Source organism: Myodes glareolus, chromosome 23 (assembly GCF_982192425.1).
Source record: "Myodes glareolus chromosome 23, mMyoGla1.1, whole genome shotgun sequence".
NCBI classification, from domain to species: domain Eukaryota; kingdom Metazoa; phylum Chordata; class Mammalia; order Rodentia; family Cricetidae; genus Myodes; species Myodes glareolus.
In genome coordinates this window covers 38,478,788-38,550,876 of record NC_142048.1, presented here as the reverse complement: position 1 = coordinate 38,550,876, position 72,089 = coordinate 38,478,788, and the positions used below count along the sequence as shown (strand labels likewise).

The 72,089-nt window shown below is 45.1% G+C and overlaps 1 long non-coding RNA gene across 1 annotated transcript; it reads right to left on the bottom strand.

Moving 5' to 3' along the window:
* Positions 1-23,053: 23,053 nt before the first annotated feature.
* LOC125414558 (uncharacterized) lies at positions 23,054-70,499 on the bottom strand. The gene is made up of 3 exons (XR_007236305.3): positions 70,212-70,499; positions 67,070-67,216; positions 23,054-23,536 (listed from the first exon to the last, which is right to left on the bottom strand). It is a non-coding gene; the product is annotated as an uncharacterized LOC125414558 (long non-coding RNA).
* Between the last annotated feature and the right edge of the window lie 1,590 nt (positions 70,500-72,089).

Sequence of the window (72,089 nt, the reverse complement as noted above, 5' to 3'; positions counted from 1 at the left end):
AAATCCACTGCACAGCAACCTTGAAACTGGTAAGAGAGGCATGCCTATGGCATTAGCAACCATTACTTATATATGCAGGTCAGTTTTCTTGGTTTGTGTTTTCTTTTGGTATTTACACACCTACACACAATAAAGGATTGCCGATTCCTGGAACTATGCATTGTTTAAGTCAATTCCAGTGTGGGTGGTTGACATATTGACCCTGGGATAGAGAAAAAACTCTCACCAAAAACAAACCAACAAACAAACAAACAAAAAAAAAAACCAACAACTCACAGCCCATGAAATAAATCTCACCAAAGTGAGAATTCTTTAATCTAGAACAGAGGTTCTCAACTTGTGGTTTGTAACCCCTTTGGGGTTGACCGAATCTTTCACAGGGGTCTCCTAAGCCCATCTGAAAACACAGATTTACATTACGATTGTAATAAGATTATAGGTAGAAGCAGCAATAAAAATAATCTTATGATTGGGGGGTCTCCACAGCATGAGGAACTGTATTAGAGGGTCACAGCATTAGGAAAGGTGAGAACCACCGCCTGAGAACACAACCTGCCATCAAACAATTCTAAACCCAATTCCTATGGGGAATTTGTGAACTCCACTGTGTTTTAGTATTAGCCCCGGAGCTTGTGAAAATACAGATGAACAAGCCCCAGGGACAGAACCAAACTTAGCATGTTTGCCCTCTCCCCAAGCCCATCCCAAGAGTCCAATGAGCAGCCAAGATTCAGGCCCACAAAACAGGAGACAGGCATCAAGGTTGTAAATTAAATCTAGACCGACTGGGATCATTTGTGTCTGTAGGAAAAGGAGATGAGGAGGCGATCCCGGGAAGAGCTGAAGGAAGAAGATGGGCCTCAAAGCTCAGTTCCAGGCCTTAGCAGAGGCCTCCTTCCCTGATTCTTCCTGCCAGGAGTTGGGGGTTCTCCTCATCTCTTAGAGTCGTGTTCCTCAACTCTCCTAACGCTGCGATCTTTTAATACAGTTCCTCATATTGTGGTGGCCCCCATCCATAAAATTATTTTTATTGCTACTTCATAACTCTAATTCTGCTACTGTTATGAATCTGAAGGTGAATATTTCTGGAGACAGATGTTTCTCTGGGGGGGTCTTAACCCACACGTCTTCGAGTCAGCCCACAGAGAGCCCAGACAAAGAGAGGAACGAGAGCCTCCCAGTTTCCCTTCTACCTCCTCAATTCGCTCTTGCTCACAAACCAGACGGCTAAATCTTCACACATCTCAACGGTGGACTTTGATGGGTTTGTTTTCCTTCCCTGTCTGACTCACGGAATGAGTCACAAGGAGCCCCACTCACCTCTACCGTTCTCAGGGTGAAGCAGGGCACAGGGAGCAGGTGCCCTCTTGGTGTCAGCTGGGCTGTGCTTGGATGCCCAGCTGCCTTTCCGAAAGCTCCCCTCCTGGTACTGAGAGCTGCATCCCGGACCTTTGCTTAATGCTCTCCCTCACTCTGGTTGAAATGACGGTGGAAGTCTGTACACACGAGGCCCGACAGATCCGTGAATGGGGCACCCACCAATTTCTCTTTAGCATCTCTGTCTCCTAAGATACCTGGGAAACCAGAGCACTCTGAGTTTGAGGTCAACTGGGTCTACAGAGCTAGTTCCAGGACAGCCAGGGCTACCCAGAGAAACCCTGTACTAAAAAAATATAAAAAGACAGGGGCCAATTAAGACAATTGAAAATAAAAACTGAATTCAGCCTTGAAGTTTCTTCTTCTTGGCCACAAAGCCCTTCGCCTATCTCTATAGGAACTAGGAATCAGTGTTCCCATTTTGCAGAGAGCAGAATGGATACAGAAGTGATAATTTGCTGTAAACGACAGTGGCAAAGTCCAGTCTCATTCCTAAGGCTGACCTCTGCCCTCCACAGCGCAGTCCAGGAACCCCTCCAGCTGGTCCTGGGTGAAGTGGCCAGGTAGCCTAGCAGCATACAGAAGCCCGCACGGCCTCTTTACCGGCGCAAACGGCCGTGTTAGTGTGTGCCCAGGACAGATGGCCATTTTCCAATTTACCGGTTTTACTTTCATAATTTACTTTTTTATGAGCGTTTTACTCCTAAACGAGCAAGAATTGTGTGATCATAATACTTTTATGGCCAAGAATATTGGAAGACTGCATCAAAATCTCCATGACTTCCGCCCACCTACTCCCTGCCCAGCTTTCGGCTGCATAAGCAGGAGCATCCAGAGAACGGAGCTCGTCCGAGCCGGGCCAGGGCTATCAAAGCCCTCATCCCTTTGTTTTCAGACTCAGACCTCTCGGTTCCTTTGCATTTTTTTTTTTAAAGTTTACGTTCACAATGGCTGCTGCTGGTGCTTCTGTGTTCACGATCATGTCTGGACACCAGAGGCCTCCAAGTCTGCGTGCTGAAAAGGAGTTGGAAACGGAGGAAGCTCAGCCTGCATCCAGGCTGGAGACAGCTGGGAGCTCCTGAAGGCACAAAGATGGAGGCTCCTGAGAAATATCTTAGCGCATGGAATATTCAGCCATTCCCACAGAATGTTCAACAGACAGATTTGAGTGCAATAACCTCTTTTAATTTGCAGTTCATTTTTTCCTGTTCTCTTCCATTTCTTTTGTTTGTCTGTTTCAATTACCTATCATCAACCACAGCCTAAAAATATTAAATAGAAAATCCTGGAATAATCTTCGCTTTGAATTGCATACCATTTTCAGTAGTGAGATGACATCTCGCACTGCACTATTCAACTTGGGACATAAATCATCTCTTTGCTTAGCACATCCATGGCGTGTCTATGTTCCCACCCACCTCTCAGTTAGACGTCATCCAGGTATTGGTTCAACTACCGCAATATCGCAGTGCTTGAATTCAGGAAATCCTTACTAGTTAACAATAGCTCCAGAAAGCCAGAATCATGGTGCAGGCAGTTTGATTATGCAAGTCCACACGTTCTAGGGGAGGGGAATGTAGATTGAGAGAAAAAAAAATCAATGAGAAACAGAAGATAGAGCAGACAGAATTGGGAGGGCATCCAGTGAGTACTGTGATCAGCCCCAAGTGTATTACTCAGAGTTCTTATCTACCCCAATCAGGAGGAGAAAGGGAAAAGCTTTCCCTGATACAAAGAACAAGAAAAGTGTAATTACCGCCTTTCATCTCAAAACACCTGGTAAGCACACCCTAAGTCAAAACATCCTGTTGACTGGCCTTTGAAGAGTAAGGCATCCAGTAGCCACATCCTTGGTCAAACATCCTGTTGTTTAATCTTGAAGGAGAAAGAATAGACCTGAACTCCCTGACCTTTGGTCAAAATGGACCGGATCCACTTCTGTGGGCTCCCACAAGAAACTGTGAAGGTTGCTTTTAAGGACCATCTCACTTCATCACTAGAAGACGGTCGGGTTCAAGTGAATGAAATATTTGAAGGGAGACGACAATTGCATCACCTGCATTACAGCAGTGGAGGGGAATGTTCTATTTTATAGCTGTTTTCATTAAGCTCTCACCATGCCTAATTTATAATTTGAATTTTATCATATGTATACCAAAAGGAGGCAGTTTATGTTTCTATCTCATGTGTCTTGTCATGTATATATGATGTTTAATATATATATATATATTAAATATATATCTATATTATATATATAGATATATATATCTATATATCTATATAGATATATATCACATACCTTTGGACTAGCAATGGTTCTAGGCATCCACTGGTGTTTTAGAACGAGTATCCTTCGCACAAAAGGGACACCCACTAACCCTATTTCTCAGTGCTATTGCATGTAAGGGTGTGAGTTGCGTATATTGAACACATTCTAACTGAGACAAAGCAAAAGATCAGCAGGGCCCCATGCCACCCAGAGCCCCTACCTCTGCTCCGAGTTCAGGGTCAAAGCTTCAGGGTTGATGTTTGCACACCTTGTGGCAGAGGTGGTTGCTGTGGCCACCACGTCTGGTTGCATGAACTCTAAGGGTCAAAACTGGCCAACGGAGAGTTTAGTGTAGGGAACAGTCACTCACTCGCAAAGGGATGGACGAGAAAGGTGAATCTTTTCTCTATTAGAAAGCATCAGAACATCCTCATTCAACTATTTATTGGATTCTTCCTTGTCTTTCTAAATTTCAGGGTCTGCTGGAGACATTCCTCTCTGGCCTGTGCTAGATCTGAGTCCCCTTATACTGATCCAAAGCACCTGGTCCCCTTTCTCCATAGCACTCCCTACAACAGCCAGAGAAGTCACTACAGTTAATTATCTAACGTCGACTCCTTCGACTCTCTTTAGGGATATTACCTTAATGGTATATCAGTGTTTGTCATTTTGCAATCTACATGTCCCTGTGATTAACAATTACAAACATCTAATGTAGAGAGAAAACGCCTGCTTTCCTCCACACCATTTTCAAGTCCAAAATCCCAAATGATGACAGCTCATCAGAGTCTGTGCACTCAAGAGAGTGACTGTGAATTTTCTCTACACATAAGTGAACTTGAGGTGTGTAACAACATTTGGTGGCTGTGGTGACTAAGCCTCTCTTGGACTGCTCATTGGGATAGCTAAAAATTGCTATGTAGAGCAGATTTATCCGTAGTGTCTCCAGCCATCGTCACCATAATTACTAACTCAAAAAGGCCACTTTCCTTCAGGCAACAGGGTGGCCCCCACTCGGATGGCTGTTGTCGATCCCCTAGGATCACCCAGATGGATAGTAACACACCTTCCAGCACATTCCGGGCCTGAGTCCTGTCGGTAGCTTCCTGACGTCTCTAACCTTGGCTCTTATACCTTGTTTCCCTCCTTTTATAGATCCTGGTACTTGAGAACAGGATCTTCATATCTTCCAAACATATACACAAGGCACAGCACCAAAATGTGCAGATCTTGAGCTGAGTGTCCAAACAACAGCTTTCCTTGTCATTTTACAACTGCAGGACACTTGCCCACCAGGTTTGTGCAAAGAGAGAGGGTGGAGCCAAGGGCTGTGTCTTCTGCAGTCTGACCCCAAAGGCGCTCAGAGCAGTGCTTGCTGGGACAGTCAGAAATGACATTGGGTCTTATGACTCATCAGTTTAGTTATGTAGAACACAGGACTGATGATAATCTAAAGTCAAAAGAACTGATAGTTAGCAAACCAGAACAAAGGACAGTGACAAAGATGAGAACGGGAAGGAGTCAACGAAAATAACTCTCAGGGCCCTCCAGGCCTAGAAAATCCTCTTTTGAACCCACCCAGCTTTGGTGTGCGCTGCTTTGCTGTGATGTGGGGAGGAGCAAAAGGCATAGCCTTGGTCTCTTGTCTGTCACTACAAGAGGATACCACATCCTGGTAATTTACAAAGGAGAGAGATTGCTTCCTCATCACTTGAGGCTGGGGAGTTCAATAGTAAGGGGCTGACATCTTTCAAGGGCCTTCTTGTTGGCTCATAACACAGCGGAGGCATCCTTTGGTGAAACAAGTGAGCCTGTCGTCTGTGTTTCTCATTTTCTTCTTAGAAAGTCTAATGCCATCCTGGAAACCTCACCCCATAATCTTATCAAATCCTTATTTATTTATTTTCTCATTTTTTTTCCTCCCTGAGACAGGGTTTCTCTGTAAAGCCCTGACTGTCCTGGAACTCGCTCTGTAGATCAGGATGGCCTTGAACTCACAGAGATCCGCCAAGCTCCCTGAGTACTGGGACTAAAGGCATGCGCCATCACCGCCTGGCCCCTGATTACTTTCTAAAGCTCTCATCTCCCAGTGCACATGAATATGGAAATTAAATATCCACACCAATTATACCAATGATATATTCCAGAAAAGGGTTATGGCATAGGAAAACAAAAGGAGAGTAGCCATGAAGAGAAAAAGGCCTGGGAAAAGCTGTCACATGGCCAGAGATGAATGGCAGAATGGAAGACCCGAGGAATACCCTTTAATGTTACCAGAAAGAGCACTTGGTTGAAAGGCATACTCTCTGTGACATGTCAACAAGATATGCCCTCTGCCCAAGAGGAACATTCGTTCTAGATGTGGCTAGGCAGACTAAACAGTGACCTACCTGGCTTCCACGACACTGTTATGGGGCACTTAGCATGTGTACCTACCCCCTTCACCACCCATAAAGTCAGAGAGGGCTGTAGCAGTCAACGCAGGTGTGGCTCGCTAGCCCCTGGAAGCTACAAGTCCCCAGCAGACAAAGGAGCTGTGGCTTGTGAGAAATGCATTGGATACTCAACACCACCTGATTTCCCAAGAAGCTAAATGTGAGAAATTTCTGCTCTCCCTTCTCTTCCTTGCACCCCGACACATGCCCAGTGTACAGACAGGACAGCTCTGGGATTGTTCTGTCACCCAGAGTGTCCTGTCACTTCCACTCAGGCTTCCAGAGCAGGAGCCCTGGGAAAACAACCAGTGTTCCCCACAAAAATGACACCGAGTTAGCTGTGAGGATTTCAGTTCTCTCTGTTTCCCGAACGCTGAATACATCGCCACTGTGCCGGAAAGACCTGACCCCTGAACATATCATCGAGTCTGTTAATTTTAGAATCTTCTTTGTTCTTATTAAAATATGTCATCCACTGAAATCCTTCCTGGAGTCACAGAACAAGCCAGGTTACGTAGGGATTATATAAGGTAGAGGAGGCAACATAATATACACCATCAATAGAAGCCCAAGTAGGAGGGGTGTACCGCAGACAATAGAAATTCTCAAAATTCTAAGCAATTACCAAATCCAGAAGGAAGATTCTTAAAACATAGGCATGGGAATGGAGTGGTTAAGAGCGCTGGCTACTCTTACAGAAGACTCGGGTTCAATTCCCAGCACCTCCATGATGGCTCACAACTGTCTGCAATTCCAGCTCTAGGAAATCTGACACCCTCTCCTGACCTCTGCAGGTATCAAGCACGCACATGGTGCACAGATGCACATGCAGGCAAAATATCCTTGTGCATAATAAAAGAGCTTTGAGTGGATTTAGAAAAATTGTACATTAAAGAAAACTCTATAGGCATATAGGATGGTGGGGGCTCTTTCCCCCAGTTCTAAAACAAAGCTGGATTGAAAATTAGCGCTTAGCATTTGGTGTGCTGGGGACTCTTTGGAAAGAAGGCCCTGTTGTTGATATGAAGAGACATGGGGGGGAGAATACGTGGAAGCAAAGCCAGAGGGCAATGATAAAGCAGGATGAAGATAGCTAGGTAGGGCACTCTTTTAGTCCATTTTCTGTTGCTATAACAGAATAGCTGGGACTAGGTAATTTATAAAGTACAGAGGTTCATTAAACTAATGATTCTATGTACTGGGAAGAGCAAGAATATAGCATGAGCAGTTTCTTGGCATCTAGTGAGGGCCATCTTGCTGGTCATGCCATGGAAGAGGGTGTCCGAAAGATGAGGGCAGTCAGCCAGATGACTCTGCTCTGTAACAAAGCCATTTCTTTACAGTGATAATCCATTAGTCTATGAGTAGTTCAACCCATTTGTGAGGGCATAAGGCCCACCTCCTCCTAACATTACTGTGAATTTGAAAAGTACAGTGTCCAACACAGGAAAGTTGGGGGGTCCTTTCAATATGGGTGAGATTTGTTGTAGTACGGCCTGGCTAAGAGTTAACCATTTTTCGGAAAGGATGAAGCTGATGTCAGCATAGAATCAAACAGGGTTTGGCCTTGGTCTTCTGCATGTCGCTATTTGCTTCATTGCAGTGTAGCAGGTTATATGGGGTCTCCATTTCCTTCCTGTCTGTGTCAGGGATCCCAGTGAAATCGCTTCCATCCTCACTGAAATGATTTCATTTTAAATTCATTTACCACATCTGATGTTACGGAGGTGGGGCTGCAGAATTAGGGCTATCATCACGTTCTTTAAATCAGTGCTCACACTGGAGCTATTGTGTGTTCTAGGAGCCGCAGCTATCACAGACAAGAGTCGTGTTGGTCGAGTACCATGTTGTGCCCTCTGACGTGTGAACTGTCCGTAAAGATGTGATCCAGGGGTGTGCAGTTCCTTGCTTACCTGGACATGCCACTCCTGCATTAAACAGTCCTCCTGCACAAGACCGTCACACTACCCTCTTAACACAGCTATGAGGAAGCCACGCTAAGCTGATTGACATGGCGTGGGTACCCACCCAGTCCTACCCTATGTTGTCTTACCAAAAGGAGTTGACAGAATTGATACATAGAGAAGAGCATTCTGAATATGTTCTTCAGAGCAGAACTTCAAAAGCTTAGTGATGTTTAGATAATCAGATACAAGTAAAACAATTGGAGTGATAGGATGGTATTGTATAAATATTAGCTTTGCTTATTGTGAATATACATGCTTATATATAACTCCATATTTATACATGAATATGCACAAGCAAAGTTAAAAGTCCAAGCTAAAGAGATAATATCAAATGTTCTCTAATGTGAACAATCCAATTTCAGCTGCCATCACAGTTCTGGTACCCTGAAGAGGAAAACCCAGAGAAGCAATCTGCAGTTATATTCTTGACCAGGATGCCACAAGTTACACTGCATTGCTGAGTCAAAACCCTTAGCAGGAGGGAGATGGTACCAGAGGATTGGTAGAGAGGCCTCTGGTGGGGATGCTTGAGTTAGTAGCCCCAGCAGAGGGGAGCTGGTGTGAAGATTTGGAGGAGAATATGCCATGGAGCAGAAAGGGAGGGGTCCTGAGAAGCCAGGTCAAGTGATTAATACCCAAGAATCTTTTCAATCTTAGCACCCAAGTGTGACAACCTGGCGGTGAACTGAGATTGCCACTGCTATCGTGGAAATCTTCTAGAAATCAAGGACAGGAAACCAACCCCTATGGTCATGTTAAAAGGTGCCATGGAATTTTCAAATTGACATGGTCTTTATTGGCGTTGTTCTCAGCCAACCGTCTCTGCACAAATGAGGAGATAAAAGGTCTGGTTTAGCAAAATTTGAAGCCAGGATGGTAATAAGGACCCACGGGTCTGACCCTTCATGCAGGGATTTCCCCTTTATCAGATCTTACACTTCCAGATACAATGGCATTGAAAATCTTAAAAGGGAGGAACTTCCAGTTAAAGAGCCTTGTGACCAAGTCACTGGGTCACCATGTTGTCACCAACTTGAGAAATGTGCTGTGTGCAGAGGTCCTTCTTGGTGACGCTCTTTGGAACCCGGGTTGACGTGTGTCATGAATCACTGGTAGCAGACCCCGACAGAGTTCATGAAGAAACAAATGGGCCTACGGAGAGGAAACAAATGGCATGCTGACATCTCTGCTCCCCCAAATGAGGCACTCACCTGAATTATTACAGCAGGAAATGCTCAACTACTGCACAAAGAAAAGGTGTAATTACTCTTACCAATGTTCCAATTGCTATTTTTCATAAAGGGATTAATCACTGGTCATAAAACTGGCTGCACTCGATAAAAAAAAAAATACTTTCCTCTTCCACATGAATTTTCACCCTCAGCAGTAGGATTTTTCTATATATCATCATGCGGTCCCTTCCAGACACTGAAAAAAGCAGTTTAAAAAGCTCTAGTGTAGGTTCCTTACATCTGAAGCAGGTCTAAGAAGTCACCCAATCAGGATAAAGGCACAGGTGACAGAGTCAGGTGCCTAGAGCAACCTTCGCCAGTGGGTGAAGCTTTAAGTTTCTGGTCCAGTCACCTGTCTTCCCCAGCCTCATTCCAGCTCTGACACTCAAGAAGGAGATGGGTCAAGAATGATGTGACAGAGGAGAACATGTTTGACAACAAAGCATTAATGGGGGGTCTCACTGTAGAGCCCAATAGCCAATCACTAGCGACCCTGGCAATCTGGCACATACTGGCCATTAAATCTAACAAAAGCTAACACAAAATATCCGGGAAATATGGGACACCATGAAAAGACCAAGCCTAAGAAGAATAGGGGTAGAAGAAGGAGAAGTCCAACTCAAAAGCACAGAAAACATACTCAACAAAATCATATAAGAAAAATTTCTTTCTTCTTTTTCTTTTTTTCCTCCTCCCCTTTATCTTCCTCCTTCCCTCCTCCTTTTTCCTTCTTACTTTTTTCTTTTACTCTAGACAACTGGTGTGGGTAATGGAGGTCTAAAGTTGAATAAGATATAGTCTCTGCCCTTCTAGAACTTTCCAACTCTCGCCCTGGACAGTGCAGTGGTTACCCCACAGGAGAGAGCTCTCCCTGTTACTCACAAGGTCAGGAAAAGTCTCATCAGTCAAACAGAAAGAGTGACTGGGATGAAGCTTACAGGGTGATTTCCAGGAATCTCAAAACAACAGTGTAGGCAGAGAGGAGAAATACAGCCCTTGGGGACACCAGGCACCCTAGTTTTGTAGATATGAGCCCATGTATTTGTCTACTGAAGAAATTGATTATGATCGCATAGTAATGGATGATGTCAGACAGCAAATTGTCAGCCCATAAACACCATGGACTTATCGAGATTAATTATTACAGCAAAGACAGTGTGCTAGTCACTTTTCTATCGCTATGATAAAGCGCTATGACCAAGGCACATTATAGAAGGGAGAAGAAGAAAGTGTTTATTTGGGTTCGGGTTTATGATGGTGGAGTGAAGGCACAGTTGAGAGCTTCACAAGCAGGAAGCAGAAAGAGCAAACTGGAAGTGTCACAAGGCTTTGAAACTTCCAAACCCCACTCCCAGAGATGACTTCCTCCGGCCAGGATACACTTTGTAGATCCTGCTAACGGTCCTACCAAATACTATAGCTTGTGGGCCATTTGAACCACCACAGATAGTGATTCCTAACTAAGAATATAGGGAAGTTTGTATTTCTCTGCTTGGGAGATGGGGTGAATAGATGTACTTTGACCATGATAAGGCACTTCTCCAAGAAACTTTCTGATACCTGTAAAACCTCTTCTGCTTGTAAGTCTTCCTTCAAGGAGGATAGGAGAGGACGGAGTTCATGTTTGCACACAGTGCCTATCACAAGGTGTTGTACGTGTGCTTACAAGTAAGAGAAAGCATTTTCGAATGGCATGCGCTCCATCATTTCAAGTATCTGTTTATTTGCCTTACAGCAATTCTGAAAGATTCAAATTCTTCTTTTTTTTTCTTTATTTTAAAGAAACTGTAATATCCAGGAGTAAGTAACCTGCTACAAGTTCTTAACAAGCAGCAGAACGGAATTTAAACCAGATTCATCTAAGCCCATGCCATGTCCATCTGGAACAGCTGCCTCCCTGATCGGAGCTAGCTGCCATCTTCTTTCTGTGCTATGCCCAAGTGTTGGCGACAACAGAAAGTCCCTAAGGATGAGAGAGCCCCTTCGGGCTTGGTGTGGTTTAGCAGCCTGGCAGAGCTGACACAGTGATCCAGGGCACATGCGGTATAAGGTGAAGTCCAACAACCAGCTCTCTAAGCTTGCAGAGCCAGCCCTGGGCTCTCGGCTCCTGAGTACTGTAAGAATTTGTGGGAATGTGATTGCGATTGCAACATAATCTGCGAGCGATGGGAAACACTCAAAGGCAAAGCAGTGATGGGGAAGTGGGAGTTGGCGTCGGTTCAAATAGCTTAAAATATGGAGGATTCTTGTCGGATTTTTTCGCCTTCAGCTTCTTCTTTTTAGAAATGTCAAGGAAAGACCTTTATTAGTGATAAAGGAAAAAGACAGACCGATGATATGTTTTTATTATTGCTTAATTAGAAAAATCCTAGGTGTCCCGATAGACGTCGAAGAAGTAAGAGGTTATAACGGAAAAACAAAACCTTAGACTCCTAGAACTACATTCTCCCTAATTGATTTTAGGCCCGGAGGCGTCTCATTTCTCCACGCTCCAGTTTACCCATCTGTAACGTAAAAGATGTGGAGCAGACATTTCTTGACAAACGCTCAAAGGTTAAAATACTGTGAATCGATAACGGAACAAAACCAAGCTTCCTGTTGTCGGTGGGTCTCCCTCCCCTGGGGATCTCTCTCACGAGGGTATTTCCTCTTCCACAACCTCCTCCCACGTGGTTGCACCCACACGAACTTCACAAGCACGAGCAGACCCCCATCCATTTCCTCCACAGCACCTACCATAATGCGTCACTCTATATTTATAGGTTTGTTTATCTTAGACAGACTGCATCTCCCATGAGACCACGAGTTCCGTGAGAACAGCCCCGATGCCTGCTGTGTTTAGCAATGCGTATCCAGTGCCCTAATATGGAGTCTGGACTATGAAGGGCTCTTCATTAAGGCCCACCGAATGAATGTCATCGCCCCACTTCTGATCATTGCAATAGCTAGCAGTTACTAAGGGCTGACTGGAATCAGGCATGGCTCAGGCGCCCTGCGTGCCGTACTTCAGGAAGTCATCGTAACACAACTTAGCCTCTACCTCTGTTTTTCAGGTGAAGATTCTGGTGTTCAAAGAGGCCATGGAGTTTGCGCACTCGAGAACCTGGGTCCAAACCACGTCTGACTCGTTAAGGGTCTACCACATGCTACATTTGGATCCTTCATGACACCGAGCAGCAGACAAGACACATAGTAGACTCTTTGAATATGTTTTCGCCTGTGAACGTTCTGACAGGTAATAGATAAGGGTCTGTGCTTGTGACCATAAGATTTATAAATCGAAGCCCCTCCGCTGGGGGGAAGATTCTGAAGTCTGGAGCAATTGCTGGTAGAATAGACAATCTTTTTCTGACAGGAGATTCATTCTCTCGTCTGGGGGGGGGGGGGGGAGCTAACAGAGATTCTTTCTTCCACTGTATGAGGGTGTGACTTCACATTTTTCTCAAAATGCACATTTTTAATTAGACGACTCTGTGGGCTGCCAGCTTCTGAGGACTCAAAGGATGCGCATGTGCGTGGGGGGGGGGCGGGGGTGGACCAGAGACTGGTTCCTGGTAAGAGCCTCATAAAAATGGCACAGAGAGCAACTGAAAGGAAGCCCCACAGGGAGCCCTTTCACTGGGCTTCAGATACCTAGAGAATGACTAGGCAGCCGCAGGACGGAGAGGACAGAAACAAAAGCCATTGCTAACGCATGCAAATGTCAGATTCTTTGTGCTGAGGGAATCCTCGGGAGATCTCGGAGCTGCTGGGAGACTTGAGACCGCCTCAACTACCCGTTTCTGCAGGCAAGCAAATGAGGCTGAAAGAGAGATGCATAAGTGGAAAAGAGAGAAGAGGATTTGTAACTGTCCTGCAGCAGCACCCCTCAGCCCCTGGGAGAAACCCCGGTGATAAGGGGTGAGCATGGGAGAGCAGTATTCTAGCAACATGGTTCTCGTTATGTCTAAAGGTGATCTGGAAGAGGCTCAAAAAGAAAACTAGCATAGCAGGAAGAGAATCAAATGTCAAAGAATGTGGGATCACTTATTATTGTTTGTATCCAAGATTTGAGCTAGTAAATTTAGGAGAGATAAACTATTGGGGGAGACCCACTGATTGCTCCATAATTCTTTCATACATAGATCCCCCAGCACTCAAACACATCAATACAGGTGCCCTGAAACCGAGGTGGAGAGGGTAGCTCACTGGTGGGACACTTCACCAGCACACATAAGGCCCTGGGTTCAATCCCCAGCACGGAACATAATAAACAAACAAATGAAAAGCCAAAATCGAGAATGCGTCACAAAGTTCTCCAGATGTCCTAGTATATGCAGCAATCAGAATGATGGATGCCTTAGAGGACAAATGGACCATTCAAAGATGGGATAGCACGGTGAGTGTCAGAATATACAAGTCAAGGGATGAGCAATCTGGTTCCTTTGGCACTGTCTGGGGAGAGGAAAGTGGTGGCTGAGTGATGATGAAGGATCTGCTCATCAGAGATACAGGAACTGGATTAGATGTACTTCCTGGTTTTTCTACAAAGTATCTTTCCCAGCAAAACGGGTCTGAGTCTATAGTCACCAAATGACTTTCAATGACCAGGCAGCTTGACTCTAATGGTAAAATAAAAGCATGCATGAAGGACCCCCTGAGAGCAGGTTTGAGTTCACTGAAGAGATTTGGAGACCTCTTCAAGAGCGGACAACTGAGAGTCTTTGCAAGCCTTTATTCTGACTTATATAGCATGAGCAACCCCTCTCTCACTCTGGTCTAGCAATTTGTCCCCATCTTCAGTTTCTTCAGGCACTGTCATGTCCAGAATAAACATATGTGCTCCAGAGGAATGGCTGAGGGTCATTCCTGTCATACATAAACAAACTGGTGGCCTGGCTTTTGTGTCTAGCTGAGCTGTTGCACGGTGCCTAAGGATATCTAAATCCCTGGTTGATGAGGGTCAGATCTCAAAGCCCTTTAAATCTCTTGGGACACCAAGCCATCACACATAGTCTTGGCACACTGTATAGCAGATCTTCTCATCCAGGACCTTGCAGAGGCCACCATCTCTCCAAAGTTGTCTTTGATGGCTTGTCTTTCTCATTCTACAGTGCCTGAGGTCCCAAGACTACATAGGAGGGTACATCTAGTCCTGTCCTTGTCACTTACTTTCACTTCTCTGTAGAAGGTTCTTCCATTTTCTGGTTCGAGCCAAGGTTTTGCTAGGCATCCTTGGATGGACTCAAACTCATGGCAATCTCCTGTCTCAGCTTTCTTCTCCAAAGTTCTGAATTACAGGATTGAGCTATCATAATTTACTGAGGCACTCTCTCTCTCTCTCTCTCTCTCTCTCTCTCTCTCACACACACACACACACACACACACACACACACACACACACACACAGGAAAAGGCTTTTAAAAGCATCCAACCTTGTACGGATGTGATATTCTCATTTCTACACATGCTCTACCTATAGCTATCAAGACAGCAATGATCTCTCTAGCCATTCACCTGGAAATGTGCACATGTAAACCTCATTCCTTATTTCTGCAGGGATGAAAGAAACGATGATGAAGTACCAAATTCCCAAAGTATTTTACTCGTTGAAGGCAGTCCTAGAGGGACCTTTCAAGGTGGTCATCTAAAAACAACAATAAGAAGAAAAAGTCCAGTTATCTAGATTCTAATATTTCACTCTCTAAATGTTACTGTATTTTATTAGCTGAATATCTGAGCCCTGGAAATCATTTTTCCATTGATATCAAGTAATCCATCTTGAGAATGTCAGTTTCTTTACTGCTTTTACATTATCAGAGCATTGAACAGCTGTTCTGAGCTAACACTGGGTAAGTCCACTTGCTGAGAAATGCCTCTAAAACTGTATGTGTAAATTAGCTTACCCTGCTGCCGCAGTAACAGGCATTTATCAAATGGGTCAATAAATTCCTGATGTGACTAAGATTCTAGAGGCAGAAACAAGGAACACTAATTTTGTCTTTCCCATCAGCTTCTTTGGAAGGTCTGCCAAACTCCATGCAGGAATGTGTGTGGGCTCAGCCTATAAGAATCTCCCGGCACACATCCTTCAGGCAGATGTGTCTGCAGTAAAGCTTCAACTGGGGTTGGGGCTGCCGAGGACAAACCATACTTATGTAATAAGTCTTGGCAGGAAAGCCACATAATTACCTGTTCACAAAATACTTTTTCTTAGTCCACTCTATCTGTGCTGTTCTGAAAAAAAAAAAATCCAGAAACCCAAACCAGCATTCTTTATATTTAGCCCATCTAAAATTATATTCATTTGTGGCATTTGGACACAAGCTATCTTTAGAACCAAGACTACTGTCTTGTAATCACAGATTATCAGGGTCTGGGTAATTCTTTACATGGTTTAGGGTTTTTATAGCTTGGGAACCCCAATATGTAAAATTAAGCTATAGTGAGGGACTGAATCTTGCCCATTTGATCTTCTCTGAATGGTCCCTCAGGCATAAACCATGTATTCTTAGCATTCCAGGGTTCAATGAGAAAGCAACACACCCAAGTGAACACTACCATTTTGCAGATGACGCAGTTGGGGTGGGGGCAGGGATGGAGTGGCTTGCTCAACACCCAGGAGTCACTGGTCAAAGCAGTCACTAGTGAGCCAAGAGATGAATTCAGGCCTCCTGACCTCCTGTTAATTATCCTGCCCACCACACAGCACTTAAGAGACATGTAAAAGAGAAAATCCTTTATTGTTACCCTGCTACCAGCCAGGAAAGTTCAGCTGAGAGGCAGATGACAGGATAGGCGGGTTTGCCTGTCGGGGGCATGAGGAAATCAAATGACTGCACTGTGTTCAGACAATAGCCTGTTCTTCGCCCGCAAGGGAAGCCGGCGTAGGCATTATTTCCTAGAGGTTACTCCATGAAGCTTGCTATGCTGTGCCAGACTGAGAGGAACTGGCTTTGCTACTCACTGCCTGTGTGACCTTGAGGGAATCCTTCAGTTTCTCTGGGCCTTGGAAGTTCTTGTGTCCTCTGGAAATACAGTAGAGACTCTGAGAAAGCTGCTAGGTCTTATTGGAATATGTTGTCTTCCCAGATGAGTGTAGTTCTTGATCAGACTCTTTTCTCCTACTATGCTAAATTCTTTTTATAAATTTTTATATATATCCATATATGTATATATGTGTGTCTGTGATATATATATATATTATGTACAAATATATTTGTATATTATTTGTATATATATTGTACAAATATTTATATATACATTATACACACACACAAATATATCTTATTGAACCCTTTCCTGTGCCTATATCTTGTAGGGCACTGCCTATATTTGCTTTGTTTTTTGAGACACCATCTTAGGGTTTCTATTGCTGTGAAGAGATGCCATGATCACACCAACTCTTATAAAGGAGAACATTTAATTAGATCTGGCTTACAGTTCAAAGGTTTAACCCATTATTGTCATGGCAGGGAGCATGGCAGCGCATAGGCAAACATGGTGCTGAAGAAAGAACTGAGAGCTCTACATCTTGATTCTCAAGCAGCAGGAAGTGAACTGTCTGCTACACTGAGCACAGCTTGAACAAAGGAGACCTCAAAGCCCCGCCCCCACAGTGACACACTTCCTCCTACAAAGTCACACCTACCCCAACAAAGCCACACTTCCTAATATTGCCACTCCCTCCAGGGGTCATTTTCTTTCAAACCACCACAGGCAGGGTCTCCGTATATAATCATGGTTGGTTTGAAACTATATAGTCCAGGCTGGCCTTGAACTTGTAGAGATCCACTTGCCTCTGCTTCCCAGGTTCCGAGATTAAAGACCTAAGCCACCATACCTGACGATGGCTATGCTTTCTTCTCACAGTTTCAAAAGAAGGAATGAAAATGGACAATAAAAACTTTAAGAAGTTCGACATCCTTAAAAATCAGGGAAATAAGAATTAAAACTACATTAAGATTTCATCACACCTCAGTGAGTATGGCTAAAATTAAGAAAACAACTAACAACAAATGCCAGCCTTTATTTTTGATTCTAAATTGGCATACAAAGGGTAAGGTTTCCATGTGGCATTCCAACACAACGTGCTGCTGATTGGCCTCCTGCCCAGCCGCTCCCCCACCTTGTACCATTCCACCTCCAGTGCCGTCTCCTGTTCACACCATTCGTGTTCTGTTACCTCCCATCTCCCCCACAAAACCTTTCCTAGTTTTCTTCCTATCCCCACAGTAGCGTGTGCATTGTTCTTCACGTCCGAGGGACAGCACGCAGCAACTGTTTTGCGACTTTTAGCATATGTGTTTTTCTGTCTCTTACTGCACTTGCAAATGCAGGAATCTTGCTCTCTGCAGAGTCTTTTTCTGACGGTTCTAGAAGCCACTAATGGATTCTCATGCAGTGCAGTCTTACACAATTGGATCATCTGTCCTCTTCTTCAGTCTCTGTCCTGGGGCTCTCTACATACCCATGTCCATACAGTGGCATGACAGCTGCATGGTCTCACTGTCCTGCATCTGCATGGTCTCACTGTCCTGCATCTGCATGATCTCACTGTCCTGCATCTGCATGGTCTCACTGTCCTGCATCTGCATGGTCTCACTGTCCCGCCTGTGCATCCTCATCTTCTTGCTGCTGGGCCTTCTTGTGTTTTCCTATTTAGAATGTGATGGCAGTCACCGCCTATTATATTCTTCCATTCCCAGATACGTATGTGAGAGAGGATGTGCATTTTCTGGCCTCCTATGCCTTCCTCCCACTGTTTCTAGTCCTCAGGTGACTGGGCTTGAACAGGATTATGACCTAGGAGGCATGGCCATCCCCCAAAGCTGCAAAAACTGACCATTAGACTCTGAGACTTCTCTTGGGGAAGAGAAGAAGAACAATTTCATACGGATAAGGGAGGGTTGTACTAGGTAAGACCACAGTCTCGCTACTGCTATTCTTTAAAAGCAGTAATTAAGGGGTGGGCAAAGGTCTATGTGGGTAAGGAAGGAGGACTATTGCTCACTCCCCAACCATTCTAATCTGTAGAGCTTGCCTCCCTGAGCTCTAAAATAGTCAGATAAAATCAGGTTTCCCAATTAGATCCCCTTTCAGCTGGGTCCTTAGTGTGGGAGAATTGTCTGTATTTTGTCAATCATATTTTAATAAAACGCTGATTGGCCAGGCAGGCAGTATAGGCGGGAAAGCCAGACAGGAAGTAGGGGTGGAGCAAAGAGACTGGGAGTATTCTGGGAAGCAGGAAACTCCCTCCACCACTCCTGCGCAGACCACCAGAGAAGCAACATGTAACCTGCCCAGCTGGAAAAGGTACTGAGCCACATGGCTAAAATAGATGAGAAAAATGGGTTAATCAAGATGTGAGAGTTAGCCAGTAAGAAGCCTGACCTAATGGACCAATCAGCTTTATAATCTTATGGAGTCCTGTGTGTGATTTTCTCTTTGGGATTTGCCGGTTGTGGGGTACCGGGCGGGACAGAAACCCCAACAAGCCGGCCCCCTCATATTACAGGTCCTTGCTTGGCTATGGCAGAGAACAAAGCCTGCGTTATAAAGCTCCGCAATGTGTTACCTTGACATTCCTCTGGGGAAAACTAGAAGGGCTTCAGATGACCAAATCTCAAAGCTTCTCCTCTCTCTGCTCTAGCGGATGGGCTTTTCTACCTAAACAGTCTTCGCTATTGTGGGTCCATGTACTGACCAGGAGGCTTCAGCCCTGTGGCAGCGCATGGAGCTATCCGAGAAAGTCAACCAGATGGAGCCCAGGGGCACCTCACTTTCACCCTCAGCTTCCTGGAGGTCCTGTACTGGCATGTGGGCCATCTGCCACAGGCTCCTGTGTTTGAGTGCACTATCCTTAGTCTGCGGCGTTGCTTTGGGAGGTTGTGAGGCCTGAGAAGCTACAGGTTACACTAGCAGGCCTTGTGTGACTCTCTGCTTTTATCTGCCACTTGGTGACCAACCATCAACGTCATGAACCAAGGCTGCCCGAGCTGTAGCCAAAATCAAACTCTTTTCCCCGAGTTGTTTCTGTCCAGTACTTGGTCACAGTGGCAAGGAGAGAGAGTAGGACACTCAGCTTGTCTGCTTGGTGCTCCACGGCCTGTGGTACCCTTCTCTCTTGCCCCGTGAAGCTCCGAATCACAAACTGTTGTGACTCTTTGGTCTGTTTTGAGCATCATGGGCTTGGCCATTCCTCTAACCCTAGAACAGGAACCCCAACCTTACTGACCGAATGAAGAGAAAGTGAAGATAACTCACGTTTCTACCATTAGGGATCCAAGCAAGAGGCTGAGGCAGAGGTGGGCGAGTGTTAGTGAATTAGCACAAGGCTCAGCAATGGAGGCTTCTGTCCCTCCCAGTTGACTGTGAAGGAAATTCTGACATTCGTTCCCTGGCAGCATGGGTCATGGAGCTGAGATGGCAGTATTTGCATTTCTACAGGAGCCGTCCTGCACCTGCCCGGGGGCCTGTCGTCTGCCTCTGTTGTCAGAAGGGCTTTGGCTGCTCTTTCCTTGGCTACATCCAATCCTACACTATTTTTCTGGATCTCTAGAGGGTCTCTACACCATCACATATTTTAATAAACTAAGAATGCATGAGGCAAGGTGGTTAACAATACGGTCTTATTGTTCTCACTAAACAAAACCTTGCGCAGACAGCCTGGGGAGTGTCGTGGGTTCTACAGAATCACCGTTTTTCCAGATCCTCCTGTCATTTTGCAGGACATTTCTTCCTCAGTCTTTGGGAAGCTGCCATTCTGCCTTTAATTCTGCATCTGCCTTCCAAACAGGGCAAAGCAACTAGCCTGGAGGAGAAATGGAGGTTTTTTGTTTTGGTTTGGTTTTTAATGTTAAGTAACAAACAAAGTTGCAAAATCCAATGGGTTGAAACAGCAACAATTCTATCAGTTGAGCAGTGTTTTTTGTTTGTTTTGTTTTCCTTTGAGGCATGGTTTCTCTGTGGAACAGCCATAGCTATCCTGGAACTTGCTTTGTTGACCAGGCTGGCCTCGAACTCACAGACTCTTACCTAGCACTGCCTCCCAGGTGCTGCTATTAAAGGCGTGCACCACCACACCCTCCTAGCTGAGTGGTCCTCAACTCTGCTGGGCTCACTCATGCATCTGTAGGCACCTATCAGGTTGACTGGAGGTTGGATGACCTAGTGTGGGTCATTCCTGACTCTGGTTGTTGGCATATTGTTGACAGGAACAAAGGAGTGTCTAGACTACACTTTTCTCATTAACAAATAGTTAGTCCCGGTGTCTGAGAACCTCAAGGATCTCCATCATGCAATTATCATTTCAGTTGTCATTTCTATCATGTTTGATAACATGCCACACAATGTAGAATAATTCTTCTGTACACCGTGAACATATATTACTCTCATTGGTTAATAAAGAAGCTGACTGGCCAATAGCGGAACAGGATAAAGTTAGGCAGGAGAGCCAAACTGAGAATGATGGGAAGAATGATGGTGGAGTCCAAGAAGTCTCGAGCATATGCAGAGAGAAGTGAGATGGACCTTTTTCTACTGAGAAAAGGTCCCAAGCCACGTGGCAAAGCATAGATTTTAAAAAATGGGCTAATTTCAATGTAAGAGTTAGCTAGTAATGAGCCTGAGCATTTATGAGTATTATTAAGTCTCTGTGCTGATTATCTGGGATCAGGCAGTTGGGGCAGGAAACTTCTGCCAACAGCCATGGGCCAAAGCATGTCACACAGCCAAATCCAGAGTCAGGGGACAGAGAAATAATTTCTGCCTTCGGGTGAGAAGGGTCAGAAAGTTGATTGCGAAGTAGAGCAATGGGAAGAAGAGCTTGGTGTCCCCCGCATGCATGTAACCCAGAAAATGCACCGACGAGGGAGATCAGAATTTCCAGCAGGCTCCATTTCTTGTTGATTGTAAATGTAACTGATCTTATAAGCATCCTGACAACCAGGCAGGCTTTGAACACAGTTTTGTTTGAAAACTGCACGGCCCCTCCTCTTTTTGGAGAACCATGGTAACCATGAGTATAATCAGGAGTGAAAGAACGCCATGAGGAGCCACGACGGAACCACTTCAGCGGAACTACTTGATCTTTCCGTGGAAGACTGGATGGGTGCTCTAACTGCTTTTCTTATCGGTCTCACCAAATACCTGACCAGAAGCGACTTACAAGTGAGGTATTTTAGCTTCCAGTTGAAGGAAATACAGCCCCATCATGGTGGGAAAGCCACGGCAGCAGGTAGCTCCATAATGGAACAGGGAACAGCAGATTGTACGTGGGGCCAGACTATAAAACCTCAAGTGTGTCCAGTGACCTGCTTCTCTGCAAGAGGCCCCACCTCCTTCGTTTCGTTTTTTCGAGAAAGGGTTGAGGCCCCGCCTCCTAAGGATTCCACAATCTCCCCAAACAGTTTGGAACAAAGTATTCAAACACACAAGACTATGGCAGACATTGTGTATTCAAAATGCAGTGGGGGACACTCCACTGCCTCTCAATGGCAGTGCTTCCTGAATGCGTAGGCCTCCTTTAGGCCTCTAGTAGGCGGTCCTCCTCATATACTGAGGCATTGTTATCAGTGGAGCTTGGTGTCTTTGGCCACCCAACTATGCACATCTTTCTCTCTTTTATCCTCCCCTGCTCTAAATGGCCCCTATCCGGGATGCAGCACACAAACCAGGCTTTGGTGGAAGAACGAGCATCGTTGCTCAGTCTTGTTCAAGACTCCTGTTAGTATTTTTGTCAATTTGATGTAAGTTAAGAGAACCACAATTCAGAAAACGCCTCCACAGCATTGGCTGGTAGACAAATGTGTAGAGCATTTCCTTGATTAGTGATGGAAATGGGATGGGTCCAGCCTGTGGTCTGAAGTGCCACCTCTGGGGTAGGTGTTCCTGGTGTGTATAAGCAAACAGGCTGATCAAGCCGCCAGGAGCAAACCAGTAAGCAGTGTGCCTCCGGGGCCTCTGCATCAGTTCCTGCCTCCAGGTTCCTGCCCCAACTTCCCTTCCTGGTGGACTGTAAACTGTAAGCAGAAATAAACCCCTTCCTCCCTAAGTTGCTTTGGGGCATGTTTTATCACAGCAACAGAGACCCTAACTAAGACAGTGGCTCAGACCCGAGCCTGAGGCGGGGACCCCAGTGTGTGACCCCAGTGTGTTACAATCGCACCTTTTGTCTCACAGCCAGGAGCCACAAAGCACAAGCAACCAGCACACGTTGCCCCCCTCCCCCAGCACAGTTCTAGGATTCGGAGAACCTGTGTTCTTGGGCACAGCAACCAACCTCTTTCTTTGTGTGCCCTTTTGAAAACTGGAAATGTTCTTGAAGTCTGGAGAGCAACTTCCAAGTGAACTGCCCCTGAACTTCCAAGCTTCTTTCTTCCCCTTGGTTAAATCTCAGTGGAGCCAGGGTCGGTCATAATTTTCATGAACACAAGTTGAAGGTTTTTGTCGCCTCTTGAGCAAACTAGCTGCTTCCTATTGCCAAAGAGCTGATTCCTAGTCTCATTGCGTTGGCGTTTTCATTAAAATTTCCATTATCCTCTTCCTCCCAAATGCTGGTTGTAGATAAATTGACTGTGTTTCACAGGCAGAGTCACTCCTAATTTAAAATACGCAGATAGGATTGTAGGGGGGAAGCGGCACTTCTCTAACACAGATCATCTTGGTGCGCGGGTGGGGGTGGGGGTGGGGGGATGGCTTTTGTCCTGGCCTCCATAATGACAGTCAGTATTATTCCATTCATTGGCCCCACCAGGGCTGTGAAAAGAATTCTGGATCAAAACAGTCATGGAGGTGAGGTAGAAATGACGCGCGCCTAAAGATGTTTTGGTCTGGCATCGTTTTGAGGACCCAGGCTTGACGCAAAAGCCTTTGTGGTCTGTGCAGCCTGAGACACTCTGTTCTGGCCTTTGTCAGGAAACTGGAGGGGTAGTTTTCACAGTACGGAGATGCCATGTGAGGTGACCCTGGCCGAAGACCTTTGCCTTCTGAGCCCGTTTTCCTACCCGGAATCCAATACTAACCCGGTGCCAACGATACTCTGTTCATTCTCTCACTTGAAGGGTAGCAGCCAAGTAAATGTTTTTGAAAGTAGACTTCATCTGCTGAAAAACTATTGTGACCCATGAACAATGGGTTACCAAAGGTGACAAGCAAAATAAAATCGATAGTGAAATAAAATCATCATGCCAACCAGCCACGTTCAGTACAGCCGGAGTCCATTCTCCTGTGTTGGTTTCTCTCCTCTCCTCTGCTCCTCTTGTCTCCTGGATAGATCTGGAAAAGAAAGCAGTGTCCCCTTCACTTCCTGCCACCATACCCACCCTGTTTAAACATTCGCTCTGAGACACATGGTATCATGGCTGTGCATTCGCACGATCCTGAAATGTGCCCTTTGTCCCCGTCACATAGACACAGTTGGAAGCTCAGGGAAGCGTGGTGGGGTCAGGACTCCAGGAAGCAGAGGGTCATCAGATTTATCTGGCCCCCAAGTCTGTGTTCCTAACCACCACGGGAAATGACAAGCATCTTTGAAAGTAGAAATTCTTGGAAGCCCAACCTTTCCTGCTCTTAAACCCAACTCAGGCTTCTAACTTCATCTTCCTTTAAAAACAAAGCCCCGCCTCCCCCATCTTCTTCAAAGTAATATTCAGTTTACTCTTTTTCACTTGTGGGTATTTAGTGTCTATTACATATCGGGCATAAATGCTATGTGTGCTGATGTATAAATCTATTAAATCCTTGTGACAACCTATGAGGTAGTGTTATTTTAAAGATGACAGAACTGGGGCTGCAGAGATGACCCAGTGGTTAAGACCACATGCTGTCCTTCCAGAGGACCAGGGCGGCTTCCCAGAACCCATGTAGTGGCTCACAAATGCCTATAACTCCATCACTCCCTTCAGTTCCCGGAAACTGATGCCCTCCTCTGGCCTCTGCAGTACCAAAAGCACGAATAGGGTGCATATACATACATGCAGACAAAACCACTACTACACATAAAATAAAATAAATACATCTAAAAAAGGATGACACAACTGAATTGTAGAAAAGTTAAGGAATTAACCAGGCAGGGGTGTGGTGTGGGAGAATTATCTGTATTCTGTCAATCATGTATTTTAATAAAACGCTGATTGGCCAGGCAGGAAGTATAGGTGGGAAAACCAGACAGGAGGTAGAGGTGATGCAATGAGAACAGGAGAATTCTGGGAAGCAGGGAGGTTCCTCTGCGACTCCTGCACAGACCACCAAAGAGGCAGGATGTAAACTGCCCAGCTGAGAAAGGTACTGAGCCGTGTGGCTAATGTAGATAAGAATAATGGGGTAATATATGTTATAAAAGTTAACAAGAAGCCTGACCTAATGGCCAATCAGCTTTATAACTTATAGAGATCTCTGTGTGGTTGATTCTCTCTGAGACTTGCCGGTTGTGGGGTACCGGGTGGGAACAGATACCCAACAAGCTGGCCCTCATCCGGCCCTCATGCTACAGGGGTGGCTTACACTTTTAATCCCAGCACTTGGGAGGCAGAGGCAGGTAGATCTCTGTGAGTTTGAGAATAGCCTGATCTTCAGAGCAAGTTCTAGGACAGCCAGGAAACAGAAACCCTGTCTCAAAACGACAAAACTAAAAAATAATAATGAATAAATAAGAAGAAAAAGAAAGAAACTTGTGTAGGTAACAAGACTGCCAAGTGTCAGGTTTGAACCTGATATAGGTGGGTCTTCTTTCTATGTGTTGCTTTCATTGGTTAATTAATAAAGAAACTGCTTGGCCTGATAGGTCAGAGCATAGGTGGGTGGAGTAGACAGAACAGAATACTGGGAGAAAGATGCAGAGTCAGGCAGACGCCATGATTCCCCTTCCCGAGACGGACTCTGGCTAGATTCATGCCGGTAAGCCAAGGCCTCGTGGTGGCATACAGATTATTAGATATGGGTTAGTCAAGATGTGAGAGTTAGCCAATAAGAGGCTACAGATAATGGGCCAGGCAGTGTTTAAATGAATACAGTTTCCATGCAATTATTTCATGCATAAGCTAGCCAGGCAGCCGGGAGCAGGGCACCAGGAACGCAGCCCTCTGCTCCTTATTGCAACATAAACCCATCCAGAGCCTGGACTACTATATTCTATAGATAATAAAAGTGTTTGAGAGAATGCAAATAAATTATTAACAGTTATTTACGAGGAATTGGATTTGGGTAAGAAATATGAGGGGGGAGACATTTCACTTCATCCACGTGTAAGTGTTCTCACACTTCTTACAGTGTGCAGATACTTCTCCAATTGAAATAGACAGGCAGAAATGTCTTTTGCCCTCAACTTTGTTAGAAATTGGTTATTTATAGTGGTGAGGTGGTACTCTTGATGGGGTGGGACATCCTAATGGCAGAGGGATGTTTTCAGGGGGAAGTCAGAAGTCTGGAAAGGATGCCCAGGTAGCCAGCCATGTTACAATGAAGTTAGGGGCTGTCCATCAAGCCTGTCCAGTTCCTCTCCATGGAGCACCCTTGGCCCTCACCTCAGCACACAGCAAGCCGACAGAGCAGGGGCTTTTGCGCTGTATTCTGTGGATTTGTATCCATTCGGAGCCAGAGGGCAAACATGAGAATGTAAATTTTGGCAGCTGCCTTTGTGGGCACTGACCTCAAGGGACTCGTTCAGGCCTGGACCTCACCCCGGGAGTGATTTCCCCACATCCGCTCTAATTTATTGACAAGACTGGTTTCTGTCCCCATGCTGAAGGGACTGGCAGACACCGGTTTAAACAATGCACCACCCCAGTCAAAGACACAAACTGAATCCTCGTTGCCTCACACCACCAGCTGTGCCCAGGGTCGTATTTCTCTCTCTGTCCTCGCTCCGTTTTGAAGATGCTGGCAGCACAAATTGTCTCCAGACATTGCCCATTGTCCCTTTGGCAGCCCCAAACAAAGTCAACTCACTGTTTCCCTGGCCTTAACTAGCCAAGCAGCTGAGAACTCAGGGTTTTATGCCGCAGGCATCTTGTCACAGGCAAGATTTGTTCTAGACAGACAATTCCAAATGTGTGTGTGTGTGTGTGTGTGTGTGTGTGTGTGTGTGTTTATCACACATTTAAATATATAGAAACACATGTATGTTATGTATGTAAATACACATATATGTATGTCAAATTTTCTTATTTTCCCAAATTTTAGGGAATAAAATAAACACATCTTTTTACAGTTGGGATGGACTAATGAAGTATATTATTACTATTATTATTTTCAGGATATATTTTATTTTATTTTATTACAAAGTCCACTATGGTATGGTTATCTATCTGTCCTGGTTAAGTTGATCATCAGGCCGTTTCTCCAGATTCACTAGCTAGGAGTCCTTCTGTAAATGACCTTGTCTGATACAGTCAGATGCCATTCACTATCTCCCTAGACTTTCAGGGAATTTGAGGGCATCACAGAGAGAACAGTCAGGCCAGACACTCTCTGCTGGAGACATCTGGGTACAAGGCACCCTGCTAAGAGCGTCTATCAGTGACCTGCCAGCACTCACAACACCTCACAAGCTCCCTTAGTTACCATAGCCGTTCCCCAGATGGGGAAGAAGGACCCTAGCCTTCTTGCCATAAGAGTCTGGAAGCGCACCCCTACAGAAACACATGCTTCTTGCTTAGAATTCAAGGCCCATCTCCTCTCTTCCACCCGATAGCATGGACATCCAGATCAATGCTCAACTCACGGCAATCCCCCTCCTTCTGCCTGGGAACATGTCACCTTTGCTACTTCAACACCACTTCCTCTGAGAAGACAAACCACTGTCTTTCCCACATCCCTTCCCCTCCACATCCTCTATTAAAATTAGCCATGTCACCCTTCCCCTGTTGTTCTTGACACAAAGGTTTATTACCGTCTTTGTGGTACTTCATAGCTGCTGTGTCTCCCTTTAACACTAAGGTATGAGCTCCCCCAGGCTCAGCTGTATTGATTTTTTTATCTCCCCACAGCCTGGATTACTTGACAATCAGCAGGTGCACAGCAAATATTTCACCCCTGCAAGGACGGAGGGGTTCACTGAAGCAAGCCTTCTAGAACTTAAACCAATAAACACACACACACACCATTACTATCGCGATGCGTACTTGCCATATTTGTTGGGAATAGTCGATTCCGCTCTAGAAAACAAGCAAGACAGATGAAGCTCATGAGATGCGTAGAATCCAAGTCATGAGTAAACAGCCCGTGACTCACAGAAAACTCACAAACCAGTTAGTACGAATTTCTGCACGTAGAACAAGTGAAAGAACCGAGAGTCAACAGATAGTCATGAACCTCTGCTGTCCAGAATTCATGCGATTGTCAGTGGGTCGCTCATTAATGTCGCCCCTTCTAATAGTATATGCCTGCTTGCCCAAGAGATCTAACTTAAATCTATTGCCGCTCATCAGACCAAACTTCATCCCTCCCCTATGGAACTCACCTTCAGTGACAATGGTATTTTAGGAAAGAGAATCCCCAGAGGGTCTGGCTCCTTCACCCCATTCACATGGGGTCAGTGACCTACCTAATGTGTCCCTTCTTGCTTTTCTCCCTGTTTTTCAGATAAATTCAAAGGGCTCCAGTGTAAGAGAAGAAGACAACACTTGGTTAGTCCACCCAGGCCTTGGGTTCGATCTACAACACTAGAAACGGATAAATGAATGAACGAAACATTCACAACGTATTACTTTGGTCTGAGCCTCTCTCTACATGAACTGTAGGTCAAATTGCCTGTTGATGTGTTTATAGACTGCTACTTCCTCAAGGAAGTCTTCCAAGGACAAACACATCTCCTATAAACATCATTTCTAGTCACTGGACCCTTCTTTCTTAGCAAACCAAATTTGCTGTGTATCCTCTCTACCAGACTAAGGTACTGCTCCTCTAAGCACTGTAATAAGAAAGAGAAAAACTTCAGCGAGAGACCTTTCTGTCCGGAACTCGCAGTTGGAAGAGCGTGTCAGAGAAGTTATAGGCAGTTGTGAGCCACCATGTGGGTGCTGGGAACCAAACCTGGGTCCTCTGCAAAAGCACCCAGTGTCTTTATCTACTGAGCCATCTCTCCAGCCCCATACACTAAGTAGTCTAAATATATAACCCAGCTGGAGTTAGGGTTGAGTTTGTATGCAAAACATTCATGAGAACCCTTCAGGGAAAATTGCCTGACTAAGATTCTTCATCAGCCAATAAAAATGGGATAGTTTAAAGCCTTTTCTCTAATGATAGGTGATTTAATTTATTTTCAGTGTTCAGGCAACAAGAGCCCAGTTGCAGAAGTCCATCCTTGTACCTTGTCCAGCTAGTTTGAATTCTAGGCCCGTGGGCCAATAAAGACTTACCTCACTGAGTGGGGAACCGACTGAGTTGGCTCCTAGCATTATTATTTCTGACTTCCATTCGTGTGTATTGGCCATCCACGGTATTATAAGTCCTGTTTATTGCTTCTGGCTCACATAGATCAAATTCATATATAAAAATGCTCTCTCTTGAGTCACATTGAAATTTTATTCATATTGAGTTCCAAGAGCGTTCCTTTCTTTGGGCAAGATCTGTGCCAAATAAATCGCCTTCCTAATTCTATCAGGGGTTCCTTTAAAGACAAATCTGTTGAACATCACGCATTGACTGTGCTTGTGGAAGTCTGAAAGCTCTTCACACTGCTGGTTCACTAAGAGAGAAAGACAGAAGGGAAAAAAAGAGAAAATGAACAGAGGTGGGGGGTGCAGAAGGAGGGCGAGAGAGAGGCAAGCCTCCATCTGCTCTTGTGTATTGAATTCACTTTCCATCTTCTAATAATGGGTTGATATTCAATCTCACTCGAATAGCACCATGACATCTACATCTGGAAGGATGTGTGATGCTAGAAAAATCACCTTATGGGGCTTTGGGGACTACTCCTGGTGTCTGTGACTCTGTAAAGCTGAGCACTGACAATGCATAACAGAGTCAGGGCTCAGTTTGGTTTTACGTCGTATCAGGAAAATGCATAACATTTCTAGTCTTGGCTCTCCAGTGGGTCTGAAATGTGATGATTACACACGGTCTCCATTTGTAGGCTTTCATCTTTAGCCTCATGATAGACAGTTCACGAGCAGATTAAAATTCCTTTGCAGTGTTGAGCCCCAGAGGAGCTTACTCTTCCATAGACCACAAGCAAACAGTGGAAGAGCAAAGGACAAAACAGCTCAGTGGGGACCAGTACTTGAACTTCCACTTTGTGTGGTACCTGCTCACCAGGAGTAGGTACCAAAGTCAGAACCCTCTGAACCTCTGAAATGAACCAATACTAAATTCCGAGACTCATATGGTATCTTCTGGGCTCACTTTCTACATTTTCAAAGTGCATTTCTCTCCTAGGAGTCTGTCACTCTACCCTCAGGAACCAAGCTTACAGGATCTACAGAGAAAGGAGCCATAAGGGGTAGCAAAGGTGGGGAGACCTCACTGGGGCTGGACCTGAGATAGTAAAACACACATGATATCGAAGTATAGGGGAATGCTACCATGATAAGGGTTAATGGACATAGGAGGATAGCAGGGGGAGGAGGAAAGATGTAGGAGCCCCTTGGTTATTTATTCTCTGTATCGAATGTTCTGTCTATGACATAAATTGTACAACCTCCTTTTGAATCTCCACTTTGGGTTCTAGAATAGGTCATTTTAAGTGGTCAACCTCATGTGCCCAGCCTGAAATGCACTCCACTGGGATCGTGCCTGCCTCCCACACTGTCTCCTTCTTCCTCTGGGATTTCACTAGCTTTGGGAATTTACGGTTAAGATTTTTTTTTTTTACTTTGTTTACATAGAGGCTGCCATGGCTTCTGGGAAGTGAGTTAGGCTCAGATCATCCCTGCTCCGAGGGAGCGTGGGGATGGAAATAGATGAGCAAGGCTGGCCTCCCTCTCTGTTCCCAGAAGGAAAGAGAGTCCTTCCTGGTCTTTTCTGAAAGGAGTCCTGTTTGTATTCTCCAAGCCCAGGAAGCGGGGTGAATAGGGCCCCCACTTTCTACCAGTGACTCAGGAAACTGTGACTTCTTATTTACATTAAGAAAGAAAGAAAGAAGAATAGAAACAAAACAGAAACAAAACAAAAACAGCCCTCGATCGGGCAGTTCCGGGTTCTCCTAGATCCTTTGAGGTTTCCCTTTCTCTGTCTTCTGAAGCAGTTCTCCCACACCGTAACCACTCACTGGCTCTACTGGTCTCTCTTGTCCAATCAGGCTCAGAGAGTCCAGCTCGGAAACACGTTCACGTTAAATTACATATTTCAAAGGAAACGCCTTGCTCTCGCCTCTCCCCGGGTATTCCATTTTGACAAGGATCGAAGGATTAAACGAAAACAAATCATCTCTTACTGGGGGTTTCAGCCCCTGATTCAGGGGAGACATAAAAAAGGATGTGACATCAGGTCCTCCCTCTGTCTCTGGAATATGCTTCAAGGGTGACCTGAGAAAAGACAGCTGAGGCCTTGGCCTATTAATCATAATTTCTTGTCTGTTGTGATGTTTCTGGCATGTGGTCACTTATCTCCCCTGCTTTTCTAAAGAAATCACTCAAACTAATCTTTCAGACAGTGACTAAAGTCCTTCTAGAACATTCCTGATTTGTGTTTCATCAACAGTCCACAAATCAAAGAATTGTCATCTTGCTAGCCAGGACAATTCATTGATAGACATCCCTAAAAAGTAAGTAAGTAGCTGGGCAGAGGAGGTGCATGCCTTTAATCCCAGTAATCAGAAGGCAGAGGCAGACGGATCTTCATGAGTTCGAGGCCAGCCTGGTTGAGTTAGTTCCAGGATAACCAGGGTTATACACAGAAACCCCGTCTCAAAAAAGACAAAAAAAAGTAGAAGAAGAGGAGGAGGAGGAGGAGGAGGAGGAGGAAAGGAAGGAAGGAAGGAAGGAAGGAAAGAAGGAAAGAAGGAGGAAGAAGTTAAGTATTTTCTTTTTCTGTTTTCTCAGGGCTCTTTAGTTCTGTCCTTGAAGACTCACGTGTTCTCTGCTGCACAGTGCATCATCCAGCTCCAGTGTTTTCTTAATTGGAAGTCAAGACTGGTGGTCTGAACTGGGCTGAGAATCTGCGGGAAGGGTTTATGTGTTTTCTCTTGCATCCAGATGGCTTGACATGGAGACAGTGTCCCTTCCAAATAGTTGCTAGAATCTTTGCTCTAGGATCTTCAAGTTGCCTTACAAAAAACTCCGATTATCCTACACCTCTATTCTGTAAGGAAGATTTAGCCACATGTAAAAACTCAAGTTGACAGTCCCGGACAAACCCAGCCCTCAGATCCCCCTAGTACAGATGTTCAACATGTGTGTGAAGAAGACTCCAGACGATTCCAGCCCCAGAAATCTGAGTGAGTCACAGCCACTACCGTCCTACCAAATGAAACTCTAGGTACTGAAGACAACATTCCTCACTATGCACTGTTCAAATTCCTGACTTACAAGATCTGTGAGTGTAACCAAATGAATGCTATAAAATGAATGTCATTTTATACCATTGCGTTTTGAGTAGCTTTTTCAAAGAGCAACCAAGAATACCTCGGAGATCCACTCCTAAATCACCCCAGCCATGGCCACTTCTGCCAAAGAATAATGTCAGCTCTAAATCCTTTTATTCTTTAAACAAGGCTATCGAATTTATTAATCTTGCATTTAAAGCCAACTTCCTCCAAAGTACCAGGGAAAAGCAGAAATTTCATAAACTGCAGGAAGTAATACCGGAAACAGATAATGTATCAGAAACAGTGCCAAAAGGACACAGGCTCGCCTGTGCCAGATCCTACGGCTTTGCAATACATCCCAATACAAACTGTTGGTTTGAGTCCATGTATTCAGATAAGAAAGACTTTTAAATCCCTACTCCAACATCCGGTATTAACCTGTGCCATGTGCAGCCGTGTATCTTCAGAGGGAGGGAAGCTAATGTGGATATGAGATCTTAATACACCCACCGTCCAAATGCAGGAACAGGGAACGCTTGCCTTGTAGAAGGGTGGTGAGAATTCAAAGCCAATACTGGTTCATTTGCGCTCCTGAGAGGGGAGGTGGGCTGGGTAAAGTCCCTGACAGACCCACTGTTAGTGACTACTTCTAAGTGAGTCGATCCACTTTTCAAATTGAAAAACTGAACAAGAATGAACTCCGTAAAGTGAGTGCCTCAGTCTCTCTTCTCGCTTTCCTACATGCTTAAAACAGGGTTTAGCACACAAAGCTTGTTACATAAGTGAGTATAATTCTGGGAACGGCTCCCCATCAACCATAGGTTCTGAATCTCATCATAGGTCCGGGAAATCCATGCCATGCTATTCTCCAGCCCCGCCTCTCAGCCAAGAGTCTCAGCTCCCAGAGGTACAGAATACCAAAGACGACATAGAAAGCACTGATGGCCCCCTTGGCTATACCTATTTTCCATTTTCTAATTACCAAGGTGTTTAACCTATAACATGAATAGCTATGTTAAAGCCATTTGTTATATGCAAAGCAGGGGCATGGCACATTGATAATTAAGGCCTCCCTCTGTGACAACCTACATGCTGGAGGTATAATTAAGTATAAGTACCTCTTAGCTGGCTAGCCATTATTACTGGGCTTAAACATACACTCAGGCACTTATTAGTGAAATTCTATAGTGTCCTGAGGAACTGTTGTTTTAATAAATGGAGGAGGAGTTTTCTAGCCTGTGCCACGCTGCGTGGTGAATTGGTGGTGTAGTCTCTTGGTGTCTGCACAGCCTCAATTTTCAGTATGGAAAGCTTCGATGCTGAACACTCTAAGGCTGTAAGAATAGCCTCCTGGTGCTTTTTTCTGATTCCCTTTGGCCATAGAAAACTGTCTCTTTTTTTTATTGGATTTGTTGCTTAGAGTCTGCCTCTCTCTGTTCTATGCAAGACAAGGAACACCCATAGGTCCTCTCTCCTAATCAGATCCTAAGAGTGACAACTGAAAATCAAGCACACAGTATGCATTTGTCAATGATTTTGCTGTGTCCGGAGCCCTGAGTTAGGGCTGTGTTGAAACAGCATGTGACTTGAACAAGTGTTGTATAGAAGCATATTTAAGTATTTGAACCTAACCAAGAAGAGGCAGGAGAATTAAGATGGCCGCAGTGCAAGAGAGCTAATCCCCTCGTGTCTTAATCCGGTTTCTTTTGGTGTGTGGAAAAATTGAGTTTCTGAAAAGGAATGGAGACCTGTACATTGTCTTCTAAGATGGGCATTGTTTGTTTTCTCATCTCAGAGCCTCACAGAATAGCTCTAAAACTTTCTTGTAGGAGGGATTCTATGGGTTATCAGGTAATTACAAGAATTTGAAGCCTAATAGTGTATGGACTGTACCTGTGTATTCTTTTTTTAAAAAAATATTTATTTATTTACTTATTATGTATACAATATTCTGTCTGTGTGTATGCCTACAGGCCAGAAGAGGGGACCAGACCTCATTACAGATGGTTGTGAGCCACCATGTGGTTGCTGGGATTTGAACTCAGGATCTTTGGAAGAGCAGGCAATGCTCTTAACCACTGAGCCATCTCTCCAGCACTGTACCTGTGTATTCTTAAATCACTTGTATTAGGAGTGGCCTGGTGGCTGGAGAAGTCACAGTGAATATGGTTGCTTTAAAGCTGTTGAGGACATCTCTTAGGACAGCTGCTGTGGATCCTTGGCTGATGAGGCGGGGATAATGGCCCACATCACTGATCTTTCGAGTTGTCTCTGTTCCTGGTGTCTGATGCTCACGGGGCTCATTCCGCATCTGAGGAATTAGTGTTGGTTCTCATGAGTCAAGAGGGCACAGTTCTTTTGCCCATCATGCATGACTGTAGAGGTACAAGTACAGGTGACCTCTGTTCTCAGTGACCTCTCTGTGTTCTGAGAGCCTGAGACAAGAAAAAGCATTTAGAGATCAAGTTGGCATCCTACCAATCAAAGTAAGGGCACAAGACAAGTGACTTTGAGATCTCAGCTTACCAAGCATTAAAGCAAAGAAATATGCTTGATTCTGGAACCACAACAATGAATAAGATAGAAAGAGGAACTCATAGCTTCCAGGAAAAGAAATGCATGTCTGAGATCTTCCCAGTGCCAAACCCCAAGCCCATCATATTGGTCAAACAACTGAATATTTCTATATATTGCAAACTTAGATACTGAGCCAACCTCCAGTAACCTGAGAAATATGGGAAAGGTCACCTTGTGGGATATTCATACACTGAGGAAAGGTATATTGCTGCAATTGATGTAATAAAAAGCTGATCGTCCAATAGCTAGGCAGGAAGTGTAGGCGGGACTTCTGGGCAGAGAGAGAAAGGGGGAAGATGAATCTAGGTATCTGAGATGCATGAGGAGACATGGGTGAAGCAGGGTGGGCAGTGTGTGACAGAACATAGATTAATAGAAATGGGTTAATTTATGAGAGCTGGTCAAAAACAAGCCTAGGCTAGGGCCAAGCTTTCATAATTAGTAAATCTCCCTGTCACTATTTGGGATCTGACTGATGGGACAGAAAAAAGACTCATCACACTACCTCAGGAGCCTTGGAGTGGGCTGAGGGATGCATGAGAGGCTCTTTGCTGGCCCCAGATCTGGCTCTCCCCCCAGGCCACCTCTTTTCCTCTCCAAGGCTGATTGTTGTCCAAAGCCTTCAGCCTTTTGGACGTTTCCACAGTCGCCTCTGTGAGAAATTCTCTTCAGTCACTATGTTACCTTTTCTTGGCTGGAATAAGTACCCAAGACAGTCAACTTACAAAGACAAACTATTTATTCAGGGCTCCTAGCTTTGGAGATTGTAGTCTATGAATCACATAACTTGTTGGCTCATGCTGTGGTTGAACAAGTGGTGGGCAACCATCTCACCTTTACTGTCAGGAGAGAGAGAGAGAGAGAGAGAGAGAGAGAGAGAGAGAGAGAGAGAGAGAGCAAGATTCTCTTTAAGGGTATGTGACCAACAACATAAGGCTTAGTATTAGACTTACTTCTTTAAGGTTCTAAGATGGTGGTTCTCAACCTCCCTAATGCCGTCATCCTTCAATACAGCCCCTTATGTTGTGGTGACCCCCAACTCTAACCTTCTTTTCCTTGTTCTTTCTTGCCTGCAATTTTGCCATGGCTGTGAATAACAACGTTAATATCTTTTCCAACGTTAAAAGTATTTTCCAGTGGTCTTAGGCGATCCCTATGAGAGGGTCTTTCAATCCAGTCCCAAAGGGGTCCTGACCCACAGGTTGAGAACCACGGTACACTTCCTAACGGCATCAAGCAGGAACCAAGTTCTAACACATTTCCAACACAGGCCCCTTTGGGATTCCAGATCCAAGCCATAGCACTCATTATCTTCTCAGTGCCTCCGTCTTTCTCTATATTGGTATCATTTCTTCATGGCGATAAACTGTGTGCTACTCCAAAGATGGAGTTGTTTTGTGGTAAAGCCAGTGCTAGTCAAGAGAGCGGCACCTGCCCCTCCCTCCTATGCCATGTGGTGGCAGGCAGGAGAGCTGTCCTCAGGGGCATGAGAGTAGAAGAGTGAGCCCCCACCAACTGCAGCAATCGAGAAAGTGGGTCATACACCTTGCCTGGGCAAAACAGTAGAACTGGCCCTGGAGGTGTGAATGCTGGGGAATTGGTCCTGCGGGGATGAGGGCAGAACGGGCTGCTCCTTACTGCATTGGGTGCGCTAGCTGGGTCAGCGCTGGAGAGCTCGCCCTGGTGGAGGGAAAGCTCACAGGCTGACCCCAGCTACCATCCAGGCCCAGAATGAGGGCTATGAGTTAGTCCACCCCAGTGTCCACCACAGCTGTGAACTACTGGAGCACGTGAAGGGGCCGATCTGCAAATCCAGAGCTACAAGATCTTCAGGACACAGGACAACAGGATATTCAGGAAGAGTCCCAGTGAGGACCCAGTATGGAAAGAGTAGCAGAAACCAGAGGCTTCGAATCAGACCAACGATCCATTGCAAAAAAAAAAAACACTTACAAGTTAAGTTGTATAGACTAAGGGGTATACCGTGTGACTCACCGGGCCATACCACAGCTTTGACGCCAAGATTGCGGGGTGGGGGCTATACAATACATTTCTACTTTTCTTTCGGAGGGAGGTCAAAAAGACAGAGGGCACAGGAGAGGAGAAGGGGAGATTAGAGGAACTGGGGTGCGTGGTGTAAAATCCACAAAGAATCAATAGAAAGTAAAATTTAAAAAAATCCCAGCACTAGGAAATGAGTCACACACAAGGAGAGAAGGGGAGGAGAGGAGGGGTGTAAGAAGACACCCCAGAGCCTGGCAGGCTCTGTTCAAAGAACCGCCAGTCCTTCCTTTGATCCCTCATGACTCGGCACACTAAGTCATATCTTTCTGACTTACCATAAAACTGAGCTTCCTAATAATAACCTCTCTTATCAACTCACAAGACATTTGCTGCACGTCTAACATATAAGCTAGGCACACTGCTAGCCGCTTGGGTGGGGGGCAGCTTCAGCAGGGGTGTGGGTAAGTCAGTCATCTACTTCATTGAGTGAGATTGTAAGAGCTGGGAGAGATTTCTAGGCTTGGAAACACAGGCAGGAGCTGCTGGCCCACAGAGGATGTGGTATTGAACCTAAGCCATGAGAGGACACGGCTTCCAGGGAACTTACTGAGAAGATGGCAGAGAAGAGAGACTACGGGGAAGGGAGGAGAGCGTTGACCTGATGTGTGTAGAATGCCAGCTTGGAAGAAAAGGAAAGGCAGTATAGCTTAGCGACAGCTCCCTCCAGAGAAGCCTGAGCAAAGCTCACGATGGTACAGAAGCTGGGGGTGGGGGGGGGGGTGAAAGGAGTAAGCTAAGAAATGATGGCGACCAAGGTGGGGACTTCAGGGGAGCTAGGATAGCCCTCAAAGAACTGTATACCCCAATGGCATGCATGTTTGCTCCAAGGAAGTCACCAGCATGACTTAGAACTTCCTAGATTCCGGTCCTGAACAGAAGGGCCAGGCACTAGGAGATGGGATTTCCTCGAGGGAAGAGGCAGCCCCGGGAGCACCAGAGCCTTCCAGCTCAGGCTGGAGTGCACAGCACCAACAATACCCTGAGAGCAATCATGGGGTAAGACGGCCTGCCTGCTACCCCCAATACACTTGCAGCGAGAAGAGTCCAGTCATGTAGTCTAGCCCAGAGCCCCCCATCTGGGTCCATGGCTCCTTCCCAGGGAGGATGCTCACATAGTGGAGAGAACAGGAGAACTATTTACCCATCCAAACAATCGCTCTGAAGCCAGCCCGTTTCTGCTATTTTTGGAAGGTGCTAGTTGGGAACAAGTTGCAAGCTGAACTGCCGTACAAACTTGGAATTCAGCTCTCTGTGCTGTCAGTTAAACGCAGGGCAAAATGGGATGCAGGGTGTCTGCATGGAAAAGCCATCTCCTTTCTGGTCTTGTTCTCTTTCTTCAAGACCCACATCAACGCCACCCCCTCCAGGGAAGCTTTACATTTTTCCAAACCAAAAATTACTGGCTCATCCATTCAATTCTCATGTTTTAATCTTGTAAATGCACTTATCACCTTTGGTCTACTGCTCGGCACCCACAAGGCTTTCCTCCCCTCATGTGCCCAGTGCAGCCCCCCTCTTACAGCCTCACTCACTAGAGCCTTACCCAGTCAAAGTAGCAACCAACAAGTTGTGATGTGGAAAAGACCCTGTTCCAAACTCACCCCTCTTTCCCTCTGCATGTGGACTCAGGATGCACATGACGGTCTTTGATTTTTTTCTTCGTGCAATGGTTTATATCACATCTTGAGCACTTTTGGTGTGCGTGAGACCTTCTGTGACCTCCCCATCGACAATGCGAGGTCACGGGCAAAGGTGATTTCCTTTAAGGAAACGTACAAGCAGATGCGGCAAGGAACTGGGGGTGGAGTGTAATGCAGGAAACAGCCTTAACCTCTGACCCTGATACACAGACTGACTGCATTAGAGATGCTTCTATGGGCAATCGGGCCAGATACTGTCATAAACACAAAGGCTAACATTCTCTGTGGCCAGGACAAGTGGTAGGAACCGGACAGGACCCCTGAAAGTCGTGGCTATGAGTTGTATCATTCAACCTCACAGCCACATGGACTTTTTTCATGATAATTTTATAAATGAAGGCAATAAGACTCAGAGTAGCTAAAGAAAACCTTCAAGGCATCCCAGTTCATAAATTTCAGAACAAATACTTGTCCTCAAACCTATCAGAGCAGATACTGGATTAGGGCTCCCTTTAAGGTCCTCATTTTAACTTAGTTCCCCCTGCAAATACCTTGTCTCCAAATGCAGTCACAGTCAAAGACGCTGGGGTTATAATAAATCTCAGGCAGCACAACTCTCCCATAGCGGAGGAAATCTGTATCTTTTGCCCAGAAGCATTCTGTATTTTAAGTGTTCTCAGCTGAAGACACATTAGAGCACCTTCATCTACCTGTGAGTAGAAAAGCCATTTGATGTCAACATGGACCACAGTGACTTTTGGTTTGCTGGCTTTTATTTTGAAGTTTCCTGAATGCCTGCACACACTCCTAGGGTCTCAGACTGCTCTCACTTTATGTGCACCATGAAGAAAAATCATGTTTTCCAGTATTTTTCCTCATCAAAGCCCAGGCCTAAGAAGGACAAAAGCATATGTGTTAAGAAATGTCTTGATAGAGGTGGGTATATTATTTTCCTGGGGACAATATCGTGTCCCTTAATTTTGAAAATGGGAACAGGGCCATATGTTAATACACTGTATATTAAACAGGACTATGCTAATATATAAGAACACGGTGGTAAAAAGCTAAGTAACGGTAGGTTATTTCTCTCTCTGGACTTATTTGACTGCCCTGATGACTCTAGTTAAAAGTCTATATCTTTACCTTATTTCTCACAGGTCAACTTGCAACTTACCCTGCTCAATAAAATGCAGCAGGAATGCAAAATGCTGACTTCAAAGCTGGCCATTAAGAGGACTTGTCAATGCTTACTTTTACAACAGGATTTGCTTGTGTTTGAACCTTAGACTTGCCAGAGCACCAGCTTAGGGCATAAGCTAGAGGAATGCGAGAGGAACACAGAGCAAGGAAAAGGCCGTGGAGATCCAGGACACTCAGCAAATAATCTTCAGAGGCAATCACACTTAGTGATGAATGAATGAGAACAGTCAAGGACAAAGCAACACCCAGCTGAGCCCAGTCCTAGCTGCTGATCTCTAGGACATAAGACCCTGAACTCAGAGCAACAATGAAGCATCATTACATGTGACTATCAGAGATCTTTGGAGTTAGGGGGAGTCTGAGTACGTATTGCATATGAACATTTGTTAACTGAGCTGGTCTCAGTTCCCCGCCCATTCCTGCATCCCACGTGACTTTATGGCTCTCTTGATGAAGAGTTTGGGTTGACATAATGTTTTATTTTGGCCAACAGAATGTCAGAGAGGTGATTTAAATCCAAGTCTAGGTGTCAAGTGACTCTGAGTGCTCTCTCTTTCTCTCTCTCTCTCTCTTTCTCTCTCTCTCTCTCTCTCTCACACACACACACACACACACACACACACACACACACACACATATTCTTTTTCTTTCTCCCCACCTGTCTCTCCCCTTCCCTGTTCAATTTAGGGTCAGCCTTTTAGAGGATTAAACATCTTGGAGGAAGGGAACACAATCCTAGCCAAGGACATTTCAGATGAAGTGAACCATGTTGACCTCCCGGTTGACCATAGATGAGTCATCGGCTCAGCCAAGTTGAATCCAGTCTACATGAGCAGACTATTACTTCACGAGATATAAAAAAATGATTGTTATTTTAAGCTACTATGTTTAGGGATAATTTGTTGTACAGCAATAACCAACCGACACATTCTTAAATAGCAGTCCAGAGGTCGTTGGTCATAGATTGCAGCATGACTCTACTGTTTTAAATGTGTCATTTTGATCATGGGTTCATGAAAGATCTTCTATTCAATATATTTTCCAGGCAGAGGACACAAGGAAACACCAAGAGATATATATGCCTAGTAACTTTCAAAGAACAAGACCCAAACATTGAACTATTTCCATCTTATTGGTAATAACTTAACTCAGCTTCCACTGACTCATTATTAGGGACATTCAGGACATACCCTTTGGATGGACCGCAGTGTGCCCTGCTACAGTTGATGGAGACAAGTAGGACTGGGATCCTGTTATCCAAAGGGACAAAGAGGGAATGGGACCCACTGTGATAATTCCGATGCCAATGAAAAGGATGTGCGTTTGATGAATAAGACAATTGCAAGGGAGACCATCAATGACATGAGCACTGGAGAGATCCTGGTTTATGACAAACCCTTAAAATGAATACTGTACATAAACTCTAGAACTGTAGGAGCAGATACTGCTTCTGTGGTTTATTATGTGGATAACCTTGCGTGAGTTCTTTAACCTTTCTGTTCATTTTCCCTCAATAATTTCTTAACATTGGGTTTATTCCAGGATTGTTACAAGGTGTAACTAAGGCTAGCCCCCAGTTCAGTGACTCAGGAATGTAGGCATTTAATGGACGTGAACTGAAAGTGGGCAGCAAGGAGAACTGTTTCTGTCCTCTCGGGGTTGAAAAGATCCCTAAACAAATGGTGATTTGAAAGCCTGGAGAAATCCACTGGAATTATAGCTTTATAATTCATGCAAGGCTTTAACTTTCTTTGAGGATTTCTGCCATGGAACTCAAAATTATCTTTCAAAGTTCCATAGCTGAGCACCCCAGAGGAACGGACGCCCACCACATCTCGACAGCTATGAGTCTTCAGAACACTGGCTCATATTTTTTTTTCCCTGTGGGAATCTGATGCTAAGCTGCTGAAACCTGGAGGCAAACCAATGGGGTGAATCCAGTCCTTGGTGGGACTGGTAAGATTACCCAGGACCTCCAGGTCTTCACGTAGTTCTCTTCTGGGTAGAGGTTCTAAGATAGTTTGATGGAAATTTTCTAATCATCAAAGGTCTCTGTCATTCCTTGTTGCATCTTGTAGCATAAGATCAGTTGTCTTAGATAAATTCATTGTCTCTTCTGCCCCTTTCCTCACTAGAAATTTTCAACAATGACTGCAGAATGAGCAGAGACTATAATCGACTAAGAAAGAGGGACTGGTTGCCACAGCTTGGGTTGTGTTCTTCTGCCTGAATACACAATACACCCTACCCCCAACCCCTAACCCTCCACCCCAGCTGTCAGACAGAGCACTCTTCAACTTTTAGCACTGCCACCTGCAGCAGTGTGCTTGTTATGTGTCAGAAACATTAAGCCAGATGTGGTGGCCCAGGCCTTTAATGCTGACTTTTGAAGGCTGGAGCAAGAGGATCTCAAAGTTGGAAGCCAGACTGGGTTAAATAGCAAGGCCTTGTCTCAAAACCCAGAATCAAACAAGCAAAAAAGAACAACAGCTTGGAGGAAGACAGTGAGACCTGACTGGAACAGTGAACACAAGGGGAAGTGACAGGCAGGCACAGATCACTGATGCAGCCCTTTGGAGCCAGCAAGCGGACTGGACAGTATTCTTGAGTGTTGGATAGTCTCCTGCTAACAGCCTCACCTGAGTGCTGAGAAACATCGTTCTGACTCTTGCGTCAGAAGAGGAGACGCTAGGATGCAACAGCAGACAAGGGCATCCAAACAGAAGGAATGGTGTACCTTCCCCCACAACTGTTGGCAACAGTCACAGTTAGATTCTGGACATTTTGGAAGTTAGAGCTGGTAAGATTTCCCAATATCTTGGATTGGGGGGCTTGAGGCAAGGAATAAGTTAATGGTAACTCGTATGTTTGCCCTAAATGAACGATGATGTCAGTTACTGAAATGATCGTGATGGTGTTGGAGAGGTGGTGGGGGAGAAGGGATGAGGAGCTGCATTTGGAACCTGAAATTGATATCGCTTCATAGAAGACTGGAGGACAAATCAGGCCAAGTCAGTCTCTAATTCAGGTTTGCCTACTGGTGACTCCTACATAGGGTGACCTATTTTGATGAATTTGCTTCTAGGGTATCACAATGGTCTGGCTTCCCTGCCACCTTTGTGGTCCTGACATTGCAGGTTCAAATGATGCCATCTCTAGATACTGAAAATCCAGCATCACCGAGGTAACTGAAAAGCTGACTCACGATGGTACCCTAGAATTGAATGTGCTGGGAGACCCCAGAGAGACAAGAGATGCTTCAGGCAAGGTATTAGAAGGTAGGTGTGCCTAGATTAGGATGTGTCAGCCATCACTGACATGCTCTGTTCACAGGCCTGTGTACACCCATGAAGATGCTTGGATATGTGTCCTGGTACCATGGGTTGAGGAGAGAATGGGCATATTTTGTAGGCAAGAGTAGACAGAATGAGAATGTTCATGTTAGTTGAATCTGATTCACTTGGTGAGGCTAAGGGACATGCCTGAACAGTAGCTAACAGATTGCTGTATTTTCACCTTAGCTTTGGCTCAGGAAGCTAATAGATAGCCCGCTTCTATTATTATAGTAGGCATGAACTGTCTCATCCTGAACTTACTACCTCATTGTCTTCACTTACCCTTCAACCAAATTGCTTCAACTAATTTTTATTCTTTTGACATATATAAATGCTAAGAACCTACTTATATCCTTATCACATGGGGAGGAAGCATGCACATATACTATGTGTACAATTACACAACACACACATATACACATGGTATATACATATATCATGCACACACACACACACACACACACACACACACACACAATTTTCAAAGGACTACTTCCCTCAGCCTCTATGACTCCTAAGTGGTTTTTTTTTTTGGATCCTGATCCATCAACATCACTCCCCTTAGTGTCTACAGTAGGATTTTTCCTATTCATACTAGATTTCTTTTTTTCCTTTATATAACACATTAAATCAGTCATCGACTCTATCGTTTCTGCCCCGGAAATGGCTCTCCCTCCTCACTCTGTCTCCTTTACCCATTGTATTTCACGACACCCTCATGATTAATGCTATTACCTACTTTCTTCAAAGCATAAACCAAGAGTTTCAGAGTTCTTAAAATTAAATGTTAAAAGTGACTAAGAACTCAATAGAAATATGGGCGGATGCTTTGGTGAGAAACCATTGAGATGGATATTAAGTTGCTTTCAAGTTTAAGAAAAGATACTCAATTTTGCTCAGTTGGATAATTAAAAATAAGATTTCACTGAAATAAGATTTTCAACCATAAACCGGCAATAATCAAACTTTTCTAACATTCTTTGTTAGTAACAGGGTTGAGAGGGGTCATCAGACCCTGGGGGTGGGGTAGAAGTTGGTACAACCTATGTGGAGATTCTGGCAAATTCATTAAGGTCTAAATGCCGGCAACTCCAATTCTGAGGATTTACCCTGCGGATAATGGGAGTGGAAGGGTGTGACCATTATGCAATATTTATACAGAACTGGAAACTGCAAACACAATCACTGGGAGTCTTTGAAAGTCAAGGAAACACTGGGCGATTGATTGTTCAGAAAGCAGAATAGGAAAACGTCCATGCACAGACATTAAATGAAATCCAAACCTGTTGCCACATTACCAACCATCCAGAGTGATGACTATGCCATCCCACGTGTGTTCTCTCCTCTATGCACTGAGTTTCTTCAAGAAGGAGAGAAGCAAGCCCACTAGAGCAGCGGTTCTCAACCTTCCTAATGTTGCAACCCTTTAATTCAGTTCTTCCTATGATGGTGGCTCCCAACCATAAAACTATTTTGTTACTACGTCATAGTCCAGGTTAGCGTTAAGCTCAAAGTCCTCTTGCCTCTTCCTTTTATGGCAGTGGTTCTCAACCTTTCTAATGCTGCGACCCTTTTACAGTGCCTCATGTTGTGGTGACCTCCAACTATACAATTGTAGGGCCTGGGTCTACTCCTGCTCCTGGGGTTCATCTTGAGGACAGTCTCTGGTCAGCCAGCTAAAACATTCCATTTGTTTTTGTGTTCCCTCTGCCCTGCCTGGTGATTAGCTATAGGGCATTGTTTACTCCATCTTGGGTGTGGCAATTTCCCACATGCTGGAGGGGGAATTCTTTGTGCAGCAGCTAGGTGTATAAGGATTTCCCCAAGGTTGAATAAACGGCATTTGGCTGATCTCCTTTCGTATGACCCAGGTCTCTTGTGTGTTCTTTCAATCTCCAGGCCCTTGCCCAGCTCGCGTAGGGTACAGTGGCACACGAACTGTACCGAGGGGGTAACACAGAATTGGGTGTTACATAAAATTATTTTCATTGCTTCCTCATAACTATAATTTTGCTACTGTCATGAATCACCTAATATGCAGAATATCTCACCAGAACATAGATGACTAAAAGGCAGCTGAATCATGGAAAGCCCACCCTAGCATGGGTGATATCTCATGAAAGCTGGAACCCTGGAGCTCCCTACATGACCTGCAGGCAGCTGGACAGGTTCAAGAGTCTCCTCTCCTGTGCGGTCTTTGCTACTTATATAACCTTGAGGAATAAGAGGCCTTGAGAATTTAAATTTAAGAATTTAAGAATAAGAGGCCTTGTAAGTTTCAGGGACTTCCTGAGACATGTGTGTTAACTTCCCAGTCTTACTTAATGAGCTTCCCTTTAGAATTTCCTTAGTCTTAACAAGCTTCCCTCTTGGGTGTAATGTTTTCATTTGGAGTAAATTGCTCCACAGCAGGTATAAAAACTGAAATTCTGATTATCTGCTGGAAGTAACACAGCTAGTAAATGCATCAATATTTTAGGCCCACATCCCGTGTTTGTTCTATCATGCAAATTGCCATTCCTACTCCATCTTTGCCTCATCTTACTAGTCGAGTGTGCCTTGCTTCTGTAGGGGAAAAAAAAAACACACTCTTTTATTAGGGAGACATCCTCTCCACCAGCTCCTCAATGTCAGCAAGGGACCCTCATTGTCACCATTTATATTTTTCACCACCTAGCACCATCCTGTCATAGCTGAAACCCAATACAAGCTGCATCCATTGAACATAACTTTCCCCTTCCACAGTTCTCCTCAGCAGGTCCCAGCACAACCAGCCATTTCCACTTAGGAAGATCATAAGGTTAGGCAAGCACAGCAAGCCAGTCTCCAGTCTTGAGAGAAGCAGCGAGGTCAGACACTGAGTCAACAAAAGGAAAAGCACAGAGATAAATGAGATGGAGCTTGTAGTTAAGCAAGAAAATGTCCCATCCTTCAATGTCAAAAACTCCGCCCCTGCTAGGCTGGTGTCTGAGACAAAATCAAGTAATCAAGTACAAGTTCCTTCCTGACCCGAGGAAGGCAATATTATTAGTAGATTAACAAACACATCCATCAACAGGCAAAGAAAGTCAATGGATTTGAGAGTTTTACAAAACCGGGGGAAAGTTGGAACTAACATCAGACACACCTCGTGTTCTTTAAAGAATTCGGTGTCTCTTCCAGAGAGATTACAGCACAGGATGGCTTCACCCTGCCCCCACCTCCCTCCTACTTCTTTACTAGGGGAAGGGGCCTCACCCTCTTCCCACACCTGGCAGTCATTCAGCCCTCCTGCCCCAAGAGCCCAGCTGAAAGCTGTTTCATGGTTGCACAATGCCCACCAGAACCCGAGCCCCCACACGCTGGGGAGTGGGTCCTTTGGGGACAACCCTTTGAAGTCCTTCTGGGATCTGTGTGTGACACAAGAAGGGAAAGTGTTGACTGAAGACCCTCAGCGATTTCTTCTTACTTCATTCTTTCCCCAGCAATGAAGAGACATGGAGCCAAGAAACGGCCAGCAAGTGACTAGGGCATCCGGAGCGGGGACTGTACTGTTTCCGGCTATTGAAGAAGAAGTGTATAGGATATGTGGGTCGTACAGAGAATGGTGACAGAAGGGAACACTGAGCAAGGAGTGTCTTCTCCCAGTGCCAGAGTGTAGATCAGCTGCTGGGGGAGTGGGGATGGGTAGTGTTACCTTATTTTATTTCTCATTCTTTTTCTTTTCTTAAGGAATCTGCTAAAAGTTATAGGGCTGATCCAAGAAGAGAAAGAGAGGATCATTTTCTGGGAATTTGCACACACAACAGGCTTACACCTTCCCAAAGAACTCCTTAAAGAGAGCAAATCACCTGGTTCTAAAGACAGATTCACCTGGCATTCTCCACTCAAGTGTGGCTAAAGGCATGATCCTGGTACTTTTTATCGTGTGGCAGCTATGACTTTGAACTACCAAAGGGGACTTAAATCACAGACCGGAGGACAGCCTCCTGACATCTGGAATTGTAATGAGCTTGGATCAGCCACAGAGGACAACATGATGCTTTAAGACTCGTAGAAAAACTCTTTAAACAATAAGCATGTGAGTTTTCACAGGCGCAGCTGACACTAACTACAAACGCGTTCAGAGTTAACTTGTTGACCAGCAGATATATTAGCAGTGACCATTGCGAAAGTGCTCTACCTCTGGGGACTTGATCCCCTGCCAACACCAGCTCCACCCCCACCCCCCACCACTGCCGAGTAGCTCTTTCATTTCCTGGGATCACTCATGAAGAGAGACAGCAGATGGATGAGAGAATTTACAGCCACCCCTTCACCTCCATCTCCTCCACCTTCGGGAAGCTCCGTCTGTCAGCAGGATGTTTCCCCTGGGCCTTTGCACATGCTGTGGACTGAAGTCTCTGTTGGGAAAGTTCTTTTTCATAGTTGGTGATAGTTACGGTAACTTAGGATCTGTAGACCCTTGCCTGTGGCGGGAACCCCACTGTTCCAGCAGCAGGCCTTGTTCGTGACAAAACCAAACTTCAAGCCTGAAAATAATTCTGGAGGATTTCTCTCTTGGTGTCTTTATTGGACAGATGGGGAAACAGACCCAGAAGTCTTAGGGAAGATAATTTGTTTGCCAAGTATGCCACTATCATTCACCTCGCTCTCAAATGCTTTTCTCCCCAGTTGTTGCATGTAGGCTTTGCAAATAGCTTACAGCCATGCGTGATGAGGTGTTCTGTATTCAGAACAGTAGAAAAAGTTACCCAGCACAGATGGGAGACTGGCCAGGAAGGAGGCAAGATCGTATCTATACTCTACATAGAACGTAGTGGACAAAAGCAGGTCTCCACTGGGAGCCTGTTAGTAAGTAGTTCAGCTCATTCCTACTAAGGCCCTGTCTGTCCCTGGAGTTTTCAAACCTGAAAACTTCACTGTGCATGCAGACACTTTTCAGAAGGAAATGGTGACTCCATTCATGCTTACAAATGAGTGAGTGAGCAGAGAAATTGGTTCATCCCAAGAAAGATAAGCAGCTGGCTGAGGCTTTGGTGGGGGTGGGGGGATTCATTTAAGCACTGAGGAGGCAGAGGCAGGCAGATCTCTGTGAGTTTGAGGCCAGCCTGGTCTACAGAGCTAGCTCCGGGGCAGCTAGGACTGTTGCATAGAGAAATCTTGTCTCGAAAAACCAATAGATAGATAGATAGATAGATAAATAAATAAATAAACAAACTAAAAAAATAAACATTAAACTTTTAGAATATAAACCATCTATATCTCTAATTCTCTAATTTACCAATAAGAATTCAACATGAACTCTGTGGAAATACATACTAGATTGTCAAGGGATAAAGCAACCTAAGTAAGGCTGATGGTGCATCTCCCAATGTGCCATCTCTTTTAAAGATGGTGGCATCCATCCTTACTTCTACAGACCACCTAACATCCCAGGCATGGTGCAGTCTCCTTGCTCCGATATCTTTTTCTTTCTCTCTGTCCACAGATGTGTGTGACTCCAGGCAGGCCTAATAGCTTCTCACTTAGATCTGCAGCTCTCCTGGTAAAGACTTTCATCCAAGATAAAGGGTCGGAACCATCAGGAAAGCTGATTCTCAATGTTCATCTATCCCTTGAGGAAGCAACTTGGTATGAGGGTGGGGGCAGGTTTATGCATAAGAAGGATGCTGGAACTAGGATGTCCTGACTGCAAGACTATGAATCCCCATCCTTCATCAGGTTGAGAGGGAAGGGAAGCGTACCTGAAGCAATGGTCCAGGACTTATGGATGGAAGTCCTATGCCCACACTGATTAGGACCATCCATGCCCCTGACTAGTTTTACTTTCTCAATCTCTGGAAAATAACTGTAGAGTTTTCTACTACATTGTTCTGTTTCTAGGACCATTAAAAACCACCTAATGGTCCACCAGCCAGCTCTCGCTTAAGATACATTCTCTCCAGTCTTATCATTGTCCTAGTGATCAGACATATTTAAACAAAACAAATAAACAAGATATTTGGATGTGACTTCTCAGTCTCCTCCTACTTCCTGAGGACATTGGAGTCACATGTTTGAAAGCTAGAGAATTGACCTCTATTGCTACAGAGTCTTCTGCTGTATTAGTTTATAGATCAAGTCATGGGTTAGGAAGACAGTTTAGTCAGGAAAGGACTTTCCTCGAAACATGGAGACCTAAAGTCAATGCTCAGAATCCATGTAAAAAAAAATGTCAAGCATAGTAATGCATGTTTGTAATCCCTAACTGGGGAGGCAGGGGAGAGAGGCACTCAGGGATTTCCAGGTCACCATGATTCCCTGTCAAAGAAACAAGACAGACAGTATCTAAGAAATGACAGCCGAGGTTGACCTTCAGTCTCCATATGCGAGGGCACATGCACACACTCACAACTTAGAGCAAATAGACAAAAAGCACTTGCTGGGTGGAAAGTATGTACAGATTCCTTAAAATTCAGGTGCCAGCTCTGTTCATAATTGGAGGAATGCAAAGGGATGCTTCTAGAACATGGGATACGACATCACCAGGACTTGAGCTTTGCAAGAATCCAGGTAAATTTGGGTGACATTTAATATCTTCTTCCCCTTAAAATTACAGGCCCATGACTCATGCAAGCATGTTGTCAATAAAACCAGAGCCTTCCTGAAATATTAGCACAGGATTTAAAACAGCTCTATAAAGAAAGGCTTTTACTTAGAATGCCTAATGAAAGACAACATAATCGCATAAAGAGATACACACTTGTCTGTAGGGAAATAGGACCCTGACAGATGTTTCAATGACTGGTCAAGAACACTGGGAACAAAGGGGAAGCTGTGAGAAATTGTCACTGTGTCCACAGTGTGGGTGATGATAGAGCACCTGGGGCTTTCTAGTGAACAACCCCCACCCAGGGACAATGGGTAAGACTGTCAATCCTATCCTGATACAGATTTAATGTACCAATAAACTTCTATAATGGAATCTATATTCTATATTCTACATTGCATCTGCTGACCTCCCTAAAAGCAGTTTTTAAGTATCCCCTTCAGAGATGTATTTCTCAATGAAAATTCATGATTTGCCTTTTTTGTTCAGTCTGATATTGTACACATTGGCCTCCATAAGCAATGAACTATCCCTATAGAAGCTGACAAAGCTTTCCAAATCCCATGTCTATGTTGCAAGGCATCCTGGGAAGCTAGTCTTGACCCATATTCTTATGACAGTCCAAGCTCTCAGCACCCAGAGGACGAATACACCTCGGCAGGTGCACATCTTACTAAATTTTCTCAGAGAGGAGGTACATTGTCTGGAGCGTCGTTCAAGGGTATAACTGAGGAAAGAGCAAATTTCTTAGGAATAGGGAAGACAGTACACATTTTGAGTTATGGTTTGGACACCAGCAATGGAGGCTCGGATCACAAAAATTACTGTGGAAATCATTTGATAGTTACTTCTGCAATACCTCCTTTGCTTAAAGTAGGGCAGGCAGCACAATGCTAAAACAGGAGAGGGGACCATTTGTGTAACAGGAAGTAGAAAACAGCATGCATGATAAGAGACTTAATTATGTGACTTTAATAGTTTAGACAAGGGTATGTTACTTCTGAACAATTTATTGTGTGCTAAGTTCTATTCTAGGACTAAGCATGTGCTAGCTTCTTTAAACATCTTAGTAACTAGAAAGTATGCACTGTGATCATCCATTGTACGGATAAAGACTCATAGAAAATGAGAAAATCGTCCACAGTCCTAGTGGCTAAGTAGGGGCAGGAACTGTGGCAGTTCCAGAATCCTTGCTGTCCTGTGATTGGCAGGTGGAAGGTGCACAAGCTTGCAGGGAGGCGGGATGTTTACACAGGGCCTGGAGGAGGGCAGTGGCATTTGGACCCATAAACATAGGAGGAAGCACATTCCTGGCAAAGTAAACAGTGTGAGGTGAAGCAGGGAGTCTGGCCAGCTCAGGCCTATTGTTTCCTTAGGAGCCAACAATAGTCCCTCAGCCTTGGCTCAAGGGCAAGCTCAGAAAGAATAATTTAGCTACAGAAGGAAAGGTCAAGTATGGGGGCCAAACAATAACTGACTCCAGTCTTTCGAACTTTAATTTCCACAATATGCATGAAGTCTCTTTATCCCAACCTGTAAGTGAATAGTTGACTTAAAAGGGGGGCATAATTTGTATCAAAGCAAATCTCTTTCTAAGTAATTCAAATCTTACCCCAAAGCTTTAGGCAGAGTGCTTACTTAGTATGTCTAAGATAATGTGTGTGAGATAATGCCTGTCTGCCTTGTCTATCTATCTATCTATCTATCTATCTATCTATCTATCTATCTATCTATCTATCATCTATCCATCTATCTGTCCATCCATCCATCTACCCACTTTCTATCTATCTATCTATCTATCTATCTATCTATCTATCCATCTTCTTTGTATGGAATCAAAGTTAGGGCCTAATACAAGCCAGCCAAGCATGCATCCATTGAGCTCCAGCTCAAGCCCTTGTCTCACTAGGCGATGGCATCTTTGTAAATTACTCAGGCTGACCTTGGACTTGCTCTGTAATCCAGGCAGGCCTTCAATATAGGATTCTTCAGCCTCAGTATCCCAAGTGGCTGAGATTGGGTGCTTGTACCACTAGATCTGACCAAAGAGTAAGATCTCATTTATTGCTATGAAGCTTATCTCCCAAGGTTTTGAGAGAGCAACCTGATCGTATTGGTAGCAATCTTTATGAGCGATCATTGCTCATGAGTAGTGGCACCGAGAATTAAGCTTTAAGAAATGTTTTAAGTAAACACATGCTGTTCCTTTCCTTGATTACCAATTTGCTTCATGTCGCACTCCTGAATTAGAATCATGATTAAAAACCAGGAGCACTGAAGAACAAAGTAGGTGATTCTTCAAAGCTGTGTTGGGACAAGTGAGTATGCTGGGGTTCTGAACCCTTCTATTCCAGGATGCTATGGGTGGGGACTGCAGTATCTCCAGACATAAGAGCCAACCTGAGCTCATGTCCCCAGAATCTAGAAGATGGTGGGAAGTTAGCGTGGAGGTGGTACAAGAAGTTCACATTCAGAGCAATGTGGTCCAGATGTTAGAGCCATTGAACTGCGATCCTATCTCTAGGGCTGATGGGGCAAAAAAGAAGGGTCTATAAATTTGGCTCCATATAGACTCTTGGTGCAGATTCTTACAATGCCATCTCCTATCTGTGCAGTCTGAAGGAAGTTACAATAACGTTTTTGTTTGTAACACTTTACTGATAGGTCACTGACAACAACCGAGGGGGATGGATGGTGTGAAGCACTTAGCACAGTGCCTGTACTTCACAGCTGACAAGAAGCCTCTCCACTCCCCTCCCTTGCCTTTCCACTCTTCCTTCTGAAGTCAACTGCACCCTCACGACACACGTCCTGAACATGTGCTGTTATTGCCTTGCCTAGCTGGTCATGAAGGCCACTCTGAAAATCAGAGATTCAGCCCTTTCCATGGAGAAAACAACTGAAATTAATGTTGTAGCAGTAGAGTTGGTTGGGGGCCCATTAGAGGCTTGAACAGGAAATGCTGCAGAAAAGAGAAATAAAGCTAAAGGGCATCATGGTGGTAAAAGAGAAAAGTATTCAGGACTCCTAACGTAATATTTTGAGTAACACTTACCTGCTGAAGCAGCTACTCACATCTCTCGCTGGCCAACACAGACCCAGCAAAGCTTTAGCTAAAGATTCTTAACTCCACCTCTTCATCCAGAGTGCATTGGTTACTGCTCTATTGCTGTGAGGAAGCATCGTGGCCAAGCTACACAGCTCTCATCCTATGCAGAGGGCTTAGGCCGGTCACACGCAGGCTCCCTAGCTGTCGGTTCAGAGTCCATAAGCTTTTGGGGGGGGGGGAGCCAGAACCTGTCCCTGGCACATGAGCTGGCTTTTTGGAATCTATTCCCCATACAGGGATGCCTCCACGCAGCCTTGATTTCGAGGAAGGAGCTTGGTCCTGCCTTAATGAGATATGACATGCTTTGTTGACTTCCATGGGAGGCCTGCCCCTTTCTGAACAGAGAAGAAGTGGATGGAGGGGTAGGATAGACAGGAGGTGGGGGAGGGAATAGAAAGAGAGGTGGGAGGGGAAACTGTGATTGGTATGTAAAATAAATGAAAAAAAATAATAAAAAAAAGTAAAAACATGATGCCCAAGCCAACTTATAGAGAACATTTAATTTGGCGCTGTTTCAGAGGACTAGAGTCCACTTTGTATTTACACTTCATTAGTTTTTGAAGCAATCGAAAAATGATTTGCAGTGTACAGGAGGATATGTATAGTTTGTATGTAAGTATTATATCATCATATAATGAATTTAAGCCCCAAAGACTTGGTCATGACAAGGGTCCTGGAACTAACTATGCCTTCATGGACACCAAGGGTTGACATCATTACACTTAGGGAAAGGGATAAGGGATGGAACTAACGGTGTTTGAGAAACTGCCTCTGCATTTGGTAATTTTTTTATGTTATATCTTTACCTCATCCCATACATAGAAATAAGTAGTGTTTATATTAAATATAAATGTGCTAAGTATAAAAAGAAAAACTAAAGGAATAATTAGAAACATTTCTAGGAGAAAAATTTTTCTGATTGATGAAGATGAGTTCTTAAATATTCAAGAAAGGATCAATAATCAGAATACATATTTTTACAAATCATTAATTGAAAGATAGGCAACCTAAGGCTAAAACACAAAAGGTAAGAACAGAAGTTTCCTAGAAGAAATGCTTAATAAATATAGGTAAAAGTAGGTAGTATTATCTGTTATCAGAGGCACAAAAGTTAAACTACATAAAGATATATTTGTCAAACATTAGGTTGGTAACATGATTCTGTGTAGACAAGAGGGTAGAAATTGAGATTCCTGCTCAGTATGAGTTGGAAAGTAAGTGGGTGTCATTTTCGTGACAGACAATTCTGTAGACGTTATCAATATTTAATATGAATGCATTCCTTCAAAGGTCAAATTCTCTTGGAAACATTTATGCAGAGAAGAGGCACACTCTTTATAAGGAACCAAGCAAGGTGTACACTGCAGCATTACAATATCTGATGGCAGAAGACTGGACTCAGATTAAGCTCCTATCATATGGAGACGATGACACAAGCCAGAACACATCCATCCTTGGCAACAAACATTATAGAGTGTAGTGCGGTGGGTAGAGAGCAGGAAATGGGAGCCTACTCCCGTGTGAAAGGGGCTTCAACGTTTACTGCTAAGTGAAAAAGCAGTGTAGATTGACAGACGTGGACTTATTTGGTTTTATTTGAAGAACACATGCAAATAAAATTGTGTGTCTCTGTGTTTGTGCTCTTAAAGAGGGAGAGAAATGCAAGCAAAACTGAAAATAATGACCGTCTCTGGGAAGAAAGTTAAAAGTTATGATCAGCAGAGGAGACACTGTCTACTGCATCTAAACAGCTGGTCAGTGACAGAGGTTGGAGGGACAATTATCGCTTGTGTAAATTTACAATCAATCCTGTCAATGGTTATATTATTTTCAAAGACACTAAAACATACAAACTTTAAAAAGACCAGTCAGAAAAACAAGATCTAAATAGACTATTTCCAGAGGAAATGAATTTGAGGTTGAAAGATGGAAGTTACTCTAAGCATGGAACAAAAAAAAAAAAATTGGAGTGATGATTTTAATTCTGCACAGACTTTATAACCAAGGATATAACTTGAGATAAAATAGGCCATTACCCAGATCTTAATCTATGAGGGAGCTACCGCTCTACTCAGTGATAGATACACTTATCGGGGAGACAGAGCAGTCCTCAGTGTGGATGTGCTGGCAAGGGACCTTCCAAACATGTGGAACATGCATGTACAGAAACGTGGTACCACTAAGGGGAGACATGAACACACCCACAGCCCTCACTCAGGAATCAACATTCCTCTCTCAATGGCGGCCAGAGAGTATGCAGGAAATCAGCGAAGATACCAAAGACCTGAGCACTTCTGTCTAGCCAATGTCTATAGACTCTTTCACTCAACGAGAGCGGTAAGCATGCAATTTTCAGATCTGTATAGAACATTCACAACGATCATCTTCCAGACTATGAAGTAAAACTGACTAATAAACTGAAAATAAGTAAAGTCATACAAATTATGCTCCTAGTTACAAAGGAATTTCTCAAAATCAGAAAGATATCTGGGAAATGAATAATACTAGGTTACCCTTCTGAGAACAAAATATCATGCAATTTCCTTGGGCCTTCTCTTCTGTCCTCAGGATAGGTTTTGACTATTCTCTTCATCAATCATGTACATTCCTTTAAAGTTTCTGACAGGTACTTATTTGCTTGTTTTGTTGGGGTTGCTGTTGCAAATGGGATGTTACAGTTTGCATGAGAAATGTCCCCCACAGACTCAAGCATTTGAACACTTGGTCCCCAGTTGGTGGTGCTGATAGGGGAGGTTACAGAATTTTTAGGATGCCCGCCTTGCTGGAAGAAGTACAACACTTGGGGCGGGCTTTGAGAACTCGTTTCTGCTCCCTACTTCCTGTTTGTTCTCTCTGCTTTCTTTGTGTGCACTTGAGATTGATCACTCAACATCCCACTCCCATCACCACTCTGGATGCCTGCTGCGATACCTCCTCCCTGCCGTGATGGAGCCTTGTCCCTCTGCAACCTCAAGACAAAACAAACCTTCCATCTGTAAGTTGCTTTCAGTCATGGTGTTTCCTCACAGCAGCAGGAAAGTAACTGGTAAAGATACTTAAATTGTTTAACATTTTATTTGTCTATATATTCGCTCATTCAATGTTTGCATATTTGGTGTGTGTGTGTGTGTGTGTGTGTGTGTGTGTGTGTGTGTTATGCATTGTTACAGCATGCATGTGGAGGTCAGAGGGCAATCTACAGTAAGGAGCCACTTCTGTCCCTCCACTATAGGATTCAGGAGTTGAACCAGGTCATCCAATTTGAAGGCAAGAACCTTTACTTGCTAAGCCATCTCCCTGGTCTCATAAAGGGGACATTTTAATACATGCCATTTTATTACTGATTCATATTTGCATCTAAGGGTTTTGCACATTAAAAGTATGGCCACCATATTAAATCCAATTTTTCTGATCATTGTTTTGAATATTTCAAGAATTAAGGTCAGACCATCTATAAATTTTGAGAATTTCCTCATTTTAAAAATTACTTTTATTATGTGCCTTTGTTTTTTTTTTTGTTCTAATAATAAATAGTACCACTTTGAGAATAAACTTTTTTAAAAGATTTATTTATTTATTTACTTATTTATTTAATGTGCACTGGTGTTTTGCCTGTATATACTCTCTGTGAGGGTGTCGGACCCCCTAGAACTAGAATTATAGACAACTGTGAGCTACCTGTGGGTGCTGGGAATTGAACCAAGGTCCTTTGTAAGAACAGTCAATGCTGCAAACCACTGAGCCATCTCTCCAGCCCCGAGAATAAACTTTTTAAAATGATGTCTAGAGCATTGTTTTTCATTTGTGTTTTGATGTGTTTTGAGGAGAATGTTGGTGGGCTTGTCCTTCTTTTGCTTTCTTTTTTCTTTTTCAAGACGGGGTTTCTCTGTGTAGCCCTGGCTGTCCTGGAACTCACTCTGTAGACCAGGCTGGTCTCGAACTCAAAGATCCTCCTGCCTCTGCCTCCTAAGTGCTGGGAATTAAATGTGGGTTAGACAGTATTAAGTGCTCTACCACTGGGCACATCCCAGCCCACAGGCATTGTTTTCTTTCTTACTTCAACTGACAGACTTCTGGGGTTTCATCAGGCCTAGGGCATGATTTCCATTTTATATATGTATGCATCTATATGTGTGTAGATATATGCACATATATGTATTATGTATGTATACATATGTATACATGTATGCACATATATTTAGTGAATTATAAAAAAAGCTCAGGAAGTTAAGGAGGAATGAGGAGGTGGGAGTGGATATGTGAGGAATTAGGAGGAGTGGGTGTGAGTATGATCAAAATATTGTGTATATATGTGTGCGTGATATAATGTATACATAATATACATATAATAAAACATACATATACATAAATATATGTGTGTATATATGTATATAATACTTGGATCAACCGTCAGTAGCTCTTCAGTATTGGGGGTCCCTGAGCCCCATCCTGCTCCATGCTGGAATGCTGATGGCTTGATCTTAAGCAGATCTTGCACAGACAACCACAGATGCTATGAATCCATGAGTTACAGCAGTCCCATCTTGTCCAGAAGATACCAGTTCACTCTAGTCCTCCCCAATCTCTGGCTCTTGCAGTCTTTCCATACCCTCTGCTTGGTGGTCCCTGGGTATTAGAGAGGGGCTATGATACAGGCATTCTATTTGTAGCTGAGCATTCAATAGTCACGTATCCTCTACATTTTGACCAGTTCTGAGTTTCTTCATTTATCACCATCCACTTTCAAAAAAACTTCTTTGATGAGGTTTGAAAGCTATGTGTAGAACGTGATTTCTTTTCCTCTTTTTTCTATCTATCTATCTATCTATCTATCTATCTATCTATCTATCTATCACCTACCCACCTACTTACCTACTTACCTACCTACCTATCTATTTAAGGTTTGGGATATTTTTTTTGAGACAGGATTTCTCTAGCTGTCCTGGAACTTGCTCTGTAGAGCAAGCCGACCTCAAAATCACAGAGATCCACCTGCCTCTGTCTCCCCAGTGTTGGGCTTAAAGGCGTGTGCCACCACCACTGGAATGAAACGACAAGGTAGCAGCTCTAGCGTGGCTGCACTTTGCTAAGGAAAGTAGAGAGCCTCACCCCACGCAATAGCACACCTGTGGGGGAACTGCTTATGCTAGCTCCTCAGGCTTCTTCAGAGAACCAGGTGTGATCAATCACACAAGTAACCCCACAGCGGCAGCTCTCAGGAAGTTTCTTGTGGCCTTTTGAAGATACCGGGCTGAGGATGTCATTTCAGGGGCATGAGGACACTGCCTCTCTCGGAGCCTGATGAAAGGGGAGTTCAGCCAATCACATTCTGTCCATGGGGCATGTTGCCCTAAGGCAAAAATTTACCTATAAACCTGGTGGTGTGCTTCCCCGCTCTCTCTTGACCCCTGCATTCCGGACGGACCGTTGAGACTCTGGTGTAAGTTTTCCCTTTTTCCTACTAAAAGCTAAATCTTTTATATAGTATTGGTCTGTTTATTCTATCGATCGACCACGCCCGTTACAGCCTGCAATCCTTCAACTCAGCTCTGCAAATTCTTCTGGTGTCCTGCAGATAAGTCGACACTTGGAGTCAATCTGGCTTCCAAGGAGAATTGGCAGTGACTCTGAGGATCAGAGGAGAAACCACACTTGCTGGGTGTCAGGAGGAACCACACTTGCTGGGTCAAGCACAAAGCTCTCTCTTTCCCAATTCCACCGGGGACCTCAGACATGGTCAAAGCGGGATGAAGAAAGTTCACGCTTCTGACCATCTGCTGAGCAATTTGATGAAGGAGCCACAGAATCTATGTCAGGGAAGTCCTGCCCAGTTTCTATGGGTGTGAAATGGAGGGCACAGCTCTACATGGAGACCATAGCATCCACTCCACAAGGAAGGGGTGAATGAACATGGGTTGTGATGTCTGTAACTTTGTTGGTACCGTGCTTGCCTAACAGATGCAAAGCCCTCGGCTTGATCCCCAGAACAAAAATAAAAATAGAGTTGAAGGCATTTGAGGCCTGTGAAATGTGTCTCAAAAAGAGGTTGGGGGATGGGGTGGATCCCTAGCCCAAGGAAGACAAGGCAGAGAAATGCCTCTGGTCTTGCCTTCCCTTGCTGTATTGCACTTTGTAATATGAATTTCTTAGATGACTGAGTGTCACTGTGTATTTTGTGGACATGTATAATTTATTCTTTGGAGTTTCTAGCACTTTCAACTGTAGTGGTTAGGGTGGGGCAGGTCTAGGGTAATTGCTACAATAATAAAGAAGGATTTTTTTTTTAAAAAAAATCTCCTTATGGTCCTGTTCCATTGTTACCTAACATAACAATAATGAACCAGTCATAGTGAACAAGACACTGTGGGCCACTCAAACATCTGAGGTGTGGTAAAATCCTAAATCATCCTTTGTGCTTCCTTCTTAATGCACCATCCTGCCTAGAGGACATTTTTGTCTCTCCCATACTAACACTAGAAATCAAGTGGCTGATTGTTAAGCAAAACTCTCAGGCAGGCCTTTCTGCGCCACACCTTAGCCTAATCATCTTGATGACGGCGGTACTGAAATGCACTCTGACGCCACGATCGTCACACCACCCCTTGACGGGCTGACACAAACTGGCCAAGAATCCCCAAAATCATCTACCTTCTTTCTAAGTAATGTTTTTACTCTTAGGGGAACTTTTGACTCAAAGCCTGGGGTCACTCAAAGGACAACAGCACCCAGGGTACTGAATGCAACTGGAGATATAACTGTCTTACTTGGGGGTCCTAACAATGCAATTTCAGTCCCAGGAGTAAGACAGTTCTCTTTGGTGGACTTGTCCTGAGATTGATGCAGCAGATAAGGGGTCTAGACTACGCTGGAAAGATGATGTCCATGCAGAGGAGGGGACACCAGGAGTGACAGCCAGAGGCAAGACTGTCCTGATCAACATAACTAGGGACTGAAGGACAGAGATGGTGTGGTCACAGGGATGCTGGTGTGCTCTCGGGAGGAGAATGTTCTTTCGGAACATTACATTACAAACACCTGGGGCTCTGGTGTTTCCACTGGTAGGGCCTGAGCCAAAGCCAGGACTTGGTATCACTTTTGTCCTCCGGTTTTCTTAGTGTGGCCAACCCTCTTCAAACTGGTGATGATCTGAGCAACCTCCGTATGAGCCACAAAAGCCTCTTCATCCCCCCTCCGCCTCTCTCTCTGTGTCTCTCTGTCTCTCCCTCCTACCTCTTCACACGGCTAATGGCTAGAGATCATTAAAGTGTTTTTCCTACAGGCAAGATCCTTGTAAAAGTGAACCCAGAATCTACTCTTCTGCCGCTGTACGCTCTGAACCTCTTTGTATTCTGTTCCTGTCAGCATCCTGGCCCAACTAAATGAAAGTGTCCTTGTCAAGGGAAGTCTCATAGCCCAAGACGTCAGTGGGAAGACGTGCTCCCTCTGGCGGAACCGGTTCAGTGGACAAGGGTGACGGAGCTGAAACAGGAGATGGCGAGAGTCAGGAAACCCTGGATCTGAGAGCTGGCTTCGTCATTTGCTGTATGGTTTGGGTCAAATCTGCCAAATTGATTGACTTAACTTCTCAATCTGGAGAAATTATTTTCCCTCTGTTGCACTGTCGAGAGAAGGCCGGGGGCCAGTTTGCAATGTACTTTGGAAGTCAAAAGTCCCTATGCACACAGTCCTGCCCTTACATGTCAGGCTACTAGCTCTTCCGCACACTGCACTCAGATGTCCAAAACAAACGCAGCGTCTTATTTTTGATGACTGACCCAGTCTTCCCCAGAGGTCCTCATCCCTTTGCAAGGGACACCAACAATGGCCCCTACCGTACTGATGCCAACATACTTGTTGAGATTCAAGATGCCTTATCCACTTACTCACGCCTCATCCTATGAAGTGGGTGGCAACAGAACCTCCTACTTGTAAAAGTGAAAACAGATTTGAAATATGCTAGCTAGTGATTTCCAGTCTCTGACTAATCCAACAGTTTCATGTCAATTTAAAGCAGCCACGCACACAAACACCAAAATCTTTAGCCTTTTCTCCCTCCAGCTGTCCAGTATGAACTATGGATACCATGGGTCGGGGTGAGGGATGACTCAGATAGTCTATGTCCATGACCTTGAGTTGATCTCCCTCTTCTCGGTCCTCTAGAGGACCTTTAGGATATGGTGGCCCCTGTCTATCGAACCTTGCTGGTGTGTGTCAAAGAGGCTGCCGTGGCTCATAGCCAGCTACTCTACATCCCCCCTGGTCTGACTCAGACTCACCCACTTCTTACTGGTACTCAAGGGCTCCCTGGGACCGACTGAGAACACTCTGTCTCTCCACTGTGGTGACATCTAACACAAGATCACTATCCAGCTCCACTCTTGGATATGTTCCAAACAACGTGAGAGGACTCTGCCCAAAGGTAGCATCCCACCCAGGCCAGCCATACACACCTATTGCATACATGTAACGAGTCTTTCTCTGTCCCGCCAGTCAGCTCCCAAATAACTACATAGAAACTTATTATTAATTACGAAAGCTCGGCCGATAGCTTAGGCTTCTTTCTAACTAACTCTTATAACTTAAATGAACCAAACTTCTCTTCACTTTCAGGCTGCCATGTGGCTCATGGCTTGTTACGTCATCTCCTTCAGGTCATGCCTCCTCTGCATCTCCTCGCGACTCCACCTTCTTTTTCGCGGCACTCTCTCTGCTCCAAAAATCCTGCCTACCTATTGGCCATTAACCTCTTTCAAGGATGCATCTTTCACACAGTGTAAAGGAATATTCCATAACATATACAAGCTAGAGTTTAGGGTTTGGGGATCAGAGAACAAAGCATAGGCCCTGCTGCCCTACTAGAGTTGACATTCCAAAAACCCTGTGGCATTGGAGGGGTGACCCTTTCAGGGGTCTCCTCCCAAGGTCCACTCATCATCTCGGTCTCTCTCTCAATCTGTGTGTATCCTCCCCTAGGGAAGGAATGCCAGGGAAGTTCTTTGTGATGGAAAAGGCCCTCTCTTCTCATCAAGCCTAACCTGGAAGCCTACTGTTCTGATAACTGATAACAAGGCAAAGAAAGCAAACTGTGAGACTCCAAGTCAAACAGGAGGCAATGATTGACCTCTTGTTCTGGGGGTTCTACCCTGGCTTCAGCTAGTCTCAGGGTTCAGGGTTGGAGTTAGAACATTAACAGAGAACAAAAGATTTAATTTTAAAAACTTCAACTCTGTACAACTAGTACAACTAGTACTTAAACTCTGTACAACTAGTCAGGACAGAAACAAACGAGACGACGGATTCAGCATATTTGGAAAGGCTGTCGCTTTTAATGTGCTCTTGTAGCTTTCAGTAGACTTGTTCACAGCAACAACACTGTAACGGTTTGAATAGGAAATGTCTCCCACAGGCTCATATATCAGGGACTTGACTGTAAGCTGATGAGCTCTGGGGTGGCAGTTAGATCGTGGGGGATTTGACCTAACGGGTGGATGAACTCCCCCCGTAGATTCACAATATGATAGTATTATTGAGAGGTGGTGGACAGTAGGAAGTGGGCTCTGGCTGGGGAAATTGGTCATTAGGGGTACATCCTTGGAAGCTATGTCTTGTCCTGCCCCCTTCCTGTATCCCCCTCTGCTTCCTGCCATACAACCTTGCTGCCATGAGGTTATTATTCATATGGACTCAAAATTTTGTTCATTTTGAGGACTGTTGAGTGAAATCTCTGAAACTGTGAGCCGAAATGAGTGACCTTCCATTTACACTGTTCTCTCCGGTAATTTGCTCACAGTAATGTAAATCAACTAACACAGACGCCCAGTGAGACTTTTATTTAATGAGCAATTGTTTACTAGAGAACACACCCCACATGACTCGTGCCAAGGAATCCAGTCTGCAGGCCCGAGAGGGCAACTTACCCACACACCCACAAAACTGTCTTCAGACTGTCTTCAGCACAGAGGAGTATGCCCAGGGGCTCTTCTTGCTGTGGAGGGCAGCGAGGAGTAGGAGCTCAAACAAAACTCAAGCCTGGCCTAGAGAGAGGAGTGTGGAGTAAGACTGTTTGGGACTCCTCCTGGAAGAGCAGCAGATTGAGATAAGCAAGGGAAAAGGAGGCAGAGGGCAGGAGAAGCAGCAGGCATGGGCAGGACGGCAGGAACGGGCACGCTCAGGGCTAACAGAAAGGCCAGGGTAACCCAGGTAGAACAGCAGGACTTGAAGCCAAGTAAGAAAGAGGCGCTTATGAAAGGCCTAGAAACCAAAGAGAAGAGCTAGGCTTTGAACTGGGTTTTCATGGTTTTTTTTTTCTCCTTAAGTTTATAAATAGAACCAAATATCGTCAAACACAAGTTCATTTCCTACCGATGCTGGTAGAAGTCTAACTTCATTGGTGGGCAGCTCTCCTCCTCGTGGTAATTCAAGAACCCAGGAACTTTTATCTCCGAGGCTAAACCTCAGCACCTTTGGTGTCTGCCTGGAGCTGATGCTACTCGGGAGCGAGACATTTCTTTAACATCCTGATGCCTGGAACTCAGGATATCTGCTACAGCTCAATACACAGAAGATGAGGGACCATCAGCCGGCCATGTGACAAGGGAGGAGAGAGAAATTCTTAGAAGGCTGGGAGCGCATATCTGCTCACATGAAAACCTCTACGGAGATGCCGTGGCAGATCTCAACCCTCGCTCCATCACCTCATCGTCCCAGCACAAATAGGGAAGTTAGGGCAAGATGACTGACTACCAGCTGCAAGCTGACAGCGTGGATGGGGGCCACTCGTCGTGCATGAAGCAAAATGGCAGCTGACGGCAGCAGAATGTAGAAGAAGATGCTGCGGTAAGAACGGTAGAACTGGAGGGAGGGACCAGTCTCAGGAAAAGAACAACAGCAACAAAAGATGCTTGGGTACTTTATTAGTTGCAAGGTCATTGCAGGGTCAGTGAAAGAGGCACTGACAACCAGCTCTAGACTGAGGGAGTCTGTCTGCAGAAGGAAGGGAGAGCGAGGTGCCACCTTTGTCTTGTAAAACAGATAAACTTCTTGTAAAAGGATGAATGCCTGTGAAGGAGATTCACTGTAAGTGATCTCAACGCTCTTGGAGTGACTGTGACCTCGAGCTGTAGGACGACGCCCCACTGCCCTCAGAGAAGTTGAGAGGACTTTCGGCCACAGCTCTTGGGGGTCGACACAGAATAAACTAGCATTGTCCTCCCTTCAGATTGGCCTTGAGCATTTTAGATACCAGGAAGCCAACACTGTTGTCTATAGATGTTTCGGAGACTCGGCTCCTTCTTTTCCATGAAATCTAGTGCCGCTTCCTCTACCTGCGTTTAGCGCCGAGTCTCCATTTCGTAGATGTCAGTCGTAAACGTCAAGGGTCTTTCAGGAATCTAAATACTCCACAGTTCACTCTTGGACTCCATTTGACAAACGGCCCCACTGAATGGTGGGTCTTATTGCTGTCAGGTATCCTTGCCACACCCGAGTCCCCGCCCACAGCCCTATACACACAGTCCCTCCCAGAAAGGGCATCTCTCTCCCCTGGGTTTGGTGACTAATGTTTGATTCAGATGTGCTCCTCATCCGCGTGTCATTTTTTCCTAACAGCACATCCACACGGTCTTTTCTCTCCCCACATCAACCTGGGGAGATGACTCATCCGCCGTTCGCTATGGCCCCAGCTCCTCTCACCTCCTCACGCTCCCCCCACAAGATTGTCTGAGCTGGAATGAGCAACAGAAAGGCAGCTCATCTCAAGAATAATAGAGCGCCAAGCCAAAGATCTGGTAAAGAGAGGCTCAGACTGTAGGCAGGATGAGGGGATGGGAGGTGGGGCCAGTGAGGAGAAGTGGTCAGTAAGGGAGAATGTATGAGAAAAGTCAAGGCTGGGGGCTGCCACAACCCGGCTAAACCCCGAGTCCACGAAGTACTCTGGACCTCCCTCAATCCTAGCTAGGGCCTTCCCATGATACCCGCAGCTCCCTAGTAGGCTCAGTTCCATGATTCATCAAGTGTATTCCCACGGTGGCTCCGAGGACTAGAACAAAGAGCAAGTCAAAGTGCAGCTCTGTAGGATGACTTGGCTGCAGAAATCACACAAAGGTGACTTAGGAGTCACAGTCACAGGAGAGATTTATGGGCTGCCAGGGATCTGGTATGACCTGCCCTACAGAAGCGCTCACCGCCCGGGGGTACACCAGCTCACCAGGCTAAAAGGTGGAGAGGCCTTGCAGCTCACCAGCCTGGCTCTCGCTAGACTTCTCCATGGTGCAAAGACTGTATTTGAAATGCAGGGACCAAAGATTTTCTTCAACAGAGGAAATAATTGAGCAGGTTTGAGGTGAATTGCATACCCGCCCTGTGTTAGAAAACAAACAAACAAATAACCATACTCTCCTGACAGAGCTGGAAGGAATGTTGGAGATAAAAGAACAGGCTTCATACTAATTAGTAGTGACAGGTTTATAAACACAGCTTCTACTTCCCAGTTCTCTTCCTGATCCCCTGGATCCCACCTTCTGCCAGAGAATTAAAACGGGACATGTTGGCCAGGAAACTTCTAAACTGAGGATGGGAAAAAGATGTGGCTAATGTTGTCCGATAGTCAGCGCAGGTGACCACTGGCTTGCAGGGAAGCAGGCTGTTCTTGTTTCCCACCGGCTGCAAGCAAACCTACCCATGTCCATACTTCCTTTGCGAGTACGCCTCCTATTCAGATCCCTTCGCATCCCTGGTACCAAGCAGCGTCTCCTAAATACAAAGAGCCGCTAAGATGTACCCAGAGGGAGGAAAATCAGTGAAGCCCTTTCCATGTGACTAACTTCCTTCCTGCTACCCCTTGGAAATCCCTCCATTGCCTCTTCCCCATTGCTTTCACTCTTAGAGGAAAGGCTACGGAATGAGCTACTGCATCAGACAGCATCATTTGAATACAACGTACGTCACCACTGGCTGCTCCGTGGGGTCAAGTAGGTTCATCTCTGGCTCAATATCTCCCTTTACAAATTGAAATGGATGGTGTTCATCGCTTGGAAGCTTTTTGAGAAATAAATGAAATAGCACATAAATGGTCCCGAATCTGTTAACACAGAGGTGGAGCTCAATAAATCCCCATTCTTTTGTCTGACTGCCTCTGCTCCATCTATTCTGGTTTTTGTTTTTAGCCACAGTGTCAGAATTGATTGTGTCTTTCCAACTCTCACTGTTCTAGCTCCCACAGACATTCACCATATGGACCGGGGCACCCTGTGTGTGTCTACTTCCTGGCCAGCCTCATTTCAAAAAGCCCAGGGACTCACAGCTTCCATGTTTCTCTCCAAGATGGCAAGGGTCCAAACAAAATCATACTAAATCACCATTTCTACCGCTGGATGCTTTCATTGACAAGGCCTAATAGAGAAAAAGTGGAGGAAGCGGCCTTGGCTGAATCCTATGTCCATCTCAAACATCAGCAATGTTCCTAAGAACAGTCAGAAAGGCTCTGAAGCTGCCTGGGGACTTGAGGGAACATGGTAAGTCCCTCTAATAATGTACCAGGTTGTGATTTCCAGGGATGGCTGAAGCAGGGCCTCACATCCTACCCACTCTTTCAATGGAGTAAATTTTGCATCCTTCATCAAGAGGTGACCTGTCCTCAGGGGGGAATGAGCAAGACAAGCCGATACCAAGATGAGGCAGAAAGAGAGAGATTAGTCAGAGGGTAACAGATTCCTCGGAGTTCATTCCTTTGTTTCTTAGTGGTTTTTCACATTTAAGAGACCAACAAGAAGGGTGAGGTGCTTGACCCTAGGGACACAATGGAATTAGAGTAGGCGGTAGTCTAATAAAAAAAAATGGGGACACCGGCAGACTTGCTTGTTTTCTGCAGAAGGCTTGAGACTATGGCAGCCATGATGCTCTGTGACTTCCAAGGTTAAGTCAACAAAGGTGCCATAGCTTCTACCGAGTTGGTTTTTTTACAACTGCTGTCTTTACTGTTACAGCATGGAGAAGCTGTGGATTTCACAGTCCAAGAAGGCTAGAGGCAGGCTAGGTCCCAGGGTAGTGTCCCTGAGAGGAGAGGCTGAGCCTTCCCGTGCTCACTCTCACCTCCTACAGTCTAGCCCCTTCCCTAGTGGCAGTCGGGTCGGCCTCCAGGTCACCTGACCACATCCTCTAGGAGACACAATACTGAATAACTGAGAAGTGAACCATACACTTGGACAATGCTCCTGTCATTGCCTCCCTTAGTGGCAGTTGCCCTGCAGCAGGGAGAATGTTGTCCTGATGCCAGGCCCACCCACTCGTACTCTCAAGAATCCCGGTCACCTGAGAGACAGAGAAGAACCTCTGTCCTTGGTCTAACCCATGTTCACATCATAGACATCTGTCCCCGAGGAAAGGGGAGAGAGAATGGATCTTCATTGTAGACCAGCTTTTATGTCTCAACAGAACCCTGTGACATTCCAATCCAGAGAGACAAAGGCTGAGATGTGACAGAGGCAGAAATGAGGTCACTAGGCCAGCGTCTGCTGCTGGACTACTCTGAGCTCTGTACTGGGGAGGGGTCAAGGGGATCCTAGCCTACCACCAGGACACACACACAGCAATAAAGTCAGACCTACACGGTGGGTATACTCATTCTATCTAAACCACAACTGAGAAAAACGAGGTAGAAAGAGAGGCCGCTTACCAAGTACCCATGACTGGACAAGTTCAGACCCAAGATTTGTACTGGGCCTCCTCTTGGTCCTGTTGACCTTCAGTCCCTCCGGACAATGTCACAGAAGAGAGGGTCAGAGAATGCCTGAGATGCCACCTGTATCTGGTTCTCTTTCCAGCCAAACCCTGAAGAGCCCACAAGTACTTACTGAAGATGGGATTCCAGGTCTCTCCTTGGAGAATCTGATTTTCAAGGTCTGACAATGGGGATGCAGCTGGACTTTTCTTACTTTGAGACTCGAGGGTTTCAATGACTACACACTGCCTTCGTCCCATGATATTTCAGATGGAAGCAACTAGGAGGAGTTAAGAGATAGGCCAGAACTGCAAGAGACTCTGATTCTGTCAGCTCACCCCAACACCCACCTCCTATCCTATGAGCCCTTGCCAAAGGGGTCCTACAGGAGGAGCTCTGTGAACATTCCTTTCCCAGTACTGGCTCTGGGGTAAAGCTGAAACCCAATGTTTAAATCCATCCATTTGCTGTCTACGTGGTCCAAGGTCTACTGAGTCCACAGGTGTAGGCTGTGGACACGCAGGTCAGCACCACATCTGTGATGTCAAGCACTCTAGGAGACACATCTCTCCACCATCTTGCTTCACCACAATTCTGAAGTTCACCGGATTTGATTTGCTCATGGGGCATCCAAGAAGGGACTACATTTCAGAAGGCTTGCTCGGAAATAATAGAATGCTGACACAGCAGAGAGAACCTTCGCCCTTCGACAATTTCATACTTTGAAGCACTGGCTTTAAAGATCAGAGGATAGCATGCTTCAATAGCGAAGCCAGGCAAGAAGATGCAAGTGTGACGTCTGAGTGTCCCGGGGGAAGTGGAAGCGGACAGAAACTGGGTTTCCGTGGTAGGGAGGGCAGAGAGAAGCTACCAAGGACAGACTTTGTCTCTCGCAGCACCTGGGCCTTGCCTAGCAGGAACCACCTCTCCTCACCCCAGCTGCAGAGCCAAAAGGGGCATCTATAGACTGCTGCAACTTGGATCTTCAGCGTCCCCCGAGGTTCATGTGTTAAAGGCTTGGGCACAGGCTTGGCACTGTTAGAAGCTGGTGGAGCCCAGTGGGAGGTCTTAAGTCATTAGAGGAAAGCCCTAGAAGCAGATATTGGGGTTTCAGATCCTTTTCCTTCTCTCTGTTGTAGCCCAGACTTGAGGTGAAGAGTCTTGTCACCTTCTCCCACCATTGTGCTCTGTCACAGGTCCCATGGGTCCCCGAGAGAAACCCGTAAAATTGTGAGCCAAAAGGAACCTTTATTCTCTATAAGCTGGCTGCCTCAGATGTTCATGAGCCCTGACCATCACACATACAACACACTTAGGCCGCCACTGGTCCCTCTGATGCTGATCAGAGAAGACGGGGAACACTGAATGATGGGACCCAGCACACCAGCCAGCACTGGGAAACGGAATCTGAAGGCTAATGCCCAAGAGAAAGGGAACGCTTGGGATCTTATTAGGAACGGTAGCGGCAACATAGATGTAGTTAACTTGGTGCTTATTGATTCTCTAGAAATGAATCCCCTTGGGCATGATAGTGCTGATGTATCTCACATAGACTTCTCTGCTACAGTGGCTAATACTGGGGATTTCCTTGAAGAACATTCAGCCTTGGAGACAGGCCAGCTTCAGAGGTTGTTTTATGTTGTTTCTGGTGCAAACCTTGAAGGCAATTCCATTCAGCCTTCCATGCCTCACACTCAGATGGTAGTGACCCAGTGACACAGTGACCCCAGTGCAGGCTTGGTTATTTGGCTTTGGGGGGGGGGGCTTTTTCCTTATAAGCACTCAACGTTAATGTTCCAGAGTCATAGTCTCCCACCCTCTGTAAAGAATGGGGAGAGGAAATCCAGTCAGCATGCCTTTATTTTCATTTCTCTGCTTAAGGAAAAACAAAACAAAACAACAAAACCCTAGCGTGTGCACCTCTGAAGATGACATCATGCTGAACCTCGGAATGGAATTCTTTCTATCCTCTGCGGTAAAAGTTTAAAGGATACCCTGCTTAAAGGATGGTAGATCGCATCACTTCCAAAGATGTCCCCCGAGATTTGGACTAATAGCCTACCAGCCTCATCTTTATCCAAACTCTAGGATGGCAAAAGACGGAGGTGACTTAAAGAGTCATGTCACCCAGAGGACCAAACCACGATGCTCACAGAGGCAGATAAAGCAATAAGTGATTCAACCCAGATGGGGACTCTTGTGACTCAGAGTTTGCAGTTCATCCGAGAAATACCATTCAAACGGCTTAAGACTTTGTGCAGTTGAACTCCAAATCCCTAGGCTTTTCCTCCCAAGTCAAGTGAGTTCATTTCCTTGAGCCTCCATAACACATGGCCTCCAATTTGGTGGCTGAAAGCAATGAAAATTGATTCTTTCCTAGTTCTAGAGGTCAAAGGTCCAAGCTCAAAGAAGGCAATGGGAGCCGGGCGGTGGTGGCGCACGCCTTTAATCCCAGCACTTGGGAGGCAGAAGCAGGCGGATCTCTGTGAGTTCGAGGCCAGCCTGGTCTACAAGAGCTAGTTCCAGGACAGGTACCAAAAACTACAGAGAAACCCTGTCTCAAAAATCAAAAAAAAAAAAACAAAAACAAAAACAAAAACAAAAAATCAAAGAAGGCAACGGGGCCATGGCTCCCCGGAAGGTTCAAAGGAAGACTCCTTCCTTGTCGCTTCCGATTTCAGATAGTTCTGTGCTCTCTGTGGGCTGTGGTCAGGTCACTTCAGTCTCTGCTGCTGCCCCCATGTCACCTTCTGCCTGTCTTAGAAGGATGATTGTCATTCTCTGTAGGATTCACCTGCATAATCCAGAATGACCTCATCTGGTACCACTCTTGACTCTCTTTGCAATGCCCCCTCTTTCTGATTAAGGCCACATTAACTGATTAGGACATACGCAAACCATTTGAGGGTCAGCAGACAAACCGGTCCACTAGAACGGAGTGAGAAGTGAGCAAGGAACCACACTGCAGGTGGATCTCAGCAAAGTGACTTCTCTTTGTCTGATGTCTAAGGGGGACTCACATCAACGCTTGTTCTTTGCCTTTACAGGCTAAGACGCTCCTTCAGTCTTGGGGATAGGCAACTATCAGGAATTTTCGCTGCTTTAACCTGTTATAGTACTGACTCTTATTCCGCCTTTGAATGGAGTAGAAACTCATCCCTTTTTGATGGAGTTGAACCTCTTTCTGATTTTTTAAGCCCCTCCTCCTGCCCAGCTGTGTTCCTGGCTGTCATCTCTCCCCTCACGACATTCTGAATTCTGCAGATCCTTGGTACCTCCTTCAGGATTCTCTAACGCCTGTCTCTCAAGCTTCTGTCTTCATCTGCACCATCCATCAGGAGGCCTTGTTCGAGCAGAGACCGCTGGGCTCCATGTTCAGTTTCTGATGCAGTAGGCTTGGGAGTTGGGGCTAAAAGCTGACATTTTGATCTGAAAAGGTGATCATACAGTTGGTCCAGAGGCACAGTGAAAACCACCACTCTAACTCCATTCCTCATGCTCTCCAAGGGGACTTCTTACTGTTCTCCCATCACACCCGGCTCAGCTTCCACCTGTCTCTAGCCCTCTGGAGGGCCACTTACCAGCTATCCTGCATATCATATATTTGCATTGTGATTCACAATGGTAGAAAAATTGCAGTTATGAAGTCATAAAATAACTTTATGGTTCGGGGTCACCACAGTATGAGGAACTGCATTAAAGGGTCCCAGCATCAGGAAGGTTGAGACCCACCGCTGGTTTAGTTCAGTCTTACATCTACAGATTCCCACCTACTCATTCCATCCCTTGAGGCCCATCTAAAACCTTTCCTCCTTTTCTCCACCCTCCTACTTCTCTAAATCAAAGCCAAGGACACCCAAATCACCAGGCTCACTCAGACACTCTCAGGAAACAGGAAAATCCAGTCCCGAGCTGGGGAAATGGTGGGTACAGTGACAAGCCTGACTTTAGTGGGAGAGTCCACTCGACTCCTAACGTGGGTAGTCTGGGGCTGGCTCCAGTGTGGCCACGGAGATTACAGAGAAAGCATCCAACCCCGTTTCCACCCACCAGAATGCCCATGCTCTCTCTGTCCTCACCAGCCCCACGTGCCCCCGTGTACAGCAACTCCCCTCAAGGGCGAGCCTCCAGATGCCAGCAGACCGTCTTCCCAGGACATTGAGCAACACTTGGTGAAGGATTTCCAGCATTCATGTGCTCCCCACCAGCCTGCAAGACATTTTCTCTAAGGAATTTCAACACACATAACTAGCGCTTTGTTCCACTGTGAATGAGGGCTTGTCTGGGTGCCAGGGTTGCACCACACGGGAGATTAACAAACAGGAGCTCAACCTCTTAGCGGGCGCAGTTCAGTCTCTATGATCTTTCTTAATACTATGCACAAATGTCAAGCCACTCTTAAAAAAAAAAAAAAACAAAAAAAAAAAACATGTGGGGAGGTTGTCGGGCCCATTCACAGACCTAATTAATGTAGATGATCTGACCTTGGAGATCCTCTTAATGTCAAGTGCCCATTGTCAATTTTGCTGAAGACAATTTGAGCGAAGGGTGGCAAAGAACTGTCGTCACCGCTCAGCTAATGGTGTGTTGATACTCAGGAGTTCCTCACACATTTCCCTGATGCCCTCAGACGTGGAAATTTCTTAAATAAGATGTCAAGTGGTTGTAGTAATCGTTCGCATAAAGCTCGTGTGTGCCAAGAGAACAATTGACTTCTATACGAATGGCTTGGGGAGTCAACTGGAAAGGAAAAGGCTAACCTAGTTCTGAGTTCACTGCACACAAAGACCCAGTTAAGGATGGTATAGAGGGCTTCCTTCTGTCACAGGCTTGCCCCGCATAGTGCCATGTGGTCCTAGACAGTTTTCATAAGATAATCTGCATTTGTTTTCTAAGGCTGTCATAAGAAACAACAACAACATAACATAAACAACAACCAAAGTATTTCCTCGGAATTCCAGAAATGAAAAGTCAAAAGTGGAGAAACAGGATTCCTGAGGCCTCTCTCCATGGCTTCATGACGGCTTCCTCCCCTTCATCCTCACACGGTCTCCCTTGTACTTACCTGTGCTCTAACCCTCTCTTCTCTTAGGGGCACTGGTTGTGCTGGGTCAACTATAGACACTTATTACATTGAGATTTCCTTTGTAAAG